Here is a 72,089-nt window from a genome sequence, read left to right as displayed (position 1 = left end):
TTTATGTACTTGAATCCAATAATCCAATCTTGAATAATGGTAACTGCAATGTCCAGATCATAAGAGCATATGATCACAGAAGAATGAAGACGACAAGCTAAGCTGTCAATTAATTTTATGCTATATTTATTGACCTCTTCAAATTGTTTTGAGCTGCAGAATCAATATTAAATTTCAGCATTATACCAATTGCAATGAATTGAGCTGGAGACTTGTGTATCTACTTCTTGGTCTTCTTCGAATTTTTTGAGCTGAAAAATTGATATTAATATATATTAATCGAATTGAGATGGAAATATTTGGACAAACATTCATGCTGATGTACCTTTTCCCACTAATCTCATCATCGATATCTAGAAGTGGCATCTTCCAATAGTTCCATGAATTGAAATCCTCCTACAAATGAACAAAGTTTTCAATGCCTTCAATCTACATCATACAACTTTGGATATCCCGAATAACTCACATGAATATACCTGTTCGTGTGATGACAAAGGAGGAAACATGTCATCAACTAATGCATGAAGAGATGTGTATGATTTGCGATCAACACGATGGTCCACTACAACTTCACCCTGGTATCACAGAAACTCAATCAAAATATGACGATTACAATCATAATTTGGAAACATATCAGAACACAAGTAGCACCTTGGGATTGATGATGAAAATCTTGCCCTTTGGAATCCCTACTTTAAGATAGCTTATCTCATCTGTTATTCTATTCCCAAAACCCGCATAGAATGGGTTTACATCTTTGGGGAATAATTCTCGAATAGCCTGATGGGACAAAACAAAAAATTAAAGAGACGATTCACTAGCCATTGAGCATATCGCGGGAAAACAGAACGGCAGTGTTGATAATACCTCTAAACACGAGATCTTGAACTCATGTGGAGCTCTCCTGATGACTGAAATTTAAGTAATACAAGTTACTTAGAAGATTCTCTATTGTTAAGAAAGAACGAAAAATAATCTTCCAATGAACATATAAATCAGTTGTACTAGGTATTTAGCGATATAACAATGGAGACAACTTTCTTTGTTGGTTTTTCTAATAAGCCTGCAGCTCTTTACAAAAATGAAGTAGGTAAGACTGACATCAGTTGAATATCCACGCAATGATTAAAATCTTGCACTCTCTCATCAATGATCTGAAATACAGTTGAACTTGTGTCGAGATGAATTTCCCCTGTTTGTTTAAGCCTTATTTTACTTTTAGCACGTTATTTACTTCCCCTTGTGCTTACATAAGATTGACCAAACCAGTTGGTTCACATTTCATACATGCATACATACCACAATTGTAATCATATTTGGAATAAACAATATGCAGAAAGAACATGCTTTGGTGGGAAAGATAAACATAATCAACACAGGAGACTTCTTTCTATTTATATGGATGTGTCTTAACCTTCTATGGGATTATACTGAATCTAATCATTGCTTGTAGAATTATGCATAAACATCTATGTACAGGATTTGGTTGCACAATGTTAAAAACAACTTAAAGAACTTACCTTCTCGGTAAAGCGAAGGGAGCAGTCCATCTGGAGAAATAAATACTGGACCTTCCGGAAGTGCTTCTCCATCCTTCAAAAAAATGATTGGGGCAATCCTCATATAAATTTGGCCTTCATAATAAATAGATAAATAAACAAGGCAAAAAGGGAACACCACAATAATCTCAATCTCTAACCTGTTTCAAATTTAGGAGAAATTTCCGAGTAAGATAAGCTTGACTTATAGCACGGGCACTCAAAAATAGTACTTGAAACCCATTATCCTGCGGTTTAGCATTTGAAATATGATGTTCAACAGATAACCAAACAACTATCTAATGACAAAAGGAATTACCTAAAATTAGAAAATATAAATGCAGCTCCTACACAACATTCTGCAGCCGGAACCCGAATAAACTTACAAACATGTAATGAATTATTCTGTAAATCGATGCTCTCTCTCGAATAAACTTACAAACATGTAATGAATTCTTTTGTAAATCAATGCTCTCTCTCTCTCTCTCTCTCTCTCTCTCTCTCTCAGAAAACTAGTACTAAAAAAAAAACAAAAGTATGATTTCAAAGAAAACATAGTTTAGTACAAAATACCATGATTAAAAATATTATCTTTTATACCCTTCCCGATTACTTATTTTTGAAAAACAAAAAAGAAACCAGTATAGTTTGTCTCTAAGAGCAGAGCTACAAGTTCATTTTCTGTTTGTGCTGGCAGAAAATGAGCCAGCCGGATCGCCACCAATCAATCCAAAATCTGGTGCTATGGACGCTCACGCATGAACCAGGAATGCCCTTCATCTCCAAGTGCCTGCAGACACGTTACAGGGGCGGGCTTCTGGGAATGCATTCGAGCCGTATTAAGGGAAACTTTCACGTACGGCTCAGAGGGGGGAAATCTCTCTCTCTCCTTTTTTTTTCGTAAATCAATGTTTGTTATTAAAACAAGATGATAATACAACCCTTGCTATCTTCACTGCAAGGGAAACCCTCTCAAGTGTTGCAAAACTAGATGACATACCTCTATCTCCTCTTGGGACAACGTCCCCATACAACATAGTTGCAAAACTTGCCAAATCAACTTCCCTTTCATCCTACGGAGTTGTTGTGTTACCCCATGAAGTCCATCAAACAAGAACCCATTTCTCATGGTCCAATTAAACCACATCCCCCAATACCTAAGGTAGTCAAACACAACCTTATATGATGGTGCAGGCATGTCTTTATCGTCATCAATAAACCCACTTAAAAGCTCTCTCTCTCTCTACATTGCGAATGTCAACCCTGAATGTTGGTCTCAATATAAAGCAAGAATGCCTATTGATCGTATCCAACCTTATCTCATTACCAATATGAGTAGTAATGCTCGCAAAGCCCTTACACTACTTTGCACTCGATCTCACAAGTTCGGTATTGAAGTTGTATCATGGTATCAAAATGTAACGAATTTGAAGACATGTAAAGTATGCAATGAAGGCATGGTAGAGGATGGATGTCACTTGCTCTTCACATGCTCGACATATAGTGCAATTCGTTCAAGATATGCTGACATACTAAGAGGGAGTGATAACTTAATTGCCATACTTAAGACACCACCTAGAAGGTTGAGCTCATATCAGTATGCTTTATTCACACATAGAGACTTTGTGCTTCAATGTATGAATACCCCTTCTTAGGAAGGAGACACATATCAAGAACACATGTATGGTCTGGTCCCCCATAGGTCAAAACTCTCTCTCTCTCTCTCTCTCTCTCTCTCTCTCTCTCTCTCTCTCTCTCTCTCTCTCTCTCTATATATATATATATATATATATATATATATATATATATCAATAATATGTACCTAAGTATCCTCGATTTCTCTTTAATTGTCGATATCTACATATTTGCAACATATCACATTTTCTCTTATCAATAAATCCAATGCATCTGTAATTTTTCATTTGTTGAAATAGCCTCTAGAACCATGTGCACAATTGATATTGACTTTCTAGTGGCTTTAGTTGCTTTTGTGGCTTAAAGCAAGCATTCCATGCCTTGCACAGAAAATAGTATGTTCAATAAATTTGAATGTTGCCACATGCCTATTCGGCTAAGAAAGCTTCCATGTTCACAACAAAGTTTTGCCAAACATCAGCCAATTAAGTTGTAGAATTTTATTGGTATGTTATCATTAATCATACAGAAATGGATGAATAGACCAAGGAGGTGGAGGCAGCTGTCAAGTGTATGATTGATGTGTCACTGAAATTTGACTGGACAACGTATCGAACATTGCTTTATATAATGTGCAAGCAATGTCATTGATAATCTGAGATTCTTATGCTTTGGCAAAAATAGTGCATTTCTACCTGTAGAGAAACAATCACATTTCCACTATAAAACCACTTGCCTTGATAGCAGAAAATAGACGAGTTACTCCATATTGGCTCCAATCTCTTCCAACAAGGGGCATCACTTGTCCCAAAACATCCGATCTGAAATAACAACCTTTCTTCCGTCAACATATATGGCTGCTAGCATGGCAAGACGATCAGAAGAACTTATGGCCTTAACTGAGCCTTACATTTAAAATATGACAGATTGGTTTCTCCTTTTTGCTAATATTCGAACTACGTACACACTTACTTTGTAATTGTACCATCAACATCAGAAATCACAATCCGAGCATTCCATTTCCATAGATATATTCTAGCATCCACCTGCATATTATCAGAAATCATAATGATACATTATCAATGCATTCAGGCAGAAAACAAGAAAACTCTTGAATAACAAAAAGGGGTGACATTCATGAAATGACCAACCTCTGTTTTACCAAGAACACTAGTGAAAGTAACTTTGTTAGGACCATCTCTGAGGTCGAGAGAAGCTAGCTGGGTCGATGTTGGAACATATGTTCGAACTTTAGTTTTCTGGGTCCAGCCATTATTCTGTGTTAGTTCTTCTGCTGGTGGAAATTCTGGTGTTATTCTTGTGGTTGCTAACAATGTGTGATTTGAACCTGCAGATGGGACCTTCTCCATCCTTGATCTCCTGAATGAAAGAGGCCACAAACTCCACTTAGATGAAGAAGTGACAGAAGAAACCACAATCTGATGCTTTTCATGTTGAACTGCTTCTTCTGTGGATGCTTCTTCTTCCACTTGTTTATCCAAATCAGTGCTCTCGACCCCAGATTTTTCATCTTCTGAGGGAATGAGCTCTGATATGTTAGCACTGGTATCGGTGCTTTCACTTACTTGAAGTATACTGGCAGAGGTACTTGTCAGTTCTGTGCTTAATTCATCTGTTGATGGATTTTCAACACTCCAGTCTTCTCTTTCCTCAAGTATTAATTGGTCAAAATCATATGCAGTGAGAGCTATATCAGGCTCTGCTTGCGTTGATTTGAAGTTTACCAAGACCGCATCATCTCCTCTATCTAATCCCCTGTCATCATTAACTACAGTCATAAAAAATTCCCCTTCATTACTTATATCTGTTGTTCCCAAAACTGAGACAGAATGGGTGTCTACCCATAGGCCTGATTTCAATTGATCTTCCTGATCCTCTGTGTTAATTAAACTGATCCTATTATCGGTATTGGATATGTGTGTAGTCTCCATTCCCAAGTATGGATCATCCGATTCCTGGGGTTGTAAGAGAGAGAGACCATCCCCATTGGAGAAAATTTCAACAACTGAACTAGCATTATGACCTAGAGCTTCCTGGGATTCTTGGATTTCTCCACTCTTCTTGGATATATTACCCAACACTCTAATGTTAGACTCGGTAATTACAATTTCATGCACATGGGAAACTCCATTGTAATTCATTTCAGTAGTAGAATCTGCTAATTCTTCTTCAGCTTTAGAAGTGACATCTGCAGAAATAGCATTATAAGCTTCCTGGATCTCCATACACTTCCTTTCATCTGATAGATTATCAAAACCATCCGACGAAGATTCAAAGCTCAGCCCAGAGATTAAAATTTTCTCTACATCAGAAGCTCCAATGCTAGAGCCTGTGATTAAAAAATCATCACCATGGACCCCTAGATCATTTGTTTCAGAACATTCTCCTTCAGCAACATCTAATACACTGGCACCTTCTGATGAAGCTTGGGATGATTGCGATCCTATGATTTCATCCTCCGTGTCTACCTCCTTCTCAAAGTAAGCTTCTCCATTGTAATCAAGAAACATGTGAAAATCCGCAGGGACATCATTGACAGAGATATCAACAACCTTCTCTCTCTCACGACTCTTAAATGGGGTCTGATAATCACCAAATTTTACATACCAAGGAGAGCTCTTGAAGGTGCCATCCTCCTGCTGAACCACAATTATATCAACAGCACCACCAAAGGGCTGAAATGGACCGGCCACTGCATAAACTCCCTGTGTGAGGTAGCTTCCGAGCATGCCAACAGCATACATGTTGCATCATACACATCACAATCCTTATCACTGCCTGTATTGGAGAAGCCCAACCCAAACTTTCTCTCGAGGAGCCTATTCAAGAGAATATACTTTAATCTTGCTCCGAGGATGTCTCTTTAAAATCATTCACGGGGGGGAGTCTATTGAATCCTGTTCTCAACAAAAATCACTCTCAATGACTTCTGCTCAAACTTGATTCAAATTCGATCTGGAAGAGGTCTCTTCCGAATATTACTATTCAAACTTGCTTCGACTTTGTTCACGAGGTGGTCTATTCCAGGATTTATATTCGACCTAACTCTCTAGGAGTCTATTCAAAATTCACAATTGACAATTCAAAGCCAACTCGAACTCGCTCTCAATAAGTGTCTTCAACTTCACTCTCTGGGAGTTTTTCTATGAGGCATGCATTCAAACTCGCTTTCTAGGAATCAATTCACAAGAAATCTACTCAAATTCGAGCTTGACGATCCAAAGCGCACTCTCGAAGGAAGTCAATTAAAACTCGTGATTGAGGCATTCTATTTAAACTCACACTCAAGAAATGTCTGCAGGGGGTGACAGATTGCTGCTTCCAGGTTACAGAGAAGCTTAAATCAAGATCTCACGGAATCGTTACAAGCTCAGCTCTGCAGGAATTTTTAAGACAAAAGAGATCGTGTGCTGAAAAGATAATAGATTGACGCAGTTGATGATCAAACCACAAAAACATCTGATGATGACGCACTGAGCCTCAACAGAAAGGATAATAAAGGATGTATTAACCAAACAATCAAATGAGACTCCTAAGTTAATAGAAGCCAATAGTCTATAAAGGTACCTTCTGATGAAACCTTAGTGTTGGTCTAAACGTGTGACATTCCAGATAAAGAGAAATATGAGAGATTTATCTAAGATAAAAACACGGTGCAATGGAAGTCTCACACCTTACCAATGCAACCAGCAGCAAAGAGAGGGGAAATCTGTGGGGATTTCACTAGGGAACAGCACAGAACGATGGAAAGCTTACACTGTTACTTGATCATGAACGACGGACACGTACAAAACTGAAACGAAGTTCAATCTTCGAATATTTCCTTAACGAGAAGCAAAATACGATGAGAAGCTCTCCACTTATGACGGATCATGGATTGTGAAGACAGTTAAAAAAATAGAGGAGGTTGGAAGGATCTGCGAGCTGATTCTTCTTTTGCTGTGCTTTTTCTACTTCTTGTCGTATCTTCTCGCGCGATGCTACGGTGATGGTGATCATGCAAAAGTTGCAGAGACGTGGAATTAGGGTTTAATTACAGGCATACATATGAAACGGGAGAAGAAGGAAGGAGAGGGGAAAAAACAGAAAACGTAAGAGCAAACAGGAGGATCAGGCCTGATATATTCCCTGCGCTCTATGCGCGAGAGACAGAGAGAGAGGGAGAGAAGCTGGCGATGGCGAAGAAACGACGGGGACGAAGGAGAAGAAGAAATGAGAAGAAAGCAGAGACGGAGAGAGAGAGAGAGAGAGAGAGAGAGAGAGAGAGAGAGAGAGCCGCCTGCCACGTCATATCCTGCTAAACGGAGAGAGGGAGAGGGATCTGTAGCTGAATTGGTAAGGGTGCCCAATGGAGACGAGGAGGTCATGGGCTCAACCCCTACATTCCACACTGGCATCTACTACATTAAGAGGACTTGTATCAAGTGATAGAGAGATGAGAAATTTGGGTTCGAAGCCATAAAAGGTAGTAATGTTTTTCATACAACCAAGGTAAGATAATCACAATAAAGAGAGAGAGAGAGAGAGAGAGAGAGATTTCTAGTATGTATGTAGAATATTTGAGAGAGATTTCTAATATGTAGAATGGTTGGGTTTTGAGCATTCATGGAAAAAATAGAAGTGGCATCTCAGAGAGTGAGAAGGAGGGAGCTTCTCTTCTCCAGGCTCCTCTCTATAGCTAGACCTTTATTTAACATATTTACTATGGATGTGGCCATGCCAATCATTGTCCCTACCCCAACAGCCCCCGCGTCTACCTCAAATATGCATGTCTTAGAGACTAATGTAGCCTTGCTTCTTCCTCTCCGCCTAGATCAGACTTCGCCTTTACTTCTTTCAAATATCCTTTTGTGGATGCAGTCGTACCTCACAGATGCATATCCATCACCAATGCTCCCCCTTTCAAAAACCAGCATGCGATTAAACAAAAGGAGTGGGATGTTTCCCCAAATACTAGAACACACTCCTTTATTTGTTGGTTTGTTGCTTTGATACTTAGGCTTTGCATTGTGGGTGTGCCCATCTATTGGAACTTGTGAAGAGACCTTTCATCCCTCCTCCCATCATAAATAACATGCAACCTGAAGGGGGGGATTTTCGGCCCTATATGTTGTGTTGTATGCATGGCTTATGGAAAGGCATTACAAGGATTGATGATATATGTTGTTAAACAATATTGTGATATGATTTTGTACCTACCATTACATGAAGCATTAGCGTGCTAGCACTCACACATGATGTTGGAAGGCATAAATTACAAGGGTTTGAATGGGGTAGAATAGTATTTTTTTGTATAATGTTTACATTTAACTTTTACAACCAACTATCACAACAATATTGTTTGTTTGGATAACCTTGTCAAGGATGGCTTCCATACATGTTTACCCTATGTGCCAAGCATCCAACCATATTATACCACATTTCGATGCATTCTAGAATACTCAAAAAGATAAGTCGATGTCTATATGTACAATAAGCCATTAAAAAGAACCCCCACATCTATCTCTACATGTCAATATCAAGAGAGATAGTAGCATGAGGATGCCTAGTATATTACATGAGTGCCTTCCAAAAAAAATTGCATGTCATCAATGGAAGCATAGAAGGCATGGCATGTGAGCAATAATAAAATTGATTCAAGCATATTTGACTCGCAACATGTTGAACTAATACTAAAACTGTGTGTTGAACAATTCTAAATGCGGCCAATAACACATGGAACAAAAGGCAAAAAAACATAAACTGACGATGAGAGATCTCCACTACAATGATGCAATAATTTGTGATTGGTCTTTTAAACATTAATGTATTTGTTGTCATATTGTAGGATAAAATATAATAAATAAGGTTGTTGTCAAAGAGTGCACATATCACAAACATTGTTCCCATGAACCTCAAATTTGAATCAATCTAAAAAATGTTATAATAATGTTAATATTATGTTAAGTTTGTGCTCTTGAACTTAAATGTTAGATGGTATGACAATAGTTGCGATTGAGATAGAATATTATATATGAATACCCATTTCATATTCGCTTGCAAATAAAAAAACTATGTTAGCACAATGGAGCAATGAGAAGAACATAAAAGATAAGAGAATATGATACCATTCATCCATTCCATTGAGAGGAACAATGTTATAATAATGGCAAGCCTACAATGTGCCCAACTACAAGCTTGGTATGGTATGGTATCAACATGCTATGACATCTTCTCAACTCCAATTGGAGATCATGGACACACACTGCCCTCATAAACGACCTCTTCTCTTGTAGGATGGTTGTCTCGCAACGATATATTGATCAATAAGATTGCATTTGTATGATTTAACGAATGTGCATGTCTTTTAGATGGGATCCCAGGTAATGTCCTCATTAACATATCTTCCTCCAAGGAAGGTGTAGGCATAACCTTAGGAACCAATTGTATAGCTAATTTCAATGGGTTAAGGGTAAGAAAGTTGGGAAACCACATATCTTTGGATTTGGGACAAATCCATAAGTATTAAGAACCTATGGCATGTGTGAATGATTTGGTCTAGGAGCCTTAGGTATTGTGTTATATAAAGGAGACTAGTTACCCGCTTTATCATGATATCTTTAGATGCACTGTATTGGTTTCGGGGGGGGCATTGCTATCGAGAGTGGACATGCTCCGTATTCGAGTGGTGTACTGACCCGCACTCCTTGTTGGCTGTAAGGCACTAATGCTAACTAAAAAGAACCCTAATATTCTACGGAGGTTCGCACCTAAGCGTTGCAGCTGGACCCACGACGTTACGGGCTAACCACCTGAACTCGTGTGGCACCGTTGAGCATGCTAAAGACCTAGGTGTGACGTCTGCAGTCAGTATACCACCCACTTGCGGGTGACCGCCAACCACTTGCTGTGGATCAATGTGTAGCACATTCCTACCTACCTTGGCAACTCACATGCCATGAGTTTTGTGGTTGTTTGGATGCTTCAAGCATTGCTAATTAAGCGTGCTTGAGCCAGAACAGTACTGGGATGGGTGACCTCTTGGGACGTCCTGGTTACATCCATGATAGTAATGGTTCTCCGTATTTGAGCGGTGTACTGACCCGTACTCTTTGTTGGCCGTAAGGAACTAATGCTAAAGGAGACTAGTTACCCACTTTATCATGATATCTTTAGATGCTATCGAGACTCTATCAATGATGCTAAGCTCGCTTACGAGGATCAATTATTCAATAACCAGGGCATAAAATAAGGCCGTATCAAATGTTATGTGATGTCAATGGTATTTTACGTTTGTCTCCTGTCCTTTGCTTGGGGTGGTCAACATGGTTACGCATCCTTAATCCATTATTTCTCTTGATCTCTTATTGTTTTGCTCATCATTAAATTGATACGCATAAGAAGGCACCACATCGCGACATCGATGTACGATGGTTCACACCTTTGTTGTGGTATTATATACCTAGCTTTGTTAGATGTCATCGATACCCTCATAATTTCTCGTTGACCTTTTCTAATTTCACAAACTCAATTGTACCATCATTGTTTTTTTTGAAAGACAAAAAGCGCTTGCCATATGTTCACTCTCTTCTATAACCCCAAATTTCGTCAAAAAACCTCGCAATGTCTAATGTCTTTTATTTTACATAATGTCTTGTGACTTGTGTACGTTTTTTTAGCTTATTCGGTCGGTTTCACAAGCATGCTAAGATTATGATTGCAAAATTCTTCTAACAATATATTAACAAAGGGTGCCCTCTAAACCATTGTGTGGTTTGATGCTATGTACCTATGGCCCAACTTCAATTTGTCATATCATATGCTTTATTGGGGTACTAGTTTGTTTTGAAGATTGAGTTAAGAGTCAAATCTCAAACCTCCATGCATTCACAATATATTGTTTCCCATGTGATCTATTTATTTAACGCACATGCACAATAGTAGATATGTCAATAACTAAAAGTCAATAAGTGGCCTACATACGATTAACAATTATAACACAATTAAACTTTCACAACATCACGGCATACTTCTAGAGACGGGCCTACACAACATTATATGCAACCTGGTTTTGGTTAACTGAAATTGAGCTCTCATTGTTATGATCAAATTGATGATGTAATCTCTTTAGCCACATTGATACATGATAACCAATTAAGTTAATAAGACAATCCATAGGTAACCCATGACCCCTTAACCTTGAAATGATTGATATTAGTGACAAAACTTGTGCCACATGCCAAACTTTTCACACCTCATCGGTCTTAACTACACCCGGGAATCAAATATTTAATGTCAAATTTTATTTTATGATAAATCATATCGCTTCTCGGAGTGTAAATGTCATGCCAAAATATGTATACCCAAGGGCCAAGGGTCTTTCTTGGCCTTGCTAATTAAACACGACAACAACATTAGTTTAATGATATTTGTTTAGAAATAATTCCCTGATAACAAATTCATCGTGTAATGGAGGTGATTAATTCATTTCACTCTACATTTCTTGATTTGCTCTTTTCTCGTCCCACTATACCAAATTTTGTTGTTTATTACTTTCTCTTGGTTGTGTTACTAGACCATTAGTACTTCAACATGATAATTCGGTATTAATATCACTCATAAATAAATGGTAGGCCTTGCCAACCATTGTCTTTTTGCCTACTTTTATGTAGATGGATGCATAATACAACGAGGTACTTCTGAACAATTCCCTTGCATTTATTTTGGGTGAAAAACATCAAAATATTAGTGCTAGTATTATAAGAATTGCAATATTATCCCTCAGGGTTTTAAATTACCAAGGTAACCCAACATAAAAAGGCGGCGGAAAATTGGGCCAATTTAAAAAAGATAGGACTTCCGACTCAAGAGAATTTGGGAAGAAAGCAAATGTAAATAAAACTTCTAAATAAAAAATCCAGAACAATTTTAGGTTTCCCTTATAATTCGCCTCATTAAAAAGAAGGATAGTTATACATGTCAACATATAGGTGGATTTTTTCAACATGTCTAATTTCGCTCATGGTGGATGTTCAAGCAACAATAATAATTGAAAACAATTGTAGCTCAAGCTCTTGACAAATTGCCACAAATCATGGTCTCTCTTTGTTTTTTGATGTAACTACAATGATATCGGATCAAAGCAATACATAGTTAGTTACCCTAATTAAGGAATCACATACATTTTGCACGTGCTTGAGCAAACAATCTTTAGAAGCGTACTTCTCTTTCAATACTCCTATGATTTCTTCATATTTATGTGTAGCAATTAATATTATAACAAACTAAACATACCATAACTAATAAATCAAGCTATATAATATTGTTTCCATTGCAATTTTGGAGATATTTTTTTCCATGTGGTAGTTCTTTTTATTTATTTGCATTGAAGAAATAAATCAAGCTACATAATATTGTTTTTTCATTGTGATTTTGGAGATATTCTTATTTTCATGTGGTCACTGGTAATTCTTTTATTTGACTGCAATTGAATCCATACATCGCCATTAATGATTAGTCGTACATCCATATCACCTTGTGAGAATTAAGTATTACAATTCAAATTTGAATTTGCTTGTGGCAAAGAAACATGGCTATGTGTTCTAATGTGTTAAAGTTTTATTTGCTTTGGTGTTAAAGTTTCATTTTCATTGTTTCTATTCAAGAAAACATGACAATTTCAACAGTGGAAAGCCAATCGTCCTAGGTGTAATATTTAGATCAAATTAAAATAACCATGTGCTGCCTTTGTGAAAGGCCAAGCGATGTTGTTATGTGTGGAAAACATGCCAATCTTACTATTATGTTTTCATTATATCTAAAACAAAAATCATTACAAGTTTAAAGGCCAATAAATGTTCCTTTTTTGGAAAAAAAAAAGGAAAAAAGAAATGTTGTTCTTTTCATTGTGTGGAAAATCGGACAATCTCAATATTGGGAAGCCAATTGTTTTAGGTGTAACATCAAGATCCCTAACTAAAATTGCAAAGAGTCTTCATAAGTAAGTGAAATCAAACTCATGTGCCATGGTGAGACAACTTAAACCCACAAAGAGTAAAGTTTTTGTGAACAAGCTTTGACACTATATAATCATGTGTATGCATTTTAATTTTAGGTTTCAAAAACCATACTATGGCAATTGACAAATGGTCTCATTTATCTCAAAAAGAGGTTTGGGGATTTTGAATCTCAATTGTTTAAAAAATTGAGAACTTGACCAAATTTCAAAGCCATTCAAATTGAAATGTTTAAGAGATCCTCAACCTAAACTATTCCAACCCCCTAATATGTTTGGCAAATAGAAAGAGAAGTGTTAGGGTTTATGATTTTTATATTAATTCATATTAAAAAAACAGCCTTACAACCCATTAATCCAACATACACTCGTGGTTAGCTATTTAAACAACCATTAAAACGATAAAATTTCAAGCCAAACCCTCTATTTACAAAGGGTGTGTGAAAGTGCAAAAGAACCTTCTTAATCAAGATTCCGACAACAAAGTATTTGAGCACACTCTCCATAGTGATGTTGCATGGACCATAGAGGAATACCAAAAATTTACGAAGAAAGCTTGTCGCTTCGTCCTACAAGGATGTTTACGAAAACATACCAAATTCAAACAGTCTTCTAAATTTGGAGCTTAAGCCCGGTGATAATGGAAACCTTCATTAGTGTTGGCAAGGCTTTAGTTAGTTGAAATAGGTATAAAAACTGAATGCATGACATGTCGAGCAGGTTTAGGGTTGCAAAGAGGTCCCCAAACGCAGTAGATTGATGACGAGCATGTGTTTCCTAAGACTTCAAGCGAGACAATGTCAAGCAACGATGGCAGGGTTTATGGTTGCAAAGAGCGTCCTAAACGCAGGAGATCGATAAACATGTCAGGTATGCCTCTTTGATTAGGGTGTAAGGTTAGTAGTAGGGCTACACAGGGACAACGGAACATGTTTGCGAAGGAGCCATCTGAGGGCAATAAAGCGTCAATGGTGGCAACTAAAGTATTGGTGGCAAGGGGGCCGACTGGATGGTGGGTGGAGTCGAGGTATACATTGCAAGGGATGAATAAGAATTGGGAGAAGCAGGCTAGGAATTTGGGACAAAGGAAAGCAAGCGACCTGTGGAAAGATGTAGGGAAACACATTAATGGAGGAGTGAGAAAGATATGTAAGGAAGTGGTGAATTAGATAGATAATGGGGAATGAATGGAAGAGGAGGTTAGGGCTCTTGTCGGCGGTATGGTGACGATCGTCTTCACAGTTGAATGTAGAGAGGACTCACGAGTGTGGGGAGAGTCATAAGCTTGGAATGAAGAGGTCGGGAAGCAAGAAGACGGGGGAGATCTCCCCAACCTTGCATTATGGCATATGGAGGGTGTGGGAGTAGAAGAGAGGTAGCGGGAACCGCAAGGAGGGCCGTTTAAGGGGCTAGATGTTGTGGAAATGAAGGCCACAACGGACATGTTGTAGGTGGAAAATCTTTTATAGGAGTGTGGTCAGGTGCATAATGTATGCCGGAGAGGAGATAATGATAAGGAATTGGAAATGAAGGAGAGCTCTGAGATACTTGACGTTTTTTTGTTCGAGGAAGAAAGTGAAACCCTAAATACAGAGATCAGAAGGTTAAAGAGGTGTTCGTTTATTTGCAAACTACTTGATGGTAGGCGCAGTAGATGTATGGTTCGTGACATGTTATGGGTAGCTCTAATGGATAGGGTCCCACAGATAAAGAATGTGGATAATATGGGACAAAATTTATTTCACATTGAAGTGGTTGAGGGGAGTAATGTATCACAAATTATTGATATGAAATTTGTAGAGCTCAAATACGGAAGAGCTCTTTTGTTGGAATGGCATGCTAATTTCTATCTTATGGAAGAAGCCAAGAAAATTGGTAACCCCATGGTGATATCTATGGTATAAATTCCCAATCTTCTGCGACAATTGTATCCCTTGATGCCAAAGATTGGCACAATCTATCCTTTAAAGGCAACCATGGTAGACAGAATTAGAGACTCCCTAAGATTAGGGTGCTTGTGCAAAGTTTGTCAACACTCCCCTCTATAATCAGGGTGCATGATGTGGAGGCAAGACTGATAGATGTGGAAGTGGAAAATGAGGGACTACATGGTCAATGTTTTGATTGTAAAAAAAAGGGCCACATTGCTAAGGAATGCCCTAGGAAGATCAATAGTAACGTAAGGGGGGAGAAGGTTAAGGGGCTAATAGCTAAGCAAGAGAAGACAGGGGTGGGAATACAAAGTACTCTCAATGGGGCTGAGAATGTGAAGGTTAATGCCAATGTTTGGACTGTTGTTTTGGGACACAAAAATGGTTTGCAACAAGAAAAAACACAGCTACACCTCATGTAGATTTGAGAAATCGTTTTGAAGTGTTGTAAGAAGAGGACCTATTATAGGATTAAAGGACAACTAATGTTGAAGAGGTGGTAGCGTGCACAACCAATGTCTTATTAAACAATGCATAGCTCAGACAAGAAAATGTCATGAGCTCCCCCTTCTCCACTAGTGAAAGTGGAAGTATTGGATTGAGAGCAGTGAAAGAATGGTTATGCAATGGGAGGTGTCAAGAAAGCTCATCCACCACTTCCAAATTTCAGAAGCTACAAGAGTTGAAACAAGTTAGTATGGAGGCAACTGTCAGAGTTTCAGTTAAATTTGTTAGGTCCAAAAGATCGGAAAGGGACACTCTTGGCAAGGGGTGCAGCTTTAGCCAACAGGCTCTCACGAGACTGATTGATTTATGTCATGAGGAAGCCCTGGGGTTGAGGGTTTATGTGATTGTTGCTGGATGAAACAAGCTACCGAAGGTAGGCTTCTCTTTCGACTTGATGGGCCTGGAGGTTTCGACCAACAACATGGCACGGATCTCCAGATCCATAGAAGTCAAGGCGCACAAATACTTTAACAGCCTGCCAATCACCTTGAATGGGGATATACTGATGTTGATGTGGATGAATGTTGGAATGATACGTGGGAGTTTCAATCATTTTTGCATTAAAAAGCAGTTACTACTATGCCTAGAGGAGAGGGTAGACTCCCTCGATGAGGTGATACACTTCCATGAGGAGGAACCAGAAGAAGATACAAGGCAGGATGTACTATTAGGATGGGAGAGAATCAATGAGGGATGTTGGGCATGGACCCGGGGGGAGGGACTATGTCCTTCTTGGGAGACTTCATAATTGATTTCATGAAATTAATCACGTGGAACATACAAGGTCTTGGTGGCAGCAAATGCATGATGGAAAGGAAGAACTTTCGTTAGGAGTTCAAATTCCCGAGCTTTAAGGGGATTCCATACTTTTGAATGCGAACAAAATCTTGCAAGAGCATCGTTTGAGTGTGAATAAAATCTTGAGTATTGACAATCCTCTTGAGGGGGGATTAGCATACTTTTTCGTCCCTAGCTCAGGGTGAGCATGGTAGAAAATGAGGTGTTTGTACATCTATTAAGAATAATCCGAATATTGTTGTGGTGGGCCAGGACACCATAGTGGAGGGACGTGCCATCTATGTGACTGTCAGATGACATCAATGTATAGTTAGGATAATATTTAATGTGTATGCGCCCAATTTGTTAGCAATGTGGGCCCTTTTTTGGAAGCAATTGGCCGATGGCTTGTCATTTACAGATGCTTGGATCTTCACAAGGGATTTTAACATGACTTTGCACACAGAGGACAACGTGGGTTGCACGCATACGGTGGTCCAGGGGTTAGAGTTAGTTGCACGATTTTGCTGATGGGCCGATTATGAGTGAAAGATGCTTGGTATATACTAAAAAAGCCTCGGAGTTCGCTAAGCTTTACAAGAGCAGGTTGCAGTATAAATGGCTTTTGCATGTCTCGCATAGACAAAATATACATAAGCTTGGAATTGGGAAAATATGGCAACAATGTTGAAAGCATTGTCGGTTCGGCTTACTCTGATTATATGCCGGTTAAGATTACGTTAGTCATCCAGAGGAGGCCACAAAGGGATTGTAACCTGAGGATCAACAGTAAGCTTTTTGAGGATGTGGAGGTGGGAAGGAAGATAAGGATCATATGGGCAAGTAATCTAGTTGGCTGTGGTGCACTTGATAAAATCAGAGGGAAGATTATTGAAACTTCAATATATTTGCATGCAGAGACTAAAAATAGAATTGTGAGGTCTAAGGAAAGAGACGTGGGATTAAGAAGATCGATAACAGCTTCCCAAATAATACTTCAAAAAGATCCCATGTGTCATTGGTCTAGAGTAGGTCTTGAGGTTGCTAGAGAATGCTACAATGGTTTATTGATTCTAGAAACATGATGTTATTCAGGAGTTCAACAACATGGTGGAGCAAGAATGTGGATAAGGTAAATCAACAATTTTTTAAGTATAAAAAGCCGAGAACAAACTGTAGCCACAATCCTAAGCTGATTAAGGAGGATGGATCATAGTCGGAGGATGTATTGGAGATCATGGAGGCAATCACGACTCACAACTCACTATCATGGGCTACTCTCATACGATTATAGTATCCCTGAACAACCTATTATGACAAAATTTGTATTGGAGGGAATGCAACAAAAAATTTCAGAGGTTGCACAAGTTAATCTCTCAAGGCCATTCTTGGAAGAGGAGGTGTCAGATGCTTTGGCGGGTATATGTAGAACGTTTTATCTAGACATCGACAAATTATGAAGAGATTTTTTTGAAATTTTTTGGGAAGTGATTAAGGTTGACTTGGTTGATGGTCTTAATGAGGCATGGGATGTTGGGTGATTACCCAAGCATTTTAAAGAGGGGTTGATATTTCTAATTAATAAGGTACATGGTCTAATAGCTGATGCAAGACAATGGAGACTGATTACGTTGCTCAACACAATCTATAAGATTTTTGCCATTCTGGCCAAGCGGGTCAAACCCCACTTGCATGCTCTAATTAATGTTAGACAAACAAGTTTCATGGAAAACAGATGCATAATTGATAATGTGTTGACATTTTGGGAGGCAATTGCCTTGGCAAATAAAACCAATCAACATATTGCATGTCTCTGTCAAGAGAGAGAGAGAGAGAGAGAGAGAGAGAGAGAGAATTGAAAGAGAATTATTTTATTGAAGAGTAAAATGGATTACAGAGTAGGCTACAAAATGGCGTTGAACCAATTTAGGTTTGGGATGAGTGGTAGATCCCTACTTATAAGTAATAGAGAACACTCTAGAATATTCTAGGTTATCCTAGAATGTAGAGTAATCTTGAAGATCTCTAGAGTATTCTAGAAGGTTCTAGTGGTATAGAACACTCTAGAATATTCTAGATCATTCTAGAATGTAGAGTAATATAGAATATTCCTATGATATTAGATTTCATATTCTAAAAACTATACAGATAAGAATATTAATACAATGGTTAAGGATTTGACATGTGTACAACAAGTTTGTGGGTTCAAATCCTTTCGAGTCATAATGTGAGTGTCATGATCCTTTCGATGCATGATGTGAGTGTTATCATGACACTATCCCCTTTCTTCGACAACACGTCTCACGGGTCGTAGGGTTTGTATTAGGACCTGGTTTACAAGGATATTGGCGATGAAATTCAGTGACGAGTTCCGGAGCATTGGAAAGATTTGCTGCAGGTTCCCAAGTTCGATCATTGGGGGTATAGCCTAGCCAATCAACTAAGTAATATAACTTGTTGCGCACGATTTTAGAATCGAGAACGACAACAACTTCAAATTCGGGGCCGTCCAAGAACTTGACAAGTGGTGGGGATGTCGTAAGACGGCCCGGAATTGAACTTGTAGTATAAGGTTCCAAAAGGGATACATGAAACACCGGATGAAGATGCATGTGCGGAGGGAGGTCAAGACGAAATGCAATATCACTTATCTTACCAGTGATCATGTAAGGGCCAAAACGTTGGTAATCCAATTTACTGCAAGGTCGAGTGGTCTTGATGTTGTGTTGGAGAAGCAATACATGATCCCCAACACGAAACTTTTTTGAGGAGTCTAGACGATGACGATCGGCAAGCCTCTTGTGTGTAACTTGAGCATCATGCAAATCGTGGAGAATGGTAGCGTGAATTTCTTGGAGGCGACTAAGACGATCCTCGGCAGCAGGGTTGGTAGGAACGTCTGGATGCGCATGCATCGTCCACCGAGGATGACAACTCGTATTTGCGAAAAATGGGGAATATCATGTAGAAGAATGGGCTAAGTTGTTGTAAGCGAATTCCGCCAAGTGCAAAAAATCAACCCAATCAACTTGTTGATAGTTGATGAAACAACGAAGATATTGTTCCAACGTCTGGTTGGTACGCTCAGTTTGGCCATTTGTTTCGGGATGATAGCTCGAAGAAAGCTTAATTGAAATGTGGAGAAGTTTGAACATGTGCTTCCAAAACTTTGAGATGAATTGTGGACCACGATCACTAATAATATCATCCGGCAGACCATGATGTTTAAATACCTCACGCATAACGAGATCAACGGCCTCTTGACTAGTAATCGATTTTGTACATGGCAAGAAATGTGCCATTTTGGTAAATCGATCAACCATTGTGAGAATTGCATCAAAACCTTTTGAAACTGGGAGATCAGTAATGAAGTCCAAGGATATAGACTTCCAAGGAGTTTCTGGAATGGGAAGTGGTTGTACTAAGCCATATGATCGGTGACGAGGACTCTTTGATCGACAACATATATCACAACTCCAAACATACTCCTCAACAAAATGACGAAGGCGAGTCCACCAATAATGTTGAGAAATTAATTTTAGAGTCTTGCAAACTCCAAAATGACCAACCATTGGTGAGTCATGGTAATGTTGTAAAACTTGTAGTCGTGGGGGACCATCAGGAACATACAATAGATTTTGTCGAAATAGAAAACCACCATGCCAATAGAACTGACGATAGTCATTACGAGGATTTTTCGAGCAAGAAGCACGATCCGGGACGATATGATCCAAAACATCCTTGGCGAAATCATCAGTGGCCATATGATCTCGAATGGAATAAAGAAGAGTGGAATTTTCAAGAGTTGTTATGGCATTAACTACCATTAATCGTAATCGATTAGGACCCAAAAGAATTTGTTTTTGATGCTCAAATGCAGGTTCCCCTGGACGAAGTTCCATATAAGAGCACTAAGAAAGAGCATCTGCTTTGCCTTGCTGCATCCCAGGGCGATATATGATGATAAAGTCGAAGTGAGTCAAAAATTGCCCCCACCGGGCTTGTCGCCGACTCGAGACTTGAGCATTTTGGAAATAAGTTAGGTTCTTATGATCATTGTAGACAATGATCTGCTGAGAAGAACCTTCTAGAAAATGGCGCCATTGTTGAAACGAATCCACAATTACAAGAAGCTCTTTGTCATGGATCTCGTAGTTTATCTCTGCAGCTTCAAACTTTCGTGAATGAAAGGCGACATGGCGTAGCTGTCCATCATCTCCAGTCTACGAGAGGACACTCCCTAGTGCAAAATCGTATGCATCGGCTTCGAGGATGAAGCATTTTGTTGGGTTGACATGTGCTAAGATTGGTGCCGTTGTAAATTCTCGTTTTAAGCTTTTGAATGCCTCGGCTGCATCTGAACTCCATATAAATGGTTGATCTTTATGTGTGAGTTGAGTAAATGGAAGCACAACCTTGGAATAAGCTTTGATAAATTTTCGATAAAAATTTGCAAACCTAAGAAAACATTGCACATCACGCACTGAAAGGGGCATTTGCCACTCTAAATTTGCTTGTACCTTCATGGGGTCCATAGCAATACCATCTGATGATACAACATACCCCAAAAATTCCACTTGATTCTGGCCGAAACTACACTTTTCTAATTTTGCGTAGAGACCATATTCTCGGAGTCGACACAGTACCAGACGAACATGTTCGTTATGCTCCTCTTGGGTCTTCGAGTAGATTAAAATATCATCTAGGTAAACTATAGTGAAGATATCAAGAAAATCTTGAAAAATATCCTTCACCATATGTTGGAAAACAACAGGTGCATTCGTGAGACCGAATGACATCACAGTATACTCAAAATGTCCATAGGGAGTGCGAAAAGATGTCTTCCATTCATCCCTTCGGGTGAATCCGAACCAGATTATATGCGTCGCGAAGGTCCAACTTCGTGAAATATTTTGCACCATTGAGACGTTCCAAAAGATTCGGGATTAATGGTAGAGCATATCTATTCCGGATAGTCCCTTTGTTTAGCCCTCAATAATCCACGACCAACCGAAGAGTCCCATTCTTCTTCTTAATGAAGAAGATAGGTGCACCAACAGGGGATCTAGAATGCCGAATGAATCCGTTTGCCAGATTCTCATCAATATATTCCCACAAAGTCTCTAGCTCTATAGGGGAGAGATTATAAATTGGGCCCCATGGAGGTTCTTTCCTTGGTTGTAAGTCAATAGGGCAATTGTATGGCCGATGCTTCGACAATGTATTGGCCTTCATCTTATCAAAGACATCTGAAAACTCCTTGTATTTGTCTGGTAGTTTAATGTCCGCTTCACGTGAAGTGGATGATGGAGTTGCTACTATTGCGAAGACGAACATGGCCTCGTTCCCCCCTTCCTCCCGCAACTGTTGTAAAGAGATGGTCAATAAGTCTGGGGATCTATTATCACATATAGGAGAGAGGGATGCGGGGTTTGTGCTTTTTTTCCAAGTCTCCTCAATTGTTCTTTTCATCCAATCAATCTTCGGGTTATGGAGTTCAAACCAAGGGAGACTTAGAACTATTGGGTGTTCTGGACTACGAATAATGTTGAAAGAGATTATGCTTGCCAAATCACCAAGAACTATCCTAATTGGCTCAGACTCCTCGACTATATCTCCTGATGCTATGGGACGTCCATCAATGACTCCTAAGGCTACTGGGCTGGGAAGCTTATTCAAGAGGATGTTTTGTGACAAGGAAAATTCACGATCCATGAAACAAGAGGTGGTTCCAGAATCTAGGAGGGCAGAGGCTAGGACTCGATGACATGTAGATGTGTGATAAGCTCGACTTGTGCTTAAAAAACTCTACTCACTTGATTTGATGAAATGGAACCACGACTAGGAACTAACTCTACATAGCTGGGATGGTCCAACCAAATGGCTCCTATTTTGGCCGTACTTACTCGTTTAACACATCCTCTAATTGACTCAAGACATCGAATCTATTCTCATGGCATGGACTATGAGGCTTACTTATGTTATTAGAAGTAACAATAGAACTTGATGTAGGGTTTTCATGGGCACTTACTTGGTATACTTGACACCTAGGTTTATGTGGACAATTTACAACTATATGTCTTGGACTGCCACAATACAGGCAGAGGCGATGCGCTCGACGTCGTTGCTTCTCAGCATCTGATAATGGCCCACGACGTTGTGTTGACTTTATTTCCATCGGAGTTGGGCCATCCCTTGTAATGGGTCTAGAAACTTGTGGAGGCGTTGCGACTACGAAAGCGTAAGTCTGCTCAGGTTGGCGGGGTAGCATTTGTTGGCGCTCAGAACGTCGCTGAAATAGGTGATGATCACATCGCAAGGCTCGACTAATGGCTTCTGTAAGCGACTTCGGATCTTTAGGGAAAGTAAGAAAAAGATCTTTGACATCATTTCGCAAACCTTGATGGAATTGATCCATTAAGGCCGCCTCATCCCAAGGGATATCACAGGCCAAGAGTCAGAAATCGGTTGCGTAAGCCGACGCGGGACGATCTCCTTGTCGGAGCCTTCAAATCTTGTTTATCGTTGTCCTAGTGTTGTCGGTGTCTCCGAAACTAGCTTGAAACTCTTTAACAAATGCCTCGAAATCCTCCAGCAATGGTGATTTCTTCTCGAGAAGTGGTGCGAACCATGCTAACGCCGTACCGCATAACAAAGTTCCCACTAATCCCACATGAGCAACATTAGTTGGATACCGATTGGGATGTAACTGAATAACCAGACGAACTTGATTCAAAAAGCCTTGAAATAAAGACCTCGTACCATCAACCTTGGCGGTGAGGCTGATCTTTGGCTCTCTAGGGGAGTTCTGAGCCCCCAACGCTTGCTCTCGTAATGACAATATAGTCGCCTCAAGTTGATGAACCCGCTGTGATAACTCTTCATATTGTTGAGCTTTTTCGGCGCTCACGTGTTGTAGGTCTCCAAGTAGCCTTTGATTCTCATGCTCTAATGCCACAAATTTATTCGTGAGCATGTCAAGATAAGAAAGAACACACATGTATTCTTGTTTGCTCACAGACTCCATAGCTTACGAGGGGAGAGGAGAAGGAAGAAGAGAACTTGTTAGGATTTGTGGAAGATGAAGAGATGAATGGAGTAAATTGGTTCAAACTGTCAAGACAGAGAGAGAGAGAGAGAGAGAGAAAGAGAGAAAGAGAGAAAGAGAGATATGAGAAAGAGAATTATTATATTGAAGAGTAAAATGGATTACAGAGTAGGCTACAAAATGGCGTTGAACCAATTTAGGTTTGGGATGAGTGGTAGATCCCTATTTATAAGTAATAGAGAACACTCTAGAATATTCTAGGTTATCCTAGAATGTAGAGTAATCTAGAAGATCTCTAGAGTATTCTAGAAGGTTCTTGTGGTATAGAGCACTTTAGAATATTCTAGGTCATTCTAGAATGTAGAGTAATATAGAATATTCCTATGATATAAGATTTCATATTCTAAAAACTATACATATAAGAATATTAATACAATGGTAAATGATTTGACATGTGTACAACAAGGTCGTGGGTTCAAATCCTATTGAGTCGTAATGTGAGTGTCATGATCCTTTCGATGCATGATGTGAGTGTTATCATGACAATCTCATGCTTTACTTCGAGAAGACATATGATAGAGTACACGAGCCTTTTTTAGATAAAGTTATGGAGAGGTTGGGACTACCCTCAAAATGGAGATCAGCTGCGCTAGCCCTTTACAAAGGAAGTTTGAGTAGGGTGTTGGTGTTAGGGCATCGGGGCCCACCAATTCCATTATGCAGGTTTGTCAAGCAGGGGTGCATGTTAGCCCCCTACCTTTATTTATTTATTTCAAAGGCATTCTCTTTCTTTTTAAACAAACCAGATACAAGAATAAGGGGATTAGTTGTCCCACATGCGAGCAAGGAGCTGTTGGACTCAGTGTATGTAGATGACACTAATTTACAGCAAGCCGAAAGACGGATTGAGTTGTTTGGTAAAGCGTCAGGAGGGAAAATTAATTGGAACAAAAGCAAAGGATTCTGGGTAAGTCCAAACCCATGGCCTCTTTGGTGCCTTGATGCTGATTTTCAATGGGTCCCCAATGGAATGACTATTAAATATTTGGGTTTTTTGGTGGGAGTTGAGACACCTAAAAATCAACAGCTTGAGCAAGGGAAAGACAAAATTAGAAAAAAGCTTTGGTTATGGGCATCACTAAAGCATTCTTTTGCAGGTAGGATGGTTGTGGTAAACCACATTTTGTTAGCCACCATGTGGCACTCGGTGGCATGCTGGATGTTAGACAAAGCTTGCGTAAAAAACATTAAGGCAATGGTGAGAGGGTTCCTTTGTTCAGGTAGAGACCATGAGACAATGTCAGCTAAAGTGGAGTGGAGTTGTTTGATCAAGGCGAAAATCTAGGGTGGACTTGGGTTGGTGGATCCAGTTCACCAAAGTAAGGCTTTACTTGGTAAGCTACTGGTGCGAAGTCTACAACTTGGGCATGAATTGTGGAAGATGCTTCTTAGGGATAGAGCTGACCTCTGGTGTCCGAGGAACGACAACCCTTGGAAGGCAAAGATGTGGTGGTTGTTCAATCCAGGTCTAAAGTTGAAAGAACTGGCTAGCATGGAGGACAAGGTGGCCCACTATCGTGAGGATTTCCAACTATGGTGAGAAAACCGGATGGAATAGGCAAAGTCGTTCATGTGCATAATGTGCACATGTACATTAGGAAATGTATACAAAATAATAGGGATATTTATCCCACTTTGTAATGTTATTCCCTCCTTGGACTATAAAAAGGAGGGAGGGGTCTCTTGTGAAGCGGTTGCCCATTTTGAGTTAGGAGGGTATACCATTAGATATGAAGTATGGTAGTTTTCTCTTCTTCTTACTTTCTTTTAGTGTTTCATTTAGGTCTTATTCCTTCGTCGTTAGGTGGGTTGGGTTTCTCTTTTGAGTGGAGTCTTGTTAGTTTCATATACTAGGGTTTGATGTTTCCTTTATGTTGGGGTTGCGTGGTTTTGAGTTCGTGTGATTTGGAGGTTCCGGTTCTTCTCCTATCTCCGGCGCAAGACCCCACTCGGCGCGATGAGCCTGAGAGCTCCCCAACTGGCGGCTTGGTTGCGGACAACGGTTGTAATCTCTTACCTCTGGTTTGGCTCGTGATCGGTGTTGTATTTTGTTGACTTGTAAATACATATATGAAGGGTTGTGCAGATCTGTGTCTCTGTTGGTGTCAGTTTCGGGTGCGTTTCTTTCTTTCCGGCTTTTGTACATAAGACACGTGTGTTGAGTCGGTGTGCATGCATGTATTCTCTCCCTCTCTTTTGTTCGGTTGCTCCCAGCACGCATTCGGAATCGTCCCGGCTGACACCACAGCCGGTGCAGCCAGCTCCGGAGAAAGTATGCCTTCCGATATCCATCTCTTCTTGGTCTGTGACCCCGGCGGTCCCACCCGATCCGACACACTAGCGCAATTTTCCACGACACCGCGCCATAATGAGGGCCTGGTCAATTGTACGAGAAGGGTTGGTCTTAATGCAACTGAAAACGTTGGAGTAACAACTTTGACAACCGTTGTTTTGGAACCCCAGGATTAGAAGCGAATACCATATGATGCTTGGACAGGAAAAAATATTTGCCATGGGGGCGCAAGTTAGTGTACAATGTTAGTTCAGTAAGAGATTGGGATGTTTTCAGAATGAAGAGGAGCGAGGGTTAGACTAGTAGCAATATGTTTACTAGCAAGCTGTAAAAGGTGACCCAACTAATAAATAAAGTTGTTGATGGTCTAGATAGGTTGAATGAGGAAGAGGGGTTTGGTTTGGGTGGTTTGTAGGTGAGGGTGATGCAGAAATTATCCGTGGGAGATGCCCATCTAATGAGTATCGTTTGTGGGGAAACCTAGGTGCTTTGTCCGACAATGACCGATGGTTGGCAGTGCGGGTGGCAGTGTTGGAAGGTAAGAATTGGCAGGTGAATCCGGGTCAGGGAAGTTGGATAATGATCGTAAACTATGGCTATTTGACAACAAGACCCTACGTGGTTTGGAGTGGGATCCACTAGAGGTATGGTGGTAGAAACCAAGAACGAACAAATTGGAAGGGTTTTTTTAGTACAGTACTAAGCTAGGAAGGCAAATCATTGGCTCCAAATCATTCGCTTATGCTTAGACTCGCAATAGTTGGAGGGATAAAGGCATATCAAATGACTTGTTGAAGTTGTTTTGGAGGAGACTATGGGCATTGGATATGCCAAAAAAAATAAAGGTTTGGTTTTGGCTTCTTAGCCTTAAGGCGATACTTGTAGGGGAGTGGACGAGGTGTCGTGGTGGAGAGGTTGGTTGTAAATTATGTGGACACTTTTTGGAATCGATACCTCATTGTTTTTGGAATTGTGCAGAGGCGATCAACATTTGGGGTAGAAGTCTCAGGATAGTGGTAGCATGCGTGTGAATGGGAGAGTCACATGGGGGTCCTTACAGGGTTTGAAGTTAATAAGGGAAGGCTAAGCGGAACAGTTAAACCCACAAACTTCGGTTTTTTTGGAGATATGGATGTTGGTGGCGTGCTTATCGGCCTGGCACATTTGGACCAGGCGCTGTATGTTTGTTTTTGAGTAACGAAAGCTCCTACGCGGTGAGGTGTTGCTAAACATTTGGTTCGAGCCGGTATCTTGGCTGGGCAGACGATACAACTCGATTCAAGGGGATACAGATAAAGCCGAAAGGGCTCGGTCAAAGTTTTTGTTGAAATGGGGTGGTTCTCCTATGATGGTCAAATCATCGTCAGGGCCTAAATGGAACTACCAAGCACCCAGATGGCTGTTTCCGTCAATGGTTTCCATTAGCGGGTAGGAGATTTAAATATGTATAGTTGTGGTACAAGTAAGTTGTGATACTTTTGTTGTAAATGAGGCGGTGGGGATTATGATTAGTTTTGTGGGGAGAAGTGTGAGTAGTTTTGCTGAATATGGCTGAACTTTGATGTACTTCATTTGCTAACTAATGTGAGTAGTGTTTTTTTGGGAAAAAAAAGCGGGTCGATAATCTTGAACAATGGTTTTATGATTTACTTTTTGGTTAAGCCAAACTAATGCCAATTGTTACATGTCAAATCACATCAATCTATAGACAATGATGGCATATATTACTTTAACGTGCAATGACTTGTTCAATTTAGACAATAACATATACATATCTCAACAATATTGGTTATCCTAATTGATTGTCGGGACTCGGAAGTGCATTATAGTGTTGTATTCCTACCCTATAGTGTATGATATAAAGTGCACACGATCTTAAAATTACATGGACATTAGCACAACACCTAAAAGATAAGGTGCACTTCTTTTTAAATTGAACACACACTCGTGAGTCGTGCATAAGATAAAAAGAGACAACTTAAAACAGCACTGCGCAACCAGTACATACTAAATATTAGGGATTCTTCCAAATATAGTCATAGTATATTACAGAACAACCCCCAGCAGTTTAGAAAATATCAACCGGGTATCCTTTGTAACGGAATTAATGCATTTTGTTTTTACATAGAGTTCAGAGACAAGTAAAGATGAACTAACACGAAAGCCTCTGAACGTAAGTCAGTGAGCACGCGTTAACCATTAAACGCATAATTTGCACAACCTATTTGCACTCTAATGATTTTGGACAATGCTTAACAATCAACTAATTACTTCAAATATCTACCAGAAATTAAGAAAATCAGCATGACAAATTAATGCTATGGGAATCAACATGACAACAGTGAAGCAAGAACAATACCTCCTAGGATGTTTGTTGATGCAAATGATTAATATGATCATCAGGGTGCTTATGGGAACAACTGTCAATATGATTATCATCTGTAAAAACAATCACCACGAGAAATAGCTGAAATATCATGATATTTAGCAAATCATCAATGTGATACCCACGGTGCTTAAACAGTAATCAAGATCTAATGATTGCACATATGTAATAACTATAATAACAGTATGCATAGGAAATGATGGAGAGCATGTCAGCAACAAGGGATGTGAACCTAGCCGCAGATGATAGACTATCAGTTAGGGAGGGTTCATAATTAGCAGCATCTGCATTTTGGTTAACCAATCAATCAATATAGTCAGATATAATCTCACAGTTTTATTGAATCCTACTTTGATGAAAAAATAGGTTAGATACTTGGTAGTAAATTAACGGTGGGTGTTAGGTTGTGAGAGAAGGAAGTAATTAGAAATAGCACTAAGGTGTCCTGTAAATGTGTAAAGAATGCCTATCCTATTATATATAATGTTCTTATAATATACTGTGTAATGGGAGTTAATGATCTTGGAAGAGAGAAGTTATGCTTGCGAGATCCAGGTCAGGGATGTTGGTCCAGAGGAGAGGATCACCTTCATTTCCAGGATATATATCCTCTTTCATCATCACGTTGTCCACACCATGATTACCTTCACTAGTGACATTACTCGACTTTTGAGATGGTGATCCAGAGTCTTTATGGCCACCTTTGTCATTGTCATGAACTGGATATAGCAGTAAATTTGCTAAGGGCTCATCGTGAGCAGCATTGATATGTCTAGTCTCTTGCTGATAGTCTTTATGGCTCCTGTCTTCATCAACTAGACATGGCAGTAGAGTCCAAGGTTCATCATGCACATGTCCAATCTCTTCCTGTAATATATCATCACAGCTTCCTTCTTTATGTAGAAGTGGATGCAGGGAGGGACTACAGAATTGGCTGACATCTCCATACGGAAGCAAATGCCATGGTTGATCATTTGCGCATCCAAGATCTTGTTGAATATTATGATCACCAGATCCATCTTTGCTGTGCGTAGGTAGCCGTTGCAATGATTGGTTATAATATCTATCCCCATCTGGATTATGAAGCAAATGCCCTATCTCATCCTGCACATGTTCGATTTCTTGTTTCATGTATGTTCCTTCTTCTCCATGTAGAAATGAATGGAAGGACGCTCCAAGCTCTTGAGACAACTCCTCAGTAATAATCCTTTGCATTTTCGTGTGACAAGCTTCATCCATGTGCAAACAATTCATCTCCTGTTGCATGCCAGTTCTTTCTTGCCAATTCTGAAACGGATATTGCACTAGTTGATAATAAGATCGGGCAAAAATATTTTGTTCAAAGCTCATTGCAAGCTCTGTCGACAATTCTGCATGATCAATAGTAATACATTGTTCTTTTGACTGATGAGGTTTATTGGTATGCAAGCAATTGAATGTCTCTTGTTGCATATGAGCTTTTTCTTCACTATGTTGAAATGGATGTCGTACAGGTTGATAACAAGATTGGCCAAAAATATCTTGTTCAGAGCACTTTGGGATCCCCTGTGATGATTCCTCATGATGAATATTCATGCATTGCCCTTTTAAGTTAAGAGGTTCATCAATATGCAAATAATTGATGCCTTGTTGCATGTCACAGCTTCCATCTTCAATAGTGTGTGGGAATGGATGAACATGACTGCGATAGTTAAGTCTTCCAATGTTTTCTTCAAAGCACAATCCTGGACACAATTCTGGAGCAATAGATTGCTCTTTCAAGTAATGAGATTCATCAATTTGCACACATCTCGTTTCTTGTTTCAGATCAGTTCTAGTTTCTTCTCTACGTAGAAATGGATAGCGCACAAATTTATAATAACATCTTCCAGCATCTTGATCAAAGGATCTCACTGGATGCTCTGGAGATGGCTCCTCATCATTGCTAACACACTTCTCTTTCAAATTGTGAGGTTCATCAGTATGCGGGTATCCGACTTCTTGGTGCACATTATCATATTCATCTTCCCTATGTAAAGGTAGATGATGACGATATCTCTGAAAATCTGGATAATAATATTGGTGCAAATTCCCGATCTTATCATGAGGAAATCTCATTTCTTCTTGCATATAAGTCCCTTCTAGTTTTTCAGGATGTATATCCTGATCATAACATTTGCCAACATCTCGGTCAAAGCACATTGCGACCTGTGGATCACACGACTCCTCATCATGATCAGTAGGTATACATTGCTCTTTCAAGTGACAAGAAAGCTCTATGTCAGATGTAGATACAACATCATCTCGTTTCTTTGTCTCTGGGTTGCTGATCATGCTTTGGCTCTTTCTTTTCATCTTGATAGGCTTGGAGATTATATTATTTGATTTACGTGAGGAAGACAATATCTTCTGTTTACACCGGTAGCTATTATAGGTGAAATAGTAAGCTTTCTTCTTAGCATTACCACTACTAATAGCGGACGCATTAGACGGAGCCACATAATCGAAAGAGCATGTTGGACTCTTGCAAACATAGCGTGCTTGCAAGGTGCGAGATTTGTTCTTGTTATTGAAGTACCGAAAATGTACATGTTCTGAGCTGTGGCATGATGGACATGGTGGCTTCAAGTTCCTGAAGTGCTTGAGAACTGGCTGTCTTATGTATGGAGGAAGTTGCGGTAAACTATAAGGAAGCTTCCCTGTCAGCAATATCTCGTCCACAAGTAATGGACTATCTTCTTCTGTTATACTATCTGCAACCATGGTTCATTCGCATCCAGCAAAGCTACAACATAGACAAAGTTAGAGTTAGATCCATCATTATCACCATCAGATAGAAATCTAAGTATATAAACAAGGAGGAGACAACATAATCTAGAAAATATTGGAGTTTTAAACCTTACTGCTGAAAGAAAAATGAATATAAACAAGGACGAGAGGAAGTGGCCGAAGTTGTAGTTAGAAACGAGGATGAGAAAGCATAGACAAAGTTTTAATTAGAAAAGTCCCAAAGTAAGAAAGCTAAGTATAACCAAGGATGAGACAAGAACACAGCCAGACAAAGTTGTCGTTAGAAGCCATTAGAAAGAAAGAAAGCAATTGGAGTATTATAACATCCTAAGGAGCCAATAGAAACGATGTTCGAGTTTATATGACATCATCATCACCATCACCATCACCACTAGAAGAAAAGAAAGAAATCTGAGAGCAAGAAAGGAGAAAATTGTCGTTATGAACATCTGAAATAACATAAAATTTGAAGTTTAAGGAGGAGACTCGATAGATAAAGTTGGAGCTAGATCCAGTGGTGGTGGTGGTCATTATCATTATAGTCATCCGAAAGATAGAAAACAATTGCAGTACAACGAAGATGAATGAGGAGAAATATGATGAAGGAAGATTCGTATTCCCTATAATTGTGAATAAGGTCATCAGATTCTAAGAAGACAAACCTTTGTCTTGCCTTTCTTCCTCCCTCTCAAGGAGCCGTTCTCTCTGCTACATTAACTCTGTCGCCATCCTCATCCTCATCCTCATCCTCATCACCATCATTACCTACAAGATAATTAAACAGAACATTGACGCATTTCATCATCATCATAGCCATCATCGATAAGATAAGTAGAAACATGAACACACAGTCTGTCATCACCATCGTCACCTACATGATAAGTAGACACAACGCACAGGCATGCCATCATAACCTACAAGGTAAGTAAGCACAATATACAATCATGTCATGATCAACATAGAAAGAAATTTCAGTATAACAAAGACGAAGGAGGAGAAATATGACAAAGGAAGATTCATATTCCCTATAATCATGAATAAGATCATCAGATTCTAAGAAGACAAAGCTTTGCCTTGCCTTTGTTTCTCCCTCTCAAGGAACCGTTCTCTCTGCTACATCAACACTTGCCGCCATGGTCGTGTCACCATCCTCATACTCATCACTATCATTACCTACAAGATAATTAAACACAACATTGAGGCATGCCATCATCATCATCATCACCATCATCAATAAGATAAGTAAACACATGAACACACAGTCATGTCATCACCATCATCACCTACATGATAAGTAGACACAGGCATGCCACATCACCTACAAGATAAGTAAACACAATAGACAACCATTCCATCATCAAGATAACTGAACAACACACATCCACGCGGACCACGCTATCATGAGCGTCAGCATTCAAATCAGTGGTTCAACGTAATTACGCAAATGGTTTCCCGGAGAAATTCTCGAGAGGAGGAAGGAGGAGGAGACATGGATACATTACAATTCACCTGAGACATGGATTGATTGGTCTTGCTGATGATCAGCATCAGAAGAATCAGGAGGAGAAGAACGGAAGAGTAGGGCAAGCATATAATATATTCACACACACACACACACACACACACACACACACACACACATATATATATATATATATGTAGCTTTACCACCTTCTCTAAATTTAGTGTAGAGGAATAGTTTACCATATCTGATCGCAAACTTAGCTTTTTTTTCCCGTCGTTTTTTATCCTTAGCCCTAGAGGTAAACCATGTTTTCTTTTCCTTCGTTTTTTCTTTTAACCCTATAGACTCTAGAGGACATTTAATACCGAAAACGACTTATACATACTTTGAGAGTTATGAAATAGATGTAGTTTACTTTTTCAAAATCACTCTAACATAATCTGATTAGAGCCAATATTAGCTCCTATCATCATTTGTCGACCTTTCATTAATTGTAGAATGAAACCTAAACTGCAAAATGTTGGTATGCCATATACGTGATGAAACTAGTTCAACAGTCGTGACGTGTATGTAGGTATCCTTGCAATTACAAGTGTTGATGTGTCACTTTGCAAATAAGACATTTGACTATTGTAATTATAGTTCGATGGGATGCGGATATGTAGTTAATGTTTTTACAATGACAATTCCATTCAACAAATTGTTGTTTAGTACTTGGGGTTGTATTAATGTCACTTTGTTCCGCTATAGAGATTATTATTTAGCTAGGTCTAGCCTACGATGGAATATAGTAGGAATTCACGCAATGATACAAGTACGAAGCCAACCTTTCAATACACATATCGCTTTGTTTCATCATCCCAACTCTCTAGCACCAACTCTATGCTCCATTTGTTTTCTTGGGTCACAAAGAGTTTTTTCGTATTGTCATGTGGTTTTAATCTACATATATGTATTGCACTAGTTTCACGAGGGTATTTTGGGAGTTTCAAAAAAACCACCAAGGGCATTTTAGTGAATTTCTAAAGAGAGAGAGAGAGAGAGAGAGAGAGATATTATAGATAGATAGATAGATTATATTATCGTCTTCGGAGGTCAAATATGACCAAAAATATTACATTTCACGTGTGAAAGAGAGAGAGAGAGAGAGAGAGAGAGAGAGAGAGAGAGAGAGCTAGAATCATCATTAACATCTCATGTCTTGAGTTTTACCGGAAAGCAGGATGAAGTCCTTGTCGACGCAGCGCAATAAATCAAATGGAAATGCAGCTGCCTTGCACATATTATGGAAGGATTTCTTCAAGGATCCTTGTCTGTGGTACCATAATCATAGCACCAAGGTAAGTGATGAATTGATTATGGTTATGTTACATGTATATGTGTGTTGATATCTGTAATGTATATGTACTACTTCTTCTAATGTGTATGCATGCTGGTTTCTTTGAATATAAAACCAATGTCCTGAGGCATGGCTAGTTTAGACATGGTTATCTTGAAAAGTGTTCTTTTTCCTCACAGGAAGACTTATTGCCTATTACAGAAATGCTTAAGCTCACCAGATTTCACACGTAAAACCACAAATGAGTGTTTGTGGGCTCATGGATGTTTCAATCCCTCTTGGATTAATGAAGAGTTCAGGCGAAGGGTGAATGTCCTATCGAAGAATGTTCTTGAGAGAGTGGAAAATGATGAGGCTAATACTAAGAAGGAATACTTCACTCTCACAGCATTATTAAAAGTTTGTGCAAAAGAGAGAGATCTTTACACTGGCATTAGACTACATACTGATATTCAAAAAAAGAGGTTACTTGGAAAATATCCTTATCTAGGAAGCTCTCTCATCAAGATGTATGCTAGATGTGGGATGCTTGACAAAGCGCAAAGAGTTCATGAAGAGCTTCATGTTCGGGATATAGTGTCTTGGTCAGCACTCATTACTGGTTACACACATCAAGGGAAAGTTCATGAAGCACTAAACACTTTGGAACAGATGCAAAGTGAAGGTCTCTCTCCGAATGCATTTACTCTTGCGTCTGTCTTGAAGGCTTGTGGAAGCATGAGAGCTTTATGCAAAGGCAAAGAAATTCATGAAGTAATCATGATTATGGGCTTGTTGGAGAAGGATATTGTTCTGGGAACTGCCTTAGTAGACATGTATGCCAAATGTGGTTTGCTTACAAAAGCACATGATGTACTGGAGGAGCTTCCAATTCGGAATGTTATCTCTTGGTCTGCATTAATTTCAGGATATTGCGAACAAAAGCAAGCTCATCAAGCATTAAATTGTTTTTATCAAATGCAAAATGAGGGTCTCCCTCCAAATGCCACCACGTTTGTTTCCATTTTGCAAGCTTGTGGTACTGTTGGGATAGTAAATGAGGGAAAACATATACATGAAGAAATTGTGTCTAGTGGGTTGTTGGAGAAACATATTCTGCTTGGTAATGCTTTGGTGGATATGTATGCCAAATTTGGTATGCTTGTGAAATCACTAGAAGTGCTCAAATCACTTCTTGTTCGAAATGTTATCTCTTGGAATGCATTAATTGCAGGGTATGCCCAACAAGGTCGATGCAACGAAGCAAAAAATAGTTTTCAGCAGATGCAAAGTGAAGGCATCTCCCCAGATGCAGCCACCTACACTTGCATTTTGAAGGTATGTGGAAGTGCAGGGGATATAGAACAAGGCAATCAAATTCATGATGAGATTGTGGGTAGGGGTTTGTTGGTGAAGGATATTGTGCTTGGAAATGCATTGGTAGATATGTATGCCAAATGTGGTATGCTAAATAAGGCACAACATATGTTCGAAGAGCTACCTCATCGTGATATAATCTCTTGGAATGCACTGATTTCAGGTTATGTACAACATGGACAATGGTACAAAGCACTGAATTCTTTCGACCAGATGCAAACCGAGGGGATCTCTCCAAATGCTGTCACATACATTTGCATCTTGAAAGCGTGTAGTAGCAATGGAGCTATAGACAAGGGTAACCAAATTCACGATGAGGTTGTGAATAGGGGTTTACTAGAGAGAGATATTGGGCTTGGCACTGCTTTGGTAGATTTGTATGCTAAATGCGGTGCACTTTCGAAAGCACAACACGTGCTTGAAGAGCTTCCGATTCGGAATTTAGTCTCTTGGTGTGCACTAATGGCAGGGTATGTACAACATGGTCAGGGTTGTAAAGCACTTAACTGTTTTGAAAGGATGCAAAGAGAGGGTCTCTCTCCAAACGACGTTGTATTCCTATGTGCTTTGAATGCATGTGGCCACTCTGGGCTATTCAATGAGGCTCAAATGCTTTTCGAAGATATGATTGACAAATATGGTATTACCCCAAGTTTAGAGCACTATACTGGCTTGATGGTTGTTTTTGGATTTGCTGGGCATTTTGACAATATGATGTCTATGACTAAGGTAATGCCATCTTCTAATTGCCTTGGAATTTGGCTTGCAATACTCGATGCTTGTAGAAAATGGGGAAATTCGATGCTTGGGAGTTTGGCTTTTGATCAAGCTCTACTGATAGATCCTAGTTATGCTATAGCGTAGTATTATTGGATGAAGAAAATGGTTGAAACTATACCGTACAGTATTTTGCTTAAATGAGGAGACCAGACTATCAGTTTGATAAGTGGAAGTGTCCACTCATTTTAATTGATAACAAAAGCATTTTCAAAGTAAGGAAATTTCAGAGCTTATCTTGGAACACTTCAACTTGAGGGGGTTGACTCCCTAATCACAGCTTTCAACTTATGTGTATATACATACAAATGTATCGCTAAAAAAAAAGTGTATAAGATATGTATATACATACATACATATATCTTCTTTCTACAATGTCTCTAGAAACAGGATCTCATATGGAGTCTTTAGATTAGTAAGAAATGAAGGTGCTCAATCAAACACAAAATATTTCCTTGCAATTGTGTCATAGAACACACCCTTTGTCATTTTTGTCCCCATCAACGTTATTTGCTCCATTACCTCAACAAATGATCCCTAGATAGAGAGAAATTTCAAATTATACTAAATAATCTTAGACATTTGAATCTCATTCAAGCCCTCAACAAAAGATCATGATTATCAAGTAATTAAAACTTTGAATTTCTCCAAGAAATGGATGAAAAAGGCATCCATCTCTTATGAAAACAGTGTGGGATATATATATATATGATTCCACATCGTATTAAAAATTATATGCACTAAAATCAAGCTTTGAATCACAATTAAAGAGTACTTTTCTCTATATGTGTCATGTGTTTGAAGATTTATATTTGGCTTCCCTTCATTATCATTAGGACAATTAGGCATTTAATTGAATTCCATCAAAGGAATCTCTTCCATGCATGTATTTTTGTAAGAATCTAGGCGTCAAACGCATCATTAGTAATAAAATATGTATTTTAATTGCTTAACAATTAACAATGAAATATACTCCTTAAATGGTTAATAGTGAATTATCAACCCTTTCTTAGGTTAAAGCAATGCTATTCTTTTCAAGCTTTGGGTTGTGAAATATTATTTTCATCAAACCATATTTTGGGCAGCAAATTTTTTAGTGCGCATCATGATCCTCAAAGTAAATTTGGAAGGTTTTTATAAGGACACCACTTAGAACCCCACCATCGTAAGGCTTCAGAAATGCAAAATCCAAGTTTTTCAAGGTTCATGGATGTCTCGTGAACCGTTTAGCCTTGTGCAAATGCAAGCAAGCTGAGCGCATATGATTATTTAAGATTTGCATATGTGAAACGTTATGTGTGCCAAAATTGAATGGCACCTTTCAAAAATTCACGAAAATATATAACCTTCATCAAATTTGAAGTGTTATGAGGGAGCCAGGAACCATGTGCTAAGCTTCTGTCAAGTTTCATCTAAGATTAAGTGAATGGCAGCAGGGATAGATCAGGTATGGCAGGGAAACATTGCCTTGTTTCTTCTTGCCTTCAATAAACCCTATCCAAATGGGCACATATCAAGTAGATAATCAGAAGACATGCCAGTTCGAAAGAAGTCTGGAAAGAATGAATATTCTATGGAAAGATTACTTTAGAGATTCCATCTCTATACACAGATCGAGATACGCATCCTTGTCTTTTGATAGTCCCTCTTGGGTCCTTGAAGAACTGTTTAGAAGAGAAGCTTTGAAACCAGAAAATGGATACCTAAAGCAAAAGCAAAAGCAGATCAGAAACCAAACACATGGAGGAGATGTTTTGATTGTAGCTTTACTGAAGGATTGTATCAAGAAGAAGGATATATTTAGAGGCATTAAAATACATGCCGATGTTGCGAAGAAAGGGTTGTTTGCAAAGAGCCCTTATGTAGCTAGTATGTTGATTAGTATGTATACCAAATGTGGCATGCTTTCAAAAGCACAACAAGTGTTAGAAGAGATTCCAATTCGGGATGTGGTAACTTGGTCGGCATTGATTGCTGGATATGCCCAACAAGGTCAGGGTATGGAAGCAATGGATTGCTTCGAATGCATGCAAAATGAAGGTATCTCTCCGAATGCTGTTACTTTTTCCTCCATCTTAAAGGCTTGTGGTATCTTAGGGGATTTAAGAAAAGGTAAAGACATACATGATGAGATTTTGAGGATGGGATTTCTCCGGAATGATGTTGTGCTTGGTAATGCTTTGGTGGATATGTATGTCAAATGTAATTTGATTGATAAAGCACAAGAAGTACTGGAAGGACTAACTGTACGAAATGTGGTCACTTGGTCGACTCTAATTGCGGGTTATGTCCAATGGGGACGAAGTCGTGAAGCACTCAACTGTTTTGAACGAATGCAAGGAGAAGGTCTCTCTCCAAATTCAGTCACTTACATTTGCATCTTGAAGGCTTGTGGCAATATAGGGGACATAGGAAAGGGCAAACAAATTCATGATGAAATCATGAGGATGGGCTTATTGTGGAAAGACATAATGCTTGGCACTGCTTTGGCGGATATGTATGTCAAATGTGGTCTAAGTGCCAAGGCACAAGAGATCCTTGAAGAACTGCCAATTCGGGATGTTGTCTCTTGGTCCGTACTAATTTCAGGGTATGGTCAGGAGGGGCATTACCAAGAAGCACTAAAGTGTTTTGAATATATGCAAAGTGAGGGTCTCTTTCCTAATCCTGTCACCTTCATTGGTATCTTGAAGGCCTGTTGCTCAACAGGGAGTATAGAAAAGGGAAAACAAATTCATGAGGAGATTGTGAACCGATGTTTTCTACATAAAGATATCGCACTTGGCAATGCTTTAGTGGACATGTATTCTAAATGTAATCAGCTAGCAAAAGCACAACAAGTGCTCGAAGAGCTTCCTGCTCGAGATGTTATCTCATGGAATTCATTGATTGCAGGATATGCCCAACATGGAAAATGCAATGAAGCATTGACTTGTCTTGAACTAATGCAAGGCGAGGGCACATATCCAAATGAGGTCACCTTTGTTTGCATCTTAAATGCATGTGGTAGCATGGAAGATATAGATAAAGGTAAATTAATCCATGAAAATATTGTATGTCGAGGATTTCCTGGAAATGATATAGCACTAGGCAATGCCTTGGTGACTATGCATGCCAAATGCGGAATGCTTGTTAAAGCAAAGGAAGTGCTTGAAGAACTTCCTGTTCGAGATGTGGTATCTTGGAATGCATTGATTGCAGGGTATGCCCAACAGGGGAGAGATCATGATGCATTGAATTGTTTTGAACAGATGCAAAACCATGGCCTTTCTCCAGATGCAATCACCTTCATTGGCATCTTGAAGGCCTGTGGCAGCACAGGAGCTGTACGAAAAGGCAAACAAATTCACATGGAGATTGTAAATAGGGGTTTGTTGGAGATGGATATTGTGCTTGCCAATGCTTTGATGGATATGTATGCAAGATGTGGATTCCTTACTAATGCGCGTCGCTTGCTAGAAGAGCTTCCTGTTCGTGATGCCATCGCATGGAATACACTAATAACTGGCTATGTGCAAGAAGGGCAAAGTCATGAAGCACTAAACTGTTTTGAAAACATGCAAAGTGAGGGCGTCTATCCTACTGTGGCTACGTTTGTTTGTTGCTTGAAAGCATGTGGCAGCATAGGAGCCATAGACGAGAGCAAAAAAATTCATGAAGCTATTTTGAATAGGGGTATGCTGAAGAGAGATATTATGCTTAGCAATGCTTTGGTTGATATGTATGCCAAATGTGGTATGCTTGAAAAAGCGCTGGATGTGCTTGAAGAGCTACCTTTTCGAAATGTTGTCTCTTGGAATGTCCTAATTGCAGGATATGCTCTACAGGGACAAGGCCACAAAGCACTTAGCTGCTTTGATAGATTGCTACATGATGGAATCTCACCTGATGAGGTCACATTTGTTTGTGTTTTGAGTGCTTGTAAACGTGCAGGCCTGTTGTCTGTGGCTCAAGTTATTTTCAGGGATATGACAATAAAGTATGGCATTACTCCAAAGTTGGAGCATCATTGCCACATTCTGATGCTTTTGGCATCTGCAGGGCATTTAGATAAGGCAATGTCAATGATTAATATGATGCCACATTCTGATTATCCTGCAGTTTGGCTTACAATATTGAGTGCTTGTAGAAAGTGGGGAAATATGACACTTGGGAGATTGGTTTTTGATCAAGCGGTACAATTGGATGATCGTTGTGGTGCAGCTTATGCCTTGATGGTTGGCATTATTGCCGAGGCAGGTTTACGAGAGGATGCCGTGAAGATTGAAGCCATGAGATTGTAAAAATATGGTCCTGCTTTAAATGAGTGAGATATTGTATGATGAATGCTACTTTGTTGAGTATTAAATGAATTTAATGAGTGATATGCTCATGGATCGGAAAAACAACATTAGACAGATGTACGAGGCAAAGAAGGATGTGCCATTCAGGGGAAATTAAGCATGACTATGAATAACATGCTTGCTGCATCAATCATATATGTATGATGAATGCTACTTTGTTGAGTATTAAATGAATTTAATGAGTGATATGCTCATGGATCGGAAAAACAACATTAGACAGATGTACGAGGCAAAGAAGGATGTGCCATTCAGGGGAAATTAAGCATGACTATGAATAACATGCTTGCTGCATCAATCATATATGTATGATGAATGCTACTTTGTTGAGTATTAAATGAATTTAATGAGTGATATGCTCATGGATCGGAAAAACAACATTAGACAGATGTACGAGGCAAAGAAGGATGTGCCATTCAGGGGAAATTAAGCATGACTATGAATAACATGCTTGCTGCATCAATCATATATGTATGCTAAAGGTGGTGTCAGTGTGTTTGCGAAAACACTAGAAGTATATATACATTTATATTGGCTTAAATTCAAGCATATGATTGCATGTATGATATGTGGTGTTCGTAGCACAGGCGTTTACTGGATGCATGATGCTTACACCTCATTTAGGCGTTGCTACTTTGATATTGGTAAAACCGTGCCAGATAAGGCATGGGTGAATACCCGTGTGTTTATGATTGGGTAATGTCCCACAAACACAATCTTAGCTATTCTCAAGCCTGGGTAAACGTCATCGGGACTCTTGAGTAAGCTACTCATTGACGGGTATCTTGGGGACGTTCCTGAAGACCATCAAACAAGAACCCGTTTCTCAGCTCGAATTGTACCATGGACCCCAATACCTAAGGTACTCAACACATGCCCCACGTGTGCACGCATGCGCGCACTCTCTCTCTCTCTCTCTCTCTCTCTCTCTTAGGAAGCCACCCAAACCATCACACTAATCTTTCTGTAACCCTCTCCAACACACCATCACCACTTTCACCCTCGACAACATTGCCCCCACAGACCATCATCCACTTAACCCAAGAACTAGCAAAAACTTTTAGTCAACGCGTCACCATAGACTACCATCTAGACCCAGCCACACACCTACACCTCAGTAACCCTCATGTCCCAACTATCGCTTGGTGTCACATTAAAGAGAACATCTAGAAGGTGAGCTCATATGTGTATGCCTTATTCACACATTGAGACTTGGTGCTTCAAAGTATGATTATCCCTTCTTAGGAAGGTGACACACATTAAGAAAACTTGGGTACTCACGTTCCATTGGTCAATACTGGCCTCTCTATGGATGGATAAAAATATAAATCAATCTACTATATTCGTTGCCTGCTGTCAATAGTTTTCTATACTAACACCATCAAGGTGATAGTTTCTTGGGAACATTCACCAAATCAGTTGGTAAGATGAGGGATATAAAGAGATGTTGTAAGAAATTGAATTACTACATGGAAAAGTGCCTTAATAATTCAAGCTTCCAAAATGAATCATATGCGCTAACTAATATTTGGAGCTCTTTTTATGTTCCTTATGCATATGAAGATGTTATTCCATTGAATGTCTTTGAAAAGTTTTTTATTGGAGATAACATTTCTGGGAATCATACAATCAAGCTTTTGAGATATTTGGATACGTAAATGGCAACGCTAGAGGATAAACCAATGGAAGATGAAGATAAATAGTCATGTAAGCTTCACATTTTGTAACAGACAAATACTAATGTAAACAATAAAAGGTAACATTACAGACAAATACTAATGTAAACAATAGAAGGTAACATTACATGCTTACGTAATGTAAGATTCAATAGTTGTTACATGATTTAATAACCAAGGTAAATTGAATAGGCTTGGTGGCAAATTCATAGCTGGATAACCTATCAAGGTATGCAAGTGTGATCGCTTGGGCAGACTTAAAAGCCAAAAAAAGGGGAAAGGGCAAGCACATTAGGCGCTGAAGAACCAGAGCACAAGCAAATGGTGCTCCAGTACAAGCGAAATGAACTGATGAAACAAATTATAACTACAAATATAGGTGAACTCAAGTTATCCAAACTGAAACAAAACCTGAAGGTCTAGGTTTCTTATAGATCCATGACAATGATCTGAATGCATGCAGTGAAATGATTCTTAAGATGTTAACTCTTGTACGGGTGCTTGGTACGATCCATGTTTCTAATATGTATATAGATCCTCCATAGATAGTCTGATGATATCTAGCTTATTCCTCTGAAGAGTTAGGTTAATTGTGAGATTAAGCCATATAGAGAAAGTGGTAGATTGTCTATATCTAATCTGCGTGTGTGCAGATGCCAAGTACCATGACCCTTTGGATGCTGGCATATGCATCAAAGCCCTTGCTTGGAAGTCTGTCTGTCAATGGCCATCTCTCACAGCCAGTGTTAAGGAAATATCTTGAATAGTGCCGGTAATATAGTGACGCCTGTGATTAGTTGGCCTCGTACGATGTTATGTAAGACTGAAAACCTGGCCCTTGATCAGTTCATTTATGTTCAGCTCCAGCTGTACTGCATAGCGAAATGCCAACCTGCCAAGCCTTGTATTTCCCCATTTTCTACAAGCACCTAATAGGGAAAGCCAAACTTCACCATTTCTGTTATAAGATGGTATTACTCTAACTGTCAACATAGCCTTATCAATTTGTCCAGCACATCCAAGGCTCACCAGCATGCATGTAATGTGCTCTACATTTGGAGTAATGCTGAACTCCCTGGTCATATTCTGGAAAACTATCTTGGCTTCATTCAATAATCCTGAGTGACTACATGCACTTAAAACACACACAAATGTAATTTCATCAGGAGACAGACCTTCTGTTTGCATCCTTTCAAAACATTCCAATGCTTTATGACCCTGGCCATGTTGAGCATACCCTGAAATCAATGCAGACCACGAGACCTTATTCCTGAAAGGAAGCTCTTCAAGCACTTCTTGTGCTTTTGCTAGCACCCCACATCGAGCATACATATCAATTAAACCGTTACCAAGCACAATATCCTTCTCTAGCAACCCTTTACTCACAATCATTCCATGAGCATGCTTTCCCTTTTCTATAGCTCCAGTGTTGCCACAAGCCTTCAATACACTACTAAATGTCATTGCATTAGCAAAATGCCCCTCACTTTCCATCCATTCAAGACAATCCAATGCTTCATGACATTGCCCCTGTTGGGCGTATCCTGCAATTAATGAATTCCAAGTGTCTACATTTCGACTGGGAAGTTTTTCAAGCACTTCTTGTGCCTTTGCAACCATCCCACATTTGGAATACATACTGATTAAAGTTGTAGCCAGGTAAGGAATATTTTCATAACTTTGTCCTTGTTGAGAGTATGCGCCGGTATGCATATCTACTGCAGTGGTGTTAATACGTATATCCTTCTCCAGAAATCCTTTGTTCACAATCTCCTCATGAATTTGTTTGCCCTTATATATAGCATTCACGCTCCCACATGCTTTCAAAATGCTAGTCAAAGTGATGACATTTGGGGAGAGGCCCTCGCCTCGCATGCGCTCAAGACACTTGAAGGCCTCGTGCCCTTGCCCCTGTTGTGTATACCCTGCAATTAAGGCATTCCAAGCAACTAAAGTTCGCACATGAAACTCATCAAGTACTTGTTGTGCTCTTAGAAGCATACCACACTTTGCATACATATTGACTATAGCACATCTGATAACATTATCCTTCTCTAACCAGCCCCTCGTTACGATGTCTTCATGCAATTGTTTTCCCTTATTTATGAACCCCATTCTACCACAAGCATTTAAGATGCAAATGAAGGTAATTGCATTCGGAGATAGGCCTTCCCTTTCCATGTGCTTTGAGCAATTCAAAGCTTCATCACATTGGCCTTGTTGGCAATATCCTGAAATGAGTGCATTCCAAGAGACTACATCTCGGATATGGAGTTCTTCAAGCACTTCTCGTGCTTTCACAATCAGGCCACTTTTGGCATACATGTCCACCAGAGCATTTGCGATCAGAAGTTCTTTCTCCAGAAAGCCCCTCTCAACAATCTCTTCATGGATTTGTTTGCCCTTTTCTATATCTTCCAAACTAGCACAAGCCTTCAAGATGCTAACAAAGGTGACCACGTTTGGGCAGAGGCCCTCACTTCGCATTTGTTCATAACAGCTGAGTGCTTCATAGCATTGTCTATGATGTGTATACCCAGTAATTAATGAAGACCAAGAGATCACATCTCGCATAGGAAGCTTTTCAAGCATTTGTTTTGCCTTGGAAAGCAGACCACATTTGACATACATGTCCACCAAAGCATTGCCAAGCACAATATCCTTCTCGAGCAAGTTCCTATCTACAATCTCATCATGGATTTCTTTACCTTTGTTTACGTCTCCTAAGCTACCAATTGCCTTCAAGACACATATAAAGGTCACACCATTGGGGGTGATTCCCTCGCTTTGCATTTGTCCAAGACAGTTAAGTGCCTTATGACAATATCGGGATTGTTGTGCATATCCCGAGATGAGTGTATTCCACGTGACTACATTCCGAATTGGTAGTTTTCCGAGAACTTGATGTGCTTGTGAGAGCAAGTCACATTTGGCATACATATCCACCAAAGCATTACCAAGCATGACATCATTCTCCATGAATCCCATGGACACAATCTCATGATGAACTCCTTGGCCATGGTCAAGATCCCTTTCAATGCCACATGCCTTCAGAATGCAAGTAAAAATGATCGAGTCTGGCGAGATACCTTGATTCCGCATCAACTTGAAGCATTCTAATGCTTCGACACCACATTCACATCCCACATAACCAGCAATCAATGCCGACCAAGACACCACACTTTGAGGAGAAAACCTTTCTAGCAATTCATGGGCCTTTGCCAGAAGACCACATTTTGCATACATGTTGATTAAACTCGTTGAGAGATGAGGATTCTTTTCTTGAAGCAAACCTCTGCTGAGGATATCCTCATGTATCCTTTTACCCTTGCAAAGGTTCTTTTCTTTTGCACATGCCTTGAGCAAGGCCACAAAAGTGAAGATTGACTCCTTCCCATTTTTTTTCTTTAACTTTTCAGAAGGCAACAACATTACAACCTTTCTGCATCCCAACTTGTTACACTTTCATTCTGTTTTTCCATCTAATTCAATCATTTTCATGTCTAAACGCGATCAGGAAATTTAGTAGCAGTATTCTCGCATGCATGAGAAATTTCTTCAAACTTACGTGCACATATGCCGGGTCCAAGTTGGCTCCTAATCGCAACTACAATTTTGAGACTGCGAGACATCATTACTATGTGAGATTATGAAGGTTAAATAAGTGATCTACTTATCACAATATTCTGATTGCTATTTGCATTTTTTATAAGAAAAAGCCGAATGACCTTCTTGGTCGAATTTGCTTTGACCAACCTCAATCAGTCATTATACTTTTTTGATTCCTTTCCTTGTGATTAGGAAATTGGTTAAAATTATTAGGAAACTAAGCGAATATATTTTCTAATATATAGTGTGCTTGTTGTTGCTTATTAGTTTTCCTTGTTATGTGTCAAGTGATTAGGAGCCTCAACATTGATCAAACAAACAAACACGCAATCTTTTTTCCATGTCTGATTCTTAGAAGCAATATTTTAGTATATTTCCCATTGTCGTTTCCCTAATATTTGGCAATTTCTCAATTTCATTACCACTACTAGAACATGAGATTTGGAAGCTGGCAAAGTTACCTTTCTGATGGGCAAATAAACATGGGTTCTCATGGGGATAGAAAGCTTTTTGAAAGAGATTTAGTCAAAAAAGATATTGATGATATAAGATTGAAAACGCAAGGTAGATAAGTGGATGAATGCGTATGGACTCATGTGAAAAATGAAACTTAAAGCTAGAACCAAGGGAGAATATGCACATCACACCAACAATGGCGTTGTACATCAAGCACTTACTAAATAGCCATTTACTCCTGAGTCATGACTCATCATATCCTACCATGCACTAGGAGTCTTCCTTGTTTTCCTCTAAGCATACACCTTCTCAAGAAATTAAACATATCAAACAAACTCCCGAGCCAATTCAGAGTCAATGAACATTTAACACATCATTTCCTACACTTGAACTAGATTGAATGAGTTGTTACAAGTGATAGAGAGCTGGCATTCTTTAGCGGAACAAAGTCAGATTTTTTAACACCTCTTCTGCCAATAGTGTTTACACCTTGATACCCTCCGGTATGTGTAGTTGATTTTGTCAAGGAATTCCCTTTGATATTGAGCAATCTATGTCAAAGGGGTCTAGTCCTGAAGTGATCCATTGGATCCATGGTTGAGAAATACTTCATCGATGAGATCAACAATGTTGGATTATTCCATTATTAGTTTTATTTGGTTCCAAATTTATGTTGTTAGCCTTATCATTATGGATTGGAGTTTGAATGATAGCATTCTTGATGACCACCAAAAACAAAACACAACAAAATGCTATAACATTAACCTTGCTCCAACTTCAAAAACTTGTTTTGAAGGATATGTTGTACAAGAACTTTCTGATAGAGAGACATGAAGCACAACTTAACATTTAACTAATTTCATTCTCCATATTGCAAGTAGCTTGCATATGTATGTGTCGAAAGGCTTAGATCTTCCCATCATGACCCGTGAATCTAAGTAAGTTAGTTCAATGAACATTTGTTATGATTCGACTTCTCATCACATACTCACATCTCTCTATTCTTTCTTGCACAGTTCAATTTTTAGATGAAACACTACTTCACCGCACTCAAATTTGATGAGATGCGTTCCCATTGAGATTTAATGAGGTTGCCAATGGAGAAGAACATGGGTCGGTCATGATTATGGTCATGTCCACTGTTAGTATAAGCCCGGTTGAGTTTCGGCACATCTTTGATTTGTAGTATTTGTTTTCCTATCTGATTCCGAATCACCTCTATAGTTTTCATGTCCACAGGGGCTCCCGATACATCAGTGACACAGAATGTACAGATCGCCTTATCACCTTGCGTGTTCACGCCTGCTTGTGATACTGATAAGCCATTCTCACGGAAGATACGTGTAACATCTGATAACAAACCGATTCTATCGCTAGTGCACAGCTCAAGTCTTACACCCTGTTGAAGGATCCCATAAAGAAACAAACTTATGTAACCCATAGTGTAATGCAACAGTGGAATTAACGTTTTTTCGATAATAGTTAGGACACTATAATATATTTAACACACCCTTACCTGAGTAGCCCTTCTTTCAATGGCTGCCTCAAGGCACCGGATAACTCTCTGTTTCTCTACCTCTGTATCTAGAGTGCGTCCATCCATATGGCGAATATAATATTCCTGCATTGCATATGTGAATGGGTTGTCATAGGTCAGAAGTAATTTTCTCAAGGGAAAAGGCAATATACCACAAAACTTCTGTATTGTGTGTATAGAGAATTGAACAGGTTTTATAGAACAATGGGACTTTCATGTATACAATTGCTAGCCCTTCATATAACTGTCAAAACCCTTGGGTCTTATGTCCAGAATCTAGACCATAGATAGACCTTTATATAACCATGAAACCCTATGTCTATGTCTAGAACATTTCTAGCATATCGCATAACCATGAAACTCCAGGGTTTTGACCCATTGTAAAGGCCATATACCTTTATATAACACCATACATATTTCTAGATCTTAATATCCAGACCATAGCCAATCCTATATATATATATAAACCGTGAAACCCTACCACCTATGTTCCACGTCTCGAGTCCCAACCATAGCTAGAATTTAATGAAACCCTAGGTCTAAGTGTTGCCATAACTACCCTTTGACATGGCAATGAAACTCTAGGTTTTCCATAGCTAGCTCTTTCTATAACCACGGAATCCTGAACCATCTGGCTGTCTATGTAAACAGGGAACTCGAGGTCTATATACAAATCATTGCTAGTTCTATCAGTAACGATGAAAACCTAGGTCTCTGGACTTTTTAATACTCCTCCGTAAGCCATAACCATTATAAAACATTGTAGGAACAGACCATGAAAATTATTTCTTATGCATACCTGTATTGCCTTCGGCCCATCTGAATCTATAGTCCCATGGAAGACGACATACTGCATGTCTGTAAGAGTGCACACAGTATCAAATAACAGTTTTGGACGGTCTTCGCATCGGACATTCACAACAGAATACTCTTTCTCTTTGCAGTACTCAATTGTAATGTGTGGTCTTATGCCTCTATCTCTATTCAATCCGAGATTAGATCCTTCATAGTCCCTATCAGCATACATCATTTGATGTAGCCTCCTATCGGTATGAGTGAGACCAACTGAAAAATCAGTTTTCACACCTTTCCTATCTTCGGGTACTTTCAGCACATTGCAAAGCTGCTCTTTAATCATAGAAAGCCTCTCATCATCCTCAATGGGGATGAAATCAGTATCGTCGGTGACATACACAACGCAAGCTAACCTTGCATTGTGTGTCCAAACCTCTGCAGCAACTATATTACACCTTAGGTTTGTAAGTACTGCAAATATCTCTGATAACACACCAGGCCGATCTGAACCAATCATTTCTATAGCAGTATGTTCACCCATTGATTGTACACCGACAGTTCGACCCAAACAAGTCCGCACTTCTGGGTTTGTTGATGATCTTTTTGCACCTAGAGACTGTCGATATAAATGGACAAAAAATTACAACTTTTATTCAGATGTACGTAATGGACACAAAATTACAACTTTTTTTAAGATGTGCGTAAGACAAACACATTAATATGTATAATATTGAGAATTAATCGATGGACACAAAAGTAAGTTCTGACAATATAGAACCGTATATAATTCAAATGAATGAGGGACAAAGAAGGGGGAGAACCTGTTGTATATACTCAACCAAACGTTCATCAGTAACCTTGTGTCCAAGTTGGTCGGTCACATGGAAGACTGGAAAGAGAGGTGAAACAACAGTTAGGAAAACAATACTGTAATTTTTCTCAAGGGAAAACAGACGAGGCAAGAACGAGGAGGGTGTTCAGACCATCCATAAACCAGCCACCATCAGATGATATATATGCCTTATAGATGGTGAGGTCAAGATCTGTGAGGACTTGAACAACCTCTAGAAGAATTCCATGCTTGTTTGCACTATCGACCTGATTTAGCACACAACACCAGTACCATTATTCCTTACATGCCATATGCATCCCATGCAGTCAAATCTATACTCAGCAAGTAAAAGACAAAGAGGAAAACATGCCATGAGAGATGGGACAACTCAATCAAATACATATTTACATGCATAAATCCATGGCGAGACATAATGAGCTTCATCATCATTGATTAGCAAGTGCCAAAAAGAATTCAGTAATGTAAATAAGGTTGTCAAGGAAAGATACGACAGAGACAAATATACCTTAACCAAAGTGAATCTCTCAGAAGATTCATTGTCTATGACCACCCTGCCACAAGAAAATATCTGAAGATTTTTAGTTAGGTGAACGATTTAACAAGCAATATAAATTAAAGTATCTTTGGTTAAAATAGAGAAAATATATAAATTAAGAGCTCAAACTACAAAAAGCTCGAAGAATGTCATAGCCATTCTAAAATACAACTCACATATATGTTTGTGTAAGTGTGTGTATGTAAAACCCTACTTTTGATTCTTGTTAATTCTTATCCGGCTGATCAAACAAGCAGCTAAATATAATAAACAATATAACCAGCCATTCAAACTAGCACTCTTACTGACATGAATTAAACACAGATTAACAATATATCCAGTAACCAGATATGGTTACCAATCTAACCACCAAGAAACACTTTCTTGCAGAAATTCAACCAAATGTTCTGATTGATTTCAAACAGACAAGGGTCGTTCAATTTATAATAGGTAATCAAACATCATAACCAACCTACCTAAGACATAAATTTTAAAAAAATCCAAATTCAAACTAACACTCTAGCTGAACTCGATTAAACATGGGGGTTAACAATCTAACCAATATCCAGAAATGATCGACAATCTAACTAATACCCCAACATAATCAACAATCTAATAAGACACGCAAAACACACATAAATTACAAAAAAAACATTCCGGAGTGAAATTAATTGACCGAGGAATTAAACATCTGACCACTAACCCAACATGATCAACAATCTAACCAGATAAACAAAACATACATAAATTCCAAAAACAAAACTCTGAACGAATTTCAATTGAACATGGGAACCACAAACTAATTAAAACCCAGAAAGGAGAAACAGTCAAAGCAGACGACAGATAAAATAATACGGTTACTTTTCTTGCAGAAATTGAAGAACCAGAAAAGTTAACTGAGTTCAATCTATTATTAAATCAAACATACTTGGGAGGATTGATTCGCTGACTGAGTGTTTCATACTCAGGATCGAAGTAAGGCCATTTTACAGGATCTTTTACGGTGTCCATTTCTGCACATGATTAATAAATTGCAATGAGAAGAAGCGGGAACAAAAAACAGATTAGCGTTTTATATTCACCCATTCAAGACGATAGATTGAAATAAAAGAAATGGAGAATTTCATAGCACGAGTAAACTCCCGATACAGATATCCCTCGAGAATTTCGCAGTAAAAGAATATTCCCAAAAGGTATCGTTCTACAATCCCATATTAGGATGGATATGCCAAATACAGATCTCTCTCGATATCAATCTGAGCTTCCATATTTAAATGGGAGTTATATTTCTTCTTCTTCTTCTACAGAAAGCACAAAAGCATATGAGCTTAAAAGAAAGAGTGCAAATACCTCAGAATGGAACTTTGCAAGGGAGAGGAAGGTTCTGAGGAGACCTTGGATAATGTGTGTGTGTGTGCGTGCGTGTGTTAATGGCTATGGCGTTATTCCACAAGAAGAGGCTTTCTTTATTGAGGGGGGAAAGGAAGCAAAGGCTAGCATGAAATCAGAGAGAGAGAGAGAGAGGGGGCGTGAGTGTGTGGAGGGGGGGAGGGGGGGGTGTGAGACAGGAGGAGATGGGATGGGGGTGGGGGTGGGTGGGTGGGTGGGCGTGAGAGAGAGAGGAAATATATGTACATAGAGTGTTATTGGATTCTCAAGTCGCTATCCAGTTAACAAAATGTGTGTATGCATGCATACACACACACACACACATACATACATCATGTAACTCAATATGTATAAATACTACAATTTATATTATATAGCAACATTAAGTGCATACATCATGTAACTCAATATAAATACATTGTATATTTTATATTATAGATATTTATAGCAATATCAGGTGTCCCACTTGTGAGAGGGAGCTCTTTTACTCTCTCTCTCTCTCTCTCTTTCCTCTCCTTTTTCCTTTCGTCCCCTCCGCTTTGCACATACATACATAGTACATACAATACAAGACATATATGTACCCACACTTTCCCCGCATTTCGGCCTCTATTTGTTACAAGAAGAACATGCCGTGTCATTTGTCTTGGATTGTAGTAGCCTCACCACTACTCACGCATAGTGCGTCGTTCCATTGCTTCATGTAGTGCTTACCCCAAAACCGTTACGGGCATGACCATAATTTATCCTATGGTAAGAACCCACGATGACATAGAATTTCCATGCGTCAATATGGCAGTTGATGTGGTCAAATGGCATCGATCTCTGACCGCTCAAGGTATTTCCATAACTTTAGTATGTTGACTCACCAATGTTGTATGTGTTCTGATTGTTAATGTACTACACTACAGAATTTAGTGGTAGTTGTTATACAAACGAAATGTATGAGTTCGAGCATCAAATCAGCTTCTTCCAATAGATAATCTACAATAAACTATTGAATTGGCTTCAAAAACTTATGGTGGCTTACCTAGATGAAAATGGTCAAGCGTGTTAGTTTTTTACTACAAAGTTGGCTCATGAAAACAACTTGCAAATGGCTTGACTAGATGAATATGGTCATGACAAGTGTGTTAACTCGATCATAAAATCGGCATTGAAAGATAGATCCTTGCAACTTATTGAACACTTCATTAGCCCCATGAACTTTGTCCCCATAAAGACCTTTTGATGCTTTATTTGAAGCAAAAATGTTTAATTGTGAGTCGTAACTTAAGTTTACATAACAACAATTGGTAAGTTATGTCAATGAATTCAGCCTTAAGAAGTTAGTTTCCAAAAAAAACTTATTTATGTCTCTATTGACTTCAGAAATTGCATTAATATGATGGCAAACATTAAATTTGACTGCAAGACCTATTCTTGAATCTTAGCAACCATTAATTACTATTCATGCAGGTTTAACGTTATTGCCAATATTTTTGTCTTAAATCATCATCTAAATCAATCTTCTCCATTCATCTTGGCAATGAAGCTAATGCACATGGCACCATCATTGTAATAAGTTCTTTAGGATATAACAATTTATAGTTGAGCACATCTCGCAATATAATATTAATTAAATATGTATGAGCTCCCCCCTCTCAATGAGAGGTCCTAAAACCTAACTATGTGATATATTATTTTAGGCCTTGGACTAGTTGTTCAATATTTCATCATTTAATGTTGGGACTGGTGATAGAAGAAATTGCAATCAAATATAGATATATTGATATGAATTTTCTTTATAAGTTCTATCCTTTAATATGCATTATTGTTAAGTTGAAAATAAGTTATGCCAACTTTAAAATGAAACCTTTGATTCATATTTTCTCTTTGTGATGATATTATAGTTTGTAACGGGGCGATATATTGTCATTTGAGTGTGGTGGCAAATTGTGTGAGGCATACTATTTCAATTTTCAACATTATTGTAATTCGGAGTGTTATTATCATTTTTTATGAGACACGTTTATTAGTTTCAACCCAATCATTTTTAAATCTATAATGAGATTATAGGCTGATGATAATTACAAAACACGAGATGCATATTGTTGCTAGGTTGAGATACGAGAAAAAACAACAAACAATGGCTAGGCACAATCGAGGTAGGCAATTAAGAGGGTGTAAAGTATGAATAAAATATTGAAGAAGCTCCAAAATTGGATGCAATCATGGCATTTGTTTATATTCAAATAATTTTGCTATGGGGCGTGCATTAAAGAGAGAGGTTGTTGAACTAGTAGCCTAACGAGGAACATGATGGGGGATTCCCTTCCAAGCTACAATTGCTCATTTCTAGTATCCCTTTGTCTCGATGCACCTCTTGGTCGAAGTCGAAGAATGAGAACTACGTTTTTTTTTGTGTATTTTCTTCTAATTGAACCTTCGGAAGGAAACACGATTGCAGATTTGTCAAGGCAATTAATTGTGTCCAATATTGTGACATGGAAAGTGTGTGCCTCTTACTCGAAGTTGAAGAATTATGACTGCATTATATTTTGTGCAATTTCTCCTCATTGAACCTTGAGAAGGAAACACAATCACGGATTTGACAAGACTATTAATTCTTGTCCATTGTTGTGATATGGAAAGTGATAAAACAAACAAACACATTATGTCTATCTCAAAAGCTGCAATATGAAAGGGGCCACACATTGACTTAAGCACACATCGAGATTCGATACACTTTGGCTTCAATATTGTATAACCGTATATACTAGAGAGAGAGAGAGAGAGAGAGAGAGAGAGAATATTCATGCATTACAATATTTCACGTGTGGTATTTCCATGTGCCATATTTTTGTTGATTGCCCTGCTTGCATCCAATGCATTTCTCAAGCGAGCGAGCATACTATAAAATGCCAATATTATTCTGGTCTCATAGGCCACTTTAGTCTCTTTGGGGAAATTAGTACACTCATTCTTTGTCTTCTATACCATCACTATGCATATGTGAAATTCATTCACCGGTTCTTATACATCAATATGTCAAGATATTATAATGTATGTGAGTGGGTGTCATAAGTCTTTGTATAGTACCTACATCAAAATATATCCAACGCTTGTAGGTGCCACGTCCGTCTTGACACATGTTAGTGTCGTACGTATCGTTTCATACCTATACTAGAATATTCTAATGTGTATATTGTTAAATTTATATTAAGGATTGTCTTCCTACATACATGCATTTAGTGAGTTATTTCACTCAATGAAGGAGACAATATATTTGTTTATTGAGTTTAAGTTTTTACTTTTAACTATGTTTATTAGGTGTTCACACTCAAAATCAACTTTTGCATAATGCACCGAGTTTTGACATTGAGGTTCTTGTCGGAAAAAAAGGAGATGGTGTTTGGATGAGGAATCCTTTTCTTTTGTCTAGACATCGCCATTTATCACATATTGCCCCCAATTATGGAAAGTGATTTCATAAAGGAGATTGTATTTGGGTGGCGAATCATTGTATTTTGTCTAGGCATTCTGATTTTGTCACATATTAGCCCCATTTATATAGCAAAGAAATTCAATATTTGTTGCAATACAAATCTTCTCCAAACAATACTTAAAATTGTTACATCTATATGTTGCTATATCTTTAAGTGATGTCTTTGTAAAAGGGCAATGTCTCATTTGAAGAATGTTTAGTGTGTAAGCCTAGGTTCATGACAAAAAATGCTTGTATCTTTTTAATAAAAAGTGTTGGCACATTTGGACTAGGCGTTGTAAGTTTGTTTTTCAATAACAAAAGCTCCCAAGTGGTGAGGTGTTGTTAAACATCTGGTTTAAGCTGGTATCTTCGCTGCGGGGACGGTACGACTCGATTAAGGGGGAATTGGATGAAGCAGAAAGAGCTTGGTCAAAGTTTCTGCAGAAATGGGGCAGTTCTCCTATGGTGGTAAGATCATCATTAGGGCCTAAATGGAACAACCAAGCACCCATATGGTTGTTTCTGCCAATGGCTTCCATTAGTGACCAGGAGCTGTAAATATGTATAGTTGTGTTACAAGTTAATTACCATGTTAAAAGAGTTGATGGGATACTTTTGTTGTAAATGAGGGGGTGGGCACTATGATCACTTTGGTAAGAAGGCCAACGCGAGTTTTGCCGAAATTTGATGGTCTTTGATGTACTTTGTTTGCTAACTAATGCGAAGTAGTGTTTATTTTGGAGAAAAAAGAAAGAAAGAAAGTGTTGGACATTTCTATATATGTAGATTGTTGAGCTTTTTTGTGCAAATAATGTCTTCATTTATATGATGCAAATAGAAGAAATGTCTAAAGTCATATTCGTTCTAAAAGCATCACTAACACCAATTATTTTGTTAAAAGTGCATGTAATTGATCCACTTTCGCCACTTTGCTATTTATTTATTACTTTTTTGCATGATCTTTAGTTCACTGTAGCGAAGGCACTTCCTTGCAAATTGGCAAATTGTTTGCTCCACATATTATATAATAATTAGTTTTGGTTGCTAATGTGCTATATCAATTTGTAAATACTTATTTTTTGGAAAAAATAAAATAAAAATTGTAAATACTTACTTATTCTTGCTTTTTCAAAGAAGTTTATAGTTTGAGCTTATAAAAACTTACTTTACAATCGTAGTATATTTTCAATAAATTCAATGTTACAAAAGTTAATAGCTTATGCACATGTTTTTATCGCATATATACCAAGAGAATTATTTTAGAATGGAATCTGAAATATGCAAACAAAAAATTTATAGTATATGAACTTAAAAAAGCCATTCTTTAGAGAAACCTTTAGCAAGTATATACACACATGCACGAGTGAATATCCACTCACATTGTAGTTCAATATCTCCAAAAAATTGGAGCATCATATACAATTTTATTAGTAGGGCTTGTCCATATATGTGAATACAAAATTCACGACAAAGTCATCTATAATTTAAGAAATGATATGCGTAACATGTTTTTCATAGTTGAAAGATCAAGACATCATGGCTTTATGTAAAGTTAGGAATAAGAACAACATGCAACCATCAAGATGTCAATCTCATTGTTAAACGTATGCATATTACTAACTTGTCTACATTGATTCACTTTCGAGCTGGATATTTTGTGTACTAAATCACTTTTGAGCTTCTAGTTCTAACATAGTTTATTTATTTGTTAGGTATAAATATTCCAATTAAATCTATTTTTCTACAAAAACTTGTAGCACACCATTTTTTATATTTCACATTTAAGCTAAAATGTGGTAATGGTTGGTGATTCCAATTGTTGCACAAATAAGTCAAAGTTTGGCTATGATTATATAAACAATCAATAACATTAATGAATAGATTCTTTTTATTTATTACACAATGAATACCCCTCACTTTCTCTTATTTACCGTAATGCCCTTACCCTGCCCCCATTTAGGCCCCGACTGTCTCATATATCGCAATGAGTCTCCCTTGAGGGGCAAAAAAAAAGATTCTTGAAATCAATATTCAAAGACTCAAGCGAGAAAGAAATAAAGAGAAAAACATATTATTGCCTATTGCAGTGCAAATTGGGGTATGAGGCAAACCATGATTACAAATATGAGTAGATCTGGTTTATTTGAGATCAATAACAACAATGTTCATGCATGTGGAAGTTTTTACAATTGATAATGATTCTTTGGATGGTTTAAAATCATGCTCTTCACAAATACTAATGATGTTGGGAAATTAGGATCAATAGTAGAATTGTAATACTTTGGCTTTTTAGCAATACATCTATTAGAGTTGTAAAACACCTTTGAGGAAGGTGCATGTTTATATGTGTTTATTGTACATAGTCAACCTTGCTTGTTGAGCAAAGATTCCACGATAGTCTTCTAAAAATCTTACTTGTCATTTCACACCATTTGGTAGTTTGCCCCCCAAAAAATTCTTATAAAGTATATGATAGTCTTTTCAAAGTTATATTGATAAAACCTATATTTAAGCACATATTATGATGACACATTCCAATAGAATTCCAATAAAAGCTTGTTTCTCCATCGTTGTTAATTAACATCAAATGAGCCCTTTGATCTTCTCATCTTTCCAAATTTGGAACCATGATCCCTTTGCATTTCATGAATATCTAGGTTATCCAGTGATACTTGTGTATGATCACTTTGTTTCTTTGCTTATCCTTAATGACATTATGCTTAGAGAACCCTTTTTGAAAAGCAATATTAGCACTATATGATATAACCAAAATAGTTTCCCACATTGTTATCAAGTTAGGGAAACTATCATGCCAATACTTCATTTTGCAAAACAAACGCGAAGCGTCATTCATGGTATAACCTTTGCAATTCAAACACAATTTATCAATAAAGCCATATAATTCCACTCGATAAGCCTTTGCATCGTGTACTTGTTGAGAGCATTCACTCAGATCCAATTTTGTTTGTAAGTGAGAAATCAAATTTCCTACCATCTTTTTGCATTATATTTGACATAGACTAAATATATTTGATGTATTAAAGAGGCAGATGTATAATGTCATATTTCTCCTCCATCCCCAAATATCCAGCCAACAAAGGTTGACCAGGAAAGAGAGACGTCAAAGGTACTTACCCCAATCGAGTATAGTAGCGAAGCGATAGAGAACTAGAAGAACATAGCAATAACAGAGTTGCATGAGGGGGGAGATGAGTGAGGGAAAATGTTTTAATTTTAATTTTGTAAAAATATCACAAATGATAAATTGTAGTAGTTTATTTTTTCGAAAAAAAGATACAATTAAATTAATATTAGAAAACGCTTGTCGGTGTTCCAATCTCTGGTGAGGACCACCCATGGTTGCTCACGTCCGTTGGTGTTCTAGTCTCCGGTGAGGACAACATATGGTTCCTCACGCCCATCAGTGCTCCAATTCTCGTCCACCCCTACACCACGCTTTCGAATAGGCGGCCATAAAGGGGGATAATGTCACAACATAGTGACGTCAAATACGTAGTTAGTGAGGATTGAACATGCAACCTCACATCTACATGATGTCATGCTCAACCATTTTGATATGAACATGCATTTGTATATAATTGTTTAGTATTCTATAGTCTAGCATATAGTATATTTCAGAATTAAAATATTCTAGTCGTTAGTATATTCTAGAAATATTGTACGACATATTCTAGACGAGTATATTCTAAAGACATTTCTCAAGTATATTATTAGAGACATCAACTAATGTAAGCATGAGATAATGATAGAAAATAGATAGATAGATAGCAAGGAGAGAGAGAAAGAAGGGTGCCGATCCACCCGACCACCCTTGAGCGAAGGGATCGAGACGGACTCGAGCCTCAATCAGCGTCCCATACCACCGCCATGGTGTCGAGTCGTACCTAGTGTTGGCGTGCTCGCTACAAGAGTTGACCCACCACAAGACAGAGTCTCGACGTAGTCAACAAGATGATCAAATGAGGGTAGCTAGGCCTCTTATTTATAGCGATACCCAAGGCCCCCAACCATGTTCACACTTGGCCCAATGGGTTGTCTGAATCCCGAGGATTAAAAGTAATCCTCCCCTTCTTTACACTCTCATTTAACCCTCACACTTATCCACGTGTATAGAATACTACGGTAAATTCTCACCACGGGATATTATATGGTCATGCCCGTAACATATATTCTAGAGATATTCAATCTCGGAACATGTATAAATACTTGTAACCTCCTTTGTCCCTTTCAAGGGATTCAACACTAGTCATTGACACATCAATATAGTGTTCTCATTTCTCCTCATCTTGTCTCCTTGATTTTTATCTCTGTCTTCATTCACTTTTGTCGTTCCTGAGTTTCTAGCCTCATCACTTCTAGCTCAAAGTTCACAGCCTGTCACTCGTAGCCCCATCATCCGTGCTCTGTCCCAGTCTGTGGTTGGTGTGTCTGTGACACGTAAGGCTATACATACAAGATATACCACAGATCCCCTTTTTTCTAAATCCTAAGGTCCATCGGCTTAAGTAAATAATTTGGTGTTGAGTAAACCACTCCACCTTATCAGAAAACAGTCTGTAGAAACAAATAGTGTGCGGAAGCAATAGAAAACAGAAAGCAAAAAACAGGTTTAATGGAGAGCTTAACAGTACGCGGGAGAGACAGAGACAGAGAGAGAGCACACAAAAACTCAATTCAAAAAATACTACTCAGTCTGTACATCATATGTGTTCAGTGAACACTTTTATACAAGTCCATCTGGACTGACAGAAGTACAGTGTACTTCAATGCTCACACGAGTGTCTGACACTAACTACGAGATATTAACTCCCTAGTAGACAAGTTGCTACTTGATCCAACTAACCGGCTCCCCAACTCACCGGCTCACTTGCTCACCGGCTCACCCTTCTGGATGCCGATCCGGCTCAAGCTAGCCGATCCAGATCCGGTTGAGCTTGCCACTCAACACTCCCCCTCAAGCTCAATTTGAGGTCAATCGTAGTGTCAGTCTCTATGGCAGCCAATCCTTCCACCTGGCTCCTTTTGGCGTCACTCCGCCTCACTCGCGCTCCTCGTCCGGTCCGGTTCGGTCCTGTTTGCCGCGACCCTTCTATTCCTGCGCACCTCGACTTCCTTGGTCGGCTTGTCTGCTCAACAAGCCCAATTGAGCTCCCTCGCTGTTGTGACTTTGGCTTTTGCCGATTTGCCGATCCCTTCGTGTTGGCGTCGACTTTTGCTGCCTTCTTGTCCTCTTGGCCTTGAATTGATCTGGTTCTTCCGAATCCTTCTATAGAACCGAATCGGTTGTCTCCGATTAGTTCTAGCTCTTGTCCGAATCGGTTGCTCCCGATTTGTCTTTTGGTTCGAGGCCCTTCACCACATCAGACCATGTCCGGGTCTTGGCCTTCTTCTTCCGGTCGGCTTTGTCCTTCTTGATTCTGCCTTTGCTGCTACTTGTTCTGACTTGTTTGGATGTGTCAACTTCCTTTGTCGACTCGGCTCCTTTCTTCTTCTTGTCTTTCCCCTTGTCGGTTCTTCCCCAATCGGCGCAATCGGTAGTCTCTTTGCCTTTGCCCGTTCCGGTGGTGTCTTTGCCCATTCTCCCCCTCAAGTGTGGCACGTCGAGATGCTGAACACCAAGCATTTCGGTGAAGTGCTACAACTTGTCCGATCCGAGCGGTTTGGTGAAGATGTCAGCAACTTGCCGATCCGTATGAACATACCGAAGTTCGACTTCACCGCTCATCACGCACGAAGTGGTAGTGCACTTCGATGTGCTTTGTGCGAGCATGGAATACGGGGTTCTTGGCGTGCTGCATGCTGCTTATGTTGTCACAGTAGATCAGGATCGGGGTTGGCACCTCGATCCGCAGGTCTTGCAGCAGTTGCCGAAGCCAAATGGCTTTACAGGTGGCAACGGTAGTGCCCCGGTATTCAGCCTCAGTGCTCGACAGAGCCACTGTTGGCTGCTTTTTGCTGCTCCATGCAACAACCGCGCTACCAAGGGAAAACATATAGCCGGAAGTGGAACGACGATCTAATGCATCGCCGGCCCAATCGACATGCGTGTAGCCGACTAGCTCTTCGGTCATACTGCGCTGGTATAACTGTCCCCGGTCCTTCGTGCTGCTCACATACCACAGTATTCGGTGCGCGCATTGAAGATGCTCGACGGTCGGTGTCTGCATGAATTGACTAATCACACCGACTGGATAGCTGATGTCGGGTCGGGTGATGGTCAAATATATAAGGCTTCCGACAATTTGTAGGAACCCTTTCTCATCGCAGGCCGGTCCGGAGTTGGGACAGAGCTTCTGTTTCCGGTACAAGGGTGTAGAAATAGGGCGACATTCCGTCATGCCGAACTTGTACAACATATTCAACACATAGTGTCTTTGTGAGAGCAATATGCCGTTGGGGGTTCGGATCACCTCGATCCCAAGGAAATAGTGAAGGTCCCCCAGGTCCTTCATCTCAAATGCGTCTGACAGCTGGGACTTGACTCGATTGATTTCATCGAGTCCGGGTCCGGTGATGAGTAGATCATCAACATACAACAAGATGCAAACCGGATCGTCCAAACCTTGCCGGATGAACAACGAAGAGTCAGACTTGGAGGCCGCAAACCCCAACTTACGCAACCGGTGCGTAATCTTTGCATTCCAAGCTTGGGGGGCTTGCTTCAGGCCATAAAGTGACTTCTTCAGCCGGCATACAATCGACTTGTTCATCTCCGACTGAAAACCAGGAGGTTGGGTCATAAAGACCTCTTCTTCTAGATCGCCTTGAAGAAATGCATTCTTCACGTCCATCTGGTGAAGATGCCACTCCCTTGCCGCAGCAACCGCTAGCACCACACGAACCGTCGTCATCTTCACTACCGGAGCGAAGATCTCGTCGTAGTCGATTCCGTGGGTCTGCACGTATCCCTTTGCCACTAACCGGGCCTTGTACTAGTTGACTGAACCGTCGACGTTGTACTTTACCTTGTACACCCACTTGCATCCGATCGGTTTATTGTGACGGGGAGGGTAAACCAGGTCCCATGTATCGTTGGCATCAAGTGCCCGCATCTCTTCCTCCATAGCGACACGCCAATTTGCATCCCTTGCCGCTTCTGCGAAGCTCTTTGGCTCACGCACTTCCGCCACCTGGGTCATGTACACATAGTGATGCGCCATGTACTCATTGTACCCGTACCGCTTAACAGATTCCTTCTGGCGGGTTCACCGGCGTAACCCACCATTACCCGGTTTGAGACCCTTCTTGGCCGGTTCGGTCTTCGGTGCCGAAGAGCCGTCATTTTCCTTTCCGGAGTCGGACCCGCTCTGATCCGACTCATCATTACCAGTTTCATAATTCGACATCTTCTTCTTCCCCTTCTCTTTGCGCATGAACCGTCTCCTCGGGTCCTTGTGCGGGGAGGGCACGACAGAGTCTTCACTACTTGCCGGTTCCTCTTCTGACTGGTCGGATTGACCCAGTCTCTCGTTCGGTCCACTCAACCGAAACGATTCCGGACTCTCTTCTTGAGTCCCGGATTCATCATCTTCTATCTGGACCGGTTCAGGCTCACTAGCCTCATCCTCCGATATCGGGTCGGGGTCGGAAGTCGGAGCCGGTAAGGCATACCATGATTCCGTCTCATCAAACTCAACATCGCGGCTAACTCGGACCTGCTTTGTCCGGGGGTTATAACACTTATACCCCTTTTGCTCATGTGAGTAGCCGACGAGGATGCACTTCTCTGATTTTGCATCCAGCTTCCTCCACTTCTCATCTGGCACATGCACATATGCTATGGTGCCGAAAATCCGAAGGTGTCTCAAATTCAGCTTGCGCCCGAAATACAACTCATGTGCGGACACTTTGTCACCGATCCAGTTTTGGATGTAGACGGCCGTCCGGACTGCCTCCGCCAAGTAGAAATGGGGCATGCTCTTCTCTTCCAGCATTGCCCTTGCCGCGTCGACAAGCGACCGGTTCTTCCTTTCGGCCACACCGTTTTGCTCCGGTGTGTATCTGCAGCTGAACTCTCTCCGAATTCCTGTTTGTTGCAGATAACTGTTGAATTGGCCAGAAAAATATTCTTTTCCGCCATCTGACCGCAGGTACTTGATCTTACTCTTCGATTCCCGTTCCACCATGCTTTGGAGGTTCCGGAAACAGTCGAAGACTTCGCTCTTCTGCTCAATATGGTAGATCCATGTGTGCCGGCTATAGTCGTCGATGAAGGAGACGAAGTATCGACTCCCGCCAAGACTCACGTTCTGTGCCGGTCCCCATCTGAATGAATAAGGTCGAGCTTGTTACGGCTACGGTTTCATTCGGTGGGGAATGGAAGCCGGTGTTGCTTCCCGAATTGGCAGGCTTCACATACTTGGGCCTTCCGGCCAGTGAACTTTGGCAAACTGAAAACAACTTGTTTCGTTTGCAGGTCTTGAAGCCTCCGGTAATTGACGTGGTTGATCCGCTTGTGCCAGAGATCGATGTTCGATTCAATCTTCTGTCCATTGGCGAACAAAGCGGTGCCGACGTCATTGGTGTCGAGGATGAACATCCTCCCGTCTTTGTGCCCTTGTGCAATAATCTGGCCCTCCTCCTCGATGAAGCACCCGAGGTGCGTAAACCGCACCTGCATTCCCTGGTCGACGATCTGTCGGACCGATACTAGGTTCTTCGTGATAGTCGGAACGTGTAATACGTTCATCAGTTTCCCCCTTTGTCCGACGTGGCTCAAAGGGACTTCACCGATATGCATGATTGGGTGAAGAGTGTCGTCTCCAGTTTCGACAACTCCCGGTTGTTCCGGGTTCGTCATGTGATTTGATGCACCGGAATCAACGTACCACATGTCATGATATGGCAAGATTCGAACCCATGACCTTATGCTACATGGGTCGAGCTCTTGACCATTACACCATACATTGTAATACGTAAAAAATTATTTTCTCTAGAACATTCTAGAAACTTCAGGAGTATTCCTGAGAACACTATAAAAGGAGGCACAAGGCATTATTTCGAACCAAATCGGTTCACCGCCAGTCTTAAGCCTCCTAGCTATTACTGTACATTCTCTTCACATAATATATATCTTTTCTTATCATCTCTTTCCCTCTCTCTCTCTCTCTCTCTCTCTCCCTCCCTCTCACTCACTCTTTCCTTCTCTCGAGAGTTCTTCACCTCTCTTAGTACTAATACTTCTTTTAGTACTAATTCCTTCTCTATCTTAGTACTGTTCCTAACAGTTTGAACCGATTTTGCTCGTTCTTCCTTCCGTATCTTCCTTTCCTCCTCTTCCTTTTATCTTCTTATTAATCCTCTTATCCTCCCTAGTAAAATGGAAATTGTTAGCACTCAGGAATACCAATATGTTTTCTTGGAGCTCCAATGCTTAAAAGAGAAATTTATAGCACTAGAACAAGAAAATCATCGTTTGTTGGGGGATCTTCAACAAATAGCGCTGGAAAAACAACAACATGGGGAGCTGACGTTGTCGGGGTTACTACGCCCTCGCGTGTAGAAAGGAGGAGGGACCACGGGGGTCTCGAACCGAAGAGCAAGAGAGAGAGGAGTAAGAGAGAGAGACCCGATTACACAGAACCGAAGATCCGATTGCGCCGAACCGACGATTGCACAGGGACACGGCCCAACAAACAGAGATCACAAATAAACGCCGACGCAGATGGACGCAACAACGAGAGATATGTACTTATGAATGCAAGAAAATAACAGACTAAAGTATTACAACCCACGGTGGGGCACAAAACAGATACTAACGAAAACGAACAGGGCGGCGAACAGCTGCCGACCCCTGTATGTCGCGACGCACAGAAAGGGAAAACAGGTCGGAGGTGCTGCAGGACGCACTCGGGCGTTCCACGGAACAGCGCAAGCCTCCTCGAAACCTGCACAGGTACGCGATGGAGCAGAAGACAGAGAGAGCAGGAGTGAGAGAGAAGCTCCGAAATCGGTTCGGCAGCACTTCGTCCTCTCCGCGGGAGATGCCCCACTTCTATTCTTCCTCTTCCTTTTATAGCCCGTCAAGAGGCCGTTTGGCATTAACTGCATACCAACCGAATCTACCCACCTAGGATCCTCGTATGTACCTACTTCGTCCTTAGGTACTTCTTGGCGCGCGTGTGTGTGTAGAGCCGTTTCCCACGCCTTGTTCCTCCGATTCCTCTTGTGGGCGGTTTTCTTCACGACATCCGCCCCCACCTAACCGCGCATCCACCGGCATGCGCCAAATTAAGTTGGCACGGAGAAAACCGGCCCGCCTCTACTCTTCGCCTGCCGGCCCTTCCTCGGCCTCGGATCGGTCGTCGCTGCTGTCCAGGAGAATCGGGTCGGGTTCGTCGTCGTGCCGCTTCTTGAAAGCTTTGATCCTCTTCCCGGCCACGGGTATCGCTATTCTCGTACCGTCGAGCTCCGCCAGATGATACGTCCCGTTGTCGTTGGCGCTCTGTACCGTGTACGGCCCGAACCATCTCCGTGCGAACTTCCGCGTTGCTCGGTGCTGGTTGTCGAGGCTGCTGTCGTAGACGAGCACCCAGTCACCTTCGTCGATTTTCTTCGGTCGTAGCCGGTGCGTTCGGTCGAACCGGGCTTTGTTCTTTGTCCTCGCCACCCGGAGCTTCTCCGTAGCCAGTGCCACGTCCTCCGGTCTCCGCTCGAGCTGTCGTATACGTGCGGCCAACAACTCCTCCCGGCTCATCTCGTCCCTCCAGTCGACCGTTGCCCACGAGGAGATCGTCCGTTCAATCGGCATGATCGGCTTCTGGCCGAACATGAGCTCCGTCGGCATGTACCCGGTTACCGAACTGTGCGTGGTCCGGTCTGCCCACAAAGCATAAGGTAGAAGTCGCGGCCAGTTACCGACTTGGCCTCCGCATGCCCGAACCAGCGCCTTAACGATCGGCCCGTGTCCGCGCTCCACCTTTCCATTCGCCTCCGGGTTGTACGCAGTGGTGAGCGAGAGTTTGACTCCCAGCCGATCGAACAGCTCCGCGGCTTCCTCGGCGTCCAACTCCCCTCGGTCAGCCACGATCTTCCCGACGCACCCGTACCGGCATATCACGTCCTCGACTAGGAACCGACACACGGCCGCGGTCGTCTTGTTCTGAAGGGCTCGGCCTTCCACCTGGTTCGTCAGGTCTTCCCGCGCTAGGACCAGATACCGCATCTGTCCTACCCCCATCGGCATCGTCACCAGATCTACCATCCATTTGAAGTGGATAGTCGGAGGGTACGTAGGGTGAAGCCCGTCCCGGTGTCGGACTATCGAGTGCATCTGACAACTCTCGCAAGTTGACACGAACCGATGCACGTCCCGGTACAATCCCGGCCACCAGTACTTCCCCTTCAGCTTCTCAAACGTCGCCCACGTTCCACGGTGTCCAGCCCAAGGGCTGTCGTGGTAGGCCGCCAGTAGCTCCTCCTGTACTTCCTTCATCGCCACCACCCGGAGCGGGACGCCGTCCCTCTTCTTCGGGTGCTTCCATAGATGCCCATCTCGGAGAAAGAATCGATATGCTTTCTTCCGGATCCGGTTGGCCTCGTCCTTCGTCCATGACGCATCGGGCGTCATTGTCTTCAAAAACCCGCCGATCTGCAGCCACTCCCCGTCGTACTTGCTCGCGTCGAACTCGTTAAGCGCCGGAGTGCTCACCCCGTCGGTCGTTATGTATGCCGCCTCGAAGAAATCCACGCCGACTTCTTCGTCTTCCGAAACCATGCCGCCCTCGTCGTCGAACCTCGCCCTCGAAAGCATGTCGGCCATGGCGTTGTCTTTCCCGGAAATGTGTCGTATTTCCGGGTCCAGGGACTTGATGTACGCTATCCACCTGAGCATCGCCAGGTCCGGAGTCGCGCATCCGGAAACCATACCGAGAATCGGCAGGCAATCCGTCTCGATGATCACTTCCGTCCCTATCAGGTAGTCTTTGTCGGCCTTAACCGCCGAAACAATACCCCAGAGTTCGCGTTTAACCTGGGCGTATCCTCGCTGCCGTTCACTGAGGACTTTCGCGCCGAATCGGATCGGAAACCGATTGCCGTCCTCGTCTTCCTGGTTCACGACCCATCCGATCCCGGTCGGACTGGTATCCACCGTTATGAATACCGGGGTACCCTTCCCGTATACCGCCTTCCGGAGTGCCGGTGCCGCTGCAAGGGCCTCTTTCAGCTTCCGGACCGATTCCGCGTGCTCGTCTAGCCATTCGAACCTTCGCCCCTTTTTCAGCAACCCGTACAGTCGCTCCGCGACGTGTGCGTAATGCGGGATCCATATATGGTAGAACGCGCATGCCCCCAGGAATCTCCGTACTTCCGTGACCGAGCTGCAGTCGGGCTTCATCGCGGAGATGGCTTCTACCTTTGCCGGAGACGGTTTCCGGCCATATGGTCCGCACAGGTGTCCGACCACCATGATTTCTGACTGCCCGAAGGCCGACTTCTCCCCGGAGAAGGTGAGTCTCGCATCCTCTAGCCTTTGCAGCACCTTCTCGCAGTCGTCGATGTGCGTCGCCACGAATCGCCGGCATCCGTCCGGCCCGATCGTCTCGTCCTTTTCTTCCACCGGGCATCCCTTGATCGGGATGTCGTCCAGAAACGGCATGGTGATGTCCGGGATACAGTCCCTCAGAACCTTGTTCATCGCATTCACCATGTGGGCCACCGAGTTGGTCCCTCCTTGCGGCAGTGTACACATCCGAACTAGGCCGAGGGGAGTTCGCATCGTCGTAATGTCTCTGCTCTCCACGGCTAGCTGGAACTGGTCGTACCCTGAGTATAGATCCCCGACCGAGTAAATTGACCTTCCGGCGAAGGCCTCCGCGAACTCGTCTATGGTCGGTCCGATCCCTGCGTTCCGAATGGTCACTCGATTGACCGGCTGCAGGTCCTGGATGAAGCGCAACGAACCGTTTTTCTTCGGTACGGTAAACCATCGATTCGAATATGGGGCGCTCGACGGCTCGAGAATTCCCATATCAACTTTCTGCCTCAGCAGCTCCATCAACTTCGGGATGTGAGCTCTCGGAACCGGGATTGGCTTGAGATTCCATGGTACATGCGGTACCGTGAATATCACCATCGGCTCCACGATCGTCGGGTCAACGCACCCGATTTCCTCCGGCGAGAATGCGAAGGCTTTCCCGTGCCTTCCGAGCATTCTCCGAAACCGGTCTTCCTCCGCCGGCAGTAGGAACCCGCCCCCACCTATTTTGAGCTCTCGGAGCGTCTCGTCGGTGAAGGTGTGCCCTATGCAGGCCGGATCTCGTAGACTAGGGTCCGATGCAACCCCTTTGATTCTCGACGCGCTGTCCTCCGGTAAGGGTGCCGCGACTGGCCTTACCTTCCGGTCCACCGTCTTGTACTTGGTGCTTACGTGGGCCGTCCGAACTGACTCGAGCCCTCGACCGAAGTCCGCGATGACTTCGTACATCTCCTCGGAACACACCGGTATCGTCCGGTCTTCGTTAAGGCCTTCTTCGACTACCTTTCCCAGCATTCCCAAGGTGTCGTCGAATGAGACCGCCTCCACGGCTCCGTTGATTTCCTCGTCCGGGCCGAGAACTCCGCACGCTCGAAGTCTCCCCTCCGCCTTTGTCTTCTCTCGGCCGCCGATGCCGACTATCTTACACGCTCCGCTGTCGGAGAACAAAAATTCCCTACCTATGGTACAAGGTTTCTTCGGTTTTATCGTACAGGTGTGGGGTTTCCCCGGGGTGTCCGGACTGTCGCGGCCCCACGCCTTGGCAGCCCTCTCTAAAAATCCTCTCGGTTATCGGAACCGAGGGAGTCGCGGTTACGCTCGTGGTTCGGCCTAACCGTCAAAAACTGGACCGAATGGCGCCCGTCCTGGCTCTTGACCCGCGCATAGGCCGAACCGTTGTCCAGCACCTTGGTCTCCATTCGAGACGTCGTGATGTACGGCTCTCCCAGTATGACGGGGTGCGATGACGACTCCTGCACGAAGAAGTGCTGGTCTATCTCGACATCGCCGATCTTGACCCGTACATTCGGGCAGGCCCCGTGAAGTTCCTCGGTGGCGCGCGTCGCCGCCCTTATCTTCCACCCGTGCTTGGTGTTGATCGGCCATTTGCCCTTCTTATAGAAGTCCATGGACATCAGGTTGATTTCCGATCCGTGGTCCACCAAAGCTACTACCGGTTCCTGGACATCGCCGATCTTTACCGGGGTTTCCGTGGTCGCTCGGGCCCAGTGTGGCCGCGAATAGTGGCTCTCCGCCCACTCGTCTTCCAGCGCCATGTCGTCTAGGTGCGTCGTCCGCACTTCCACCGGTCTTTCCGGTTCTGTCTCCGTTGACAGCCTCTTCCGTTTCACCAAGTCCACGATGGAGTCGTGGAACTCCTTCTTGGCGATTCCCAGCACCTCCCGTAGCGACAGCTCCACCTTGCTGTCGAGGATCCGTTCCTCCAGGACCTTTCGTAAGTCCGTGGTTCTTTCTATCTCCGTCCCCAGACGGTACCCGCCCTTCTGGGGTTTATCTTGCGTACCGGCCCCGCCGGCTTCGTCCCGTCGTGGCCCGGACCGGGTCTCGTATCGTTGTGAGGGCCCGGTCGTCCCGGGTTTCCCCACCTGCTTCTCTTCTACCAGAGCCTCGTAGTTCCGGCAAGCGGCTTCCACGAAGCCCGTCTTTTCCTCGACCGGGTCGCTCCACCCGGTCATCTCCCGTACCCGTTTCTCCGCACGGTCCGATTCCTCCCTTTTAAGCCCTGCACCGGCAAGGCCTTCCAGCATCGTCGGCCAGAATCCGGCTTTGCTTTCCTTTCGGGCCTCGCCGCCCCCGACTCGAATGCCGGCCGACGCCGAGTAGTGGACGGTTTCCGCATGTCGGGCCGCCGCCTCTTCCATCAACCTCTTCATTCCGCCTCGCCCGTCGTTTCGGTTTAGGGCCCTTCTCGTGTCGTTGGCGTGAACCCGGCCTTCCCATAGGTACACCACCCGTATCCTCAGCGCCTCTGCGAAATCGCCGCAGTCTTTTCGGATGTGGCCGACCCCGTCGCACCACATGCACCTGTTCCCTGCCGCCGGCCGTCGGTCACGAGCAGGTCCTCCGCCTTCTCTGCGGGCTTGTGCGATTTGGAGGTCTTTTATCGCCCTCGTCAGTTCCTCCAACGCAGCTCCCCCAGTCGAGCCTCCGATCACGCCGGTCGGAGCCGAACCGGATTCCAGCCACTCCCGAGTCTCTTCCCTTCGCACCGGCTGCGCCGGCTCGAGTTTCCTCGCCGCGACTGAGCCCGACCCGGTTGCTCTGTCATCCTCCCATTCTCGCCGTTTGTCGAAACGGCCGCAGGCTCTCTTGACCGCCGCCCAGTCGGCTGTCAGCCCATCTTCGGTTTCTAGCAGGGCGCCCACGTGACTCCGATCCCTCTCGTCAACCGATTTGACGAACAGCAGGACCCGGCTTGTATCCAGGACCATCCTGTCAAGCGCCGAAAGGCGCGCGAAGTTCTCCTCGAACTCCCGGAGGAGTGCCGACGCAGTCCTTCCTTTCCCGGGAGACTCCACCCACTCCATGAAGCTTCGCTTCGAAAGCCGGAGCGCGTCGTCCAGTCCGTATTTTTCCAGGAGCCGACCTTCGAACTCCTCCCAGGTACGGCTCTCCGCCCGCACCTCGAGCACCTCCGCGTGGATGCTCGGCATCGCCACTCGGGGAAAACCGGCCAGACGCCTGTCTTCCGGAATGTCCCGCATTAACATTTCCGCACCGTAGGACGCCAGGTACTTCGTGGCATCTTTTCCGGTGAATCGACCGATCGTTCCGACGACCGCCTCAATAGCTCTATCGAGGGCGCCGGTGCCCTCGCGCGCGCTTACTATCCGATCCACGGCCGAAGCCATGGCCTCTGCAAGATCCGCCCCCTTCATTTCCCACTCTTCTGCCGCCTCTTTCACGTCGGGTTCACCAAGATGTCGGGGTTACTACGCCCTCGCGTGTAGAAAGGAGGAGGGACCACGGGGGTCTCGAACCGAAGAGCAAGAGAGAGAGGAGTAAGAGAGAGAGACCCGATTACACAGAACCGAAGATCCGATTGCGCCGAACCGACGATTGCACAGGGACACGGCCCAACAAACAGAGATCACAAATAAACGCCGACGCAGATGGACGCAACAACGAGAGATATGTACTTATGAATGCAAGAAAATAACAGACTAAAGTATTACAACCCACGGTGGGGCACAAAACAGATACTAACGAAAACGAACAGGGCGGCGAACAGCTGCCGACCCCTGTATGTCGCGACGCACAGAAAGGGAAAACAGGTCGGAGGTGCTGCAGGACGCACTCGGGCGTTCCACGGAACAGCGCAAGCCTCCTCGAAACCTGCACAGGTACGCGATGGAGCAGAAGACAGAGAGAGCAGGAGTGAGAGAGAAGCTCCGAAATCGGTTCGGCAGCACTTCGTCCTCTCCGCGGGAGATGCCCCACTTCTATTCTTCCTCTTCCTTTTATAGCCCGTCAAGAGGCCGTTTGGCATTAACTGCATACCAACCGAATCTACCCACCTAGGATCCTCGTATGTACCTACTTCGTCCTTAGGTACTTCTTGGCGCGCGTGTGTGTGTAGAGCCGTTTCCCACGCCTTGTTCCTTCGATTCCTCTTGTGGGCGGTTTTCTTCACGACAACGTTATGTGTACAACAACTCGAAGCGACTATTGTATCATTACAACAACAAGGATCAAGGACTCAAGGGATTCACAAAGAACCCAAGATCGGTCTTCCTGCAAAATTTGATGGGACCCGAGCACAGTTTAGAGGGTTTTTGAATCAGGTACATTTAGTGATACAAATGAATCCTTCTCGATATCCCACCGATACATCACGAGTGGGACTAGTAGGCACTCTCCTTAGTGGCTCAACGTTAGCATGGTTTGCTCCATTGTTGGAAAAGGAATCTCCATTACTAAATAGTTTTGAAGAATTTATAAGTGAGTTTAAGGCCTGTTTGGAGATACTGACAGCATAAGGACTGCAATCAACAAAATCCGGCGATTACGCCAAGGTGACCGTCCAGCCTCCGCATACGCTGCAGATTTCCGCCTACTCGCTACCGATATCCCTTGGGATGATCACGCATTGATGGAGCAATTTCATTATGGTTTTGCCCAAGCTCATCAGATATCTCTCAGAAAACTCCCGTGTCCAGCCTCTGTAGTAGTCATTGATGGTCGTTCCATTGCTTCCGGAAATATAATAGAAGAGTTAGAGCCCGTTAATATTGTCCTAGATAATCTAGCATGTGTAGTATCATTTAATATAATTAGCATCCCAAACACCCCATTGTTTTAGGATTACCATGGTTCGAATTACATAACCCAGACATAGATTGGAGAACAAGAGAAATCCAGTATCGAAAAGCCCGAGGGTCTACTCATGAGATTGCAACCATTTCTCTACATCAGTTGCGGGAAGAAGGACGCAAGGAAGAAATGTTTCTCTTCGCAATATCAATAAAGCCCTCAGACACAATTAAAGAAGAGTCCACCATTCAACTTCCAAAGA

General features: G+C 41.5%; 4 protein-coding genes across 5 annotated transcripts in view; 1 reads left to right on the top strand and 3 right to left on the bottom strand.

The window, feature by feature from the left end:
• LOC147859594 (phosphatidate phosphatase PAH1-like) overlaps window positions 1-7,274 on the bottom strand; it is a 7,460-nt gene extending 186 nt beyond the window's left edge. The window contains exons 1-10 of the mRNA XM_087325429.1: window positions 4,325-7,274; window positions 4,146-4,219; window positions 3,910-3,994; window positions 1,700-1,786; window positions 1,521-1,593; window positions 868-911; window positions 652-780; window positions 477-575; window positions 326-396; window positions 1-251 (exon numbers count right to left, since the gene is read on the bottom strand). The exon at window positions 1-251 is cut by the window's left edge and continues 186 nt beyond it. Of these exons, the coding sequence (XP_087181555.1) occupies window positions 221-251; window positions 326-396; window positions 477-575; window positions 652-780; window positions 868-911; window positions 1,521-1,593; window positions 1,700-1,786; window positions 3,910-3,994; window positions 4,146-4,219; window positions 4,325-5,938 (2,307 nt within the window). The 5' untranslated portion in view covers window positions 5,939-7,274 and the 3' untranslated portion in view covers window positions 1-220. The remainder of the gene's footprint in view (window positions 252-325; window positions 397-476; window positions 576-651; window positions 781-867; window positions 912-1,520; window positions 1,594-1,699; window positions 1,787-3,909; window positions 3,995-4,145; window positions 4,220-4,324) is intronic.
• A 26,300-nt stretch (window positions 7,275-33,574) lies between these two features.
• Window positions 33,575-41,810, top strand: LOC147859593 (pentatricopeptide repeat-containing protein At2g39620-like). Its single transcript, XM_087325610.1, has 3 exons — window positions 33,575-33,764; window positions 33,965-35,651; window positions 37,937-41,810. The coding sequence occupies exons 1-3, from the start codon at window positions 33,648-33,650 to the stop codon at window positions 40,177-40,179; spliced, it is 4,047 nt and encodes a 1,348-aa protein (XP_087181736.1). The 5' UTR covers window positions 33,575-33,647; the 3' UTR covers window positions 40,180-41,810.
• A 472-nt stretch (window positions 41,811-42,282) lies between these two features.
• Window positions 42,283-45,614, bottom strand: LOC147859592 (pentatricopeptide repeat-containing protein At5g27110-like). Its single transcript, XM_087325241.1, has 2 exons — window positions 45,481-45,614; window positions 42,283-45,394 (listed from the first exon to the last, which is right to left on the bottom strand). The coding sequence occupies exon 2, from the start codon at window positions 45,342-45,344 to the stop codon at window positions 42,726-42,728; it is 2,619 nt and encodes an 872-aa protein (XP_087181367.1). The 5' UTR covers window positions 45,345-45,394; window positions 45,481-45,614; the 3' UTR covers window positions 42,283-42,725.
• Window positions 45,615-46,593: 979 nt separating this feature from the next.
• Window positions 46,594-51,165, bottom strand: LOC147859591 (ACT domain-containing protein ACR3-like). Of its 2 annotated transcripts, XM_087325596.1 has the most exons (8): window positions 51,048-51,165; window positions 50,626-50,710; window positions 49,668-49,713; window positions 49,293-49,407; window positions 49,131-49,198; window positions 48,314-48,925; window positions 47,494-47,598; window positions 46,594-47,376 (listed from the first exon to the last, which is right to left on the bottom strand). In XM_087325596.1, the coding sequence occupies exons 2-8, from the start codon at window positions 50,706-50,708 to the stop codon at window positions 47,014-47,016; spliced, it is 1,392 nt and encodes a 463-aa protein (XP_087181722.1). In that variant the 5' UTR covers window positions 50,709-50,710; window positions 51,048-51,165; the 3' UTR covers window positions 46,594-47,013. The 2 variants fall into 2 exon arrangements, with proteins under 2 accessions (XP_087181722.1, XP_087181723.1); XM_087325597.1 differs by lacking the exon at window positions 51,048-51,165 and having other exon boundaries at window positions 49,293-49,473; window positions 50,626-50,697.
• Window positions 51,166-72,089: the final 20,924 nt, after the last annotated feature.

Source organism: Azolla caroliniana, unplaced genomic scaffold (genome assembly GCF_043228905.1).
Source record: "Azolla caroliniana isolate FFs.n. ecotype wild unplaced genomic scaffold, voAzoCaro1.0.p SCAF_10, whole genome shotgun sequence".
Lineage (NCBI taxonomy): Eukaryota > Viridiplantae > Streptophyta > Polypodiopsida > Salviniales > Salviniaceae > Azolla > Azolla caroliniana.
This window is presented reverse-complemented; position numbering and strand designations above follow the sequence as displayed.

Bases quoted from the DNA above. Each gene is read 5' to 3' on its own strand.
- LOC147859593 (XM_087325610.1), top strand. From the start codon at position 33,648: ATGAAGTCCTTGTCGACGCAGCGCAATAAATCAAATGGAAATGCAGCT. The intron at 33,765-33,964 runs GTAAGTGATGAA...TGCCTATTACAG, and splicing joins ACCATAATCATAGCACCAAG to AAATGCTTAAGCTCACCAGA. The intron at 35,652-37,936 runs GTCTCTCTCCAA...TGCAAAATGAAG, and splicing joins TGAAAGGATGCAAAGAGAGG to GTATCTCTCCGAATGCTGTT.
- LOC147859592 (XM_087325241.1), bottom strand. From the start codon at position 45,344: ATGTTGTTGCCTTCTGAAAAGTTAAAGAAAAAAAATGGGAAGGAGTCA.
- LOC147859591 (XM_087325596.1), bottom strand. From the start codon at position 50,708: ATGGACACCGTAAAAGATCCTGTAAAATGGCCTTACTTCGATCCTGAG. The intron at 49,408-49,667 runs GTATATTTGTCT...GTGCTAAATCAG, and splicing joins AGAGATTCACTTTGGTTAAG to GTCGATAGTGCAAACAAGCA. The intron at 48,926-49,130 runs GTTCTCCCCCTT...TTATATCGACAG, and splicing joins TGGTTGAGTATATACAACAG to TCTCTAGGTGCAAAAAGATC.